Source organism: Rhinolophus hipposideros, assembly GCF_964194185.1.
Source record: "Rhinolophus hipposideros genome assembly, chromosome: 19".
Classification (NCBI taxonomy): Eukaryota; Metazoa; Chordata; class Mammalia; order Chiroptera; family Rhinolophidae; genus Rhinolophus; species Rhinolophus hipposideros.
The window spans coordinates 53,587,944-53,658,501 of record NC_138065.1 but is presented as its reverse complement, the minus strand read 5'-3'; the positions used below and the strand labels follow the sequence as shown (position 1 = coordinate 53,658,501).

The following is a 70,558-nucleotide window of genomic DNA, read 5'->3' as shown; positions in this document are numbered from 1 at the left end:
CTGCTTCCTGACATTGTAGGGGAAGTGAAGGCCAGCCCCTTGCCGGGGCTCCCCCAAACCCCGTAACCTCACCTCTCGCCGTCCCCGCTAAGCGTTGGCTCCCCCACTGCGGCCCTACACTCAGGGCCTGTGCACTCGCTTCCTTCTACCCAGAGGCCCCGTGATTTGCACAAACAGCGCTTTTCCCATCATTCAGGTCTTAGTTCAAACGCTGCCTCTTTAGAGAAGCCTTTCTTCTCCATCCCACGTAATGTGGGAGTCGTACCCTGGTTATCTCTTCAGTCATGTCTGGTTCTGTTCCTTAAAAGGGCTGAGCACACATTATCATCATTTTATTGATTAGCCTGTATACTTGGTTTCTGTTATCTCCCCCACAGATGGTAGAGCAGAGTGCGGGATCTGGTGTGTGCTCAGAGGCCGTGTGTGTGAGTGTGTGTGTGTGAGAGTGTGAGTGTGTGTGTGTGAGAGAGTGTGAGTGTGTGTGTGTGAGGGTGTGTGTGTGAGGGTGTTAGACTGATGTGGCCACCAGAGTGGCCACGTTCTCAGACTCATAGACCATGCTCAACATAAATGTTCACGTAAACTTAGCAGCCAGGAGACACGGTCGGGTGTAGGGAGGAGCTACGTGCTGGAGCGTGCAGAGGGTGGCCGCTGATTAGAGTTGGGGGCAGAGGAAGGGCGTCCGACAGGACGGTCCAGCTCGGTGGCAGAGCGGCAGCCTCGGGCGGAGCAGAGGCGACACACGTCCCTTGTGGGACACCCTGGAGCCAGGCGCAGGCGGTGGGGCGAGGACGGACAGAGGGAGGGAGGGAGGGGGCAGGTTGTGAGGTGGTCACATTGCAGGGCCCTGGAGAGGCTTCCTAAGGAGCTCACATTTCCCTCGAGGGCGAGTGGGCGCCACGGTTGATTTTTAAAGGGATAATAATGATCATGACGCCACTCGATATGAAATGCAATCTATTCCTAATGGTGGTCGCTGTAAGTTCTGAGTTTCCCCAGAGATCCTGATGACTGTTGTATACAGCGTATCGTAGCACCTGACGTAAGTTAGTCTTATCCCATTTTACACACGAAGCAGCTGAGGTCAGGAAGATCATGGGGGCTTGCAAGGCACCAGCGGGTACAAGAGCTGGAGTTAGAATCCAGGTGTGTCTGCTGTGAGGCCCTGTCTTCAGAAGCGCCGGGTAAACGGACCCTTAGGAAACTGCTGATCCTGTTTTGAGCTGAGCTCTGCACAAGAGGTTACAGCTGTGGGATCAGGATTTTGTGGTGCTTCCCTCGCTTCTTGGGAAAGAAAGATCCCGCTTCCTCCCCGGCAAGTGTGATGCCAGCTATGGGAAATGGAGAATCTTTCACCGTCTGTCACCAGCCAGGCCAGGGGCAGGCTGAGGGCTCTGCTCTGCCCCCGCTGCCGAGTGACACACTTCCCACAGTGCTGGGAAGTCCCAGTTCCCCTTCTTGGAAGTCAGTGTCCTCCAGCCAGGCGTGTTTATTTGCTTTTCAGACAAAACCAGTAACTGTGAACTCTCATTGCCGACCACGCCATTGCGGTGGCCAATCCATGGGGACAGAGTCCGCTAACAGCTGAGAGGAAACTGTCACCTGAGCCGGTGTGAATGCGCCCGAGGCTGAGTCCCCACAGCTCTCCTGCCAGGAGAGAGGCGGGTTACAGCCTGCAGGCACAACTGCCAGGTCCAGTTAGGGCTTGAGCTACATGTTCTTTGTTCTCCCTGAGTTAGCCGCTGACCTGCAGACCACACCCAGCTGGCCTCCTGCCGATGGCTTGATGTCCCCCAGCAGGAAACAGTGGCCTTTGTGTCAACATCTGACAGTGTGACAGCACCTCTGTGTGCTTCACTGTGTTTGCGTCTCACGACGGTCGCAGACACTGCTTTCCTCATCACCTTTCACACGACCATGGCAGCAGCCTTCTGACTTTTGCGTCTCTCTCGCGCATTCCATTCCCATCATGCCTCCCAGCTCCTGCTTCTAGAGCACTGACAGGATCCGCTTAAAGGCCGTGGCTCGCCCCGCAACAACTACAGGGCGAGTTGGTCTTCAGGGTGACGAGACACACACTTTGGGCTTCAGAGTACCGCCATTGCTCTCTCCCTCTGCCCTAAACCTACGATCGCACTCAAATTCTCCGCGTCTCCAAACAGGGCACTGAGATCCCTCGCGGTCGTGACAGCACAGCGGTCAGTGGCAGAGACCCTGCCCTGTGTGCACCGGACTCGGTCACCCCACTTAATGGATAGTCAGGTCAGTGCCTTACACCCTGCATGGGCCCCACTGTCGGCCCTCCTTTCAGGGCGACGTGTGAGTAATAAGTGAGTTATTCAGATTCAGTGTTGACACTGTGCTCTACACAATTAGTGCTCAGTGAAACCAGCTGTTACTGTCAAGCTTCGCTTCCTTACACAGCTACTGACTCCCCACGCACCCCTCAGCAGTCTCCTTCGAGGACACAGAGCTCCAAATGGGGAAGGCTGTGTTTATACCATGTCCTCTGTGCTTTCCTCGAATTTTGTATAAACAGGTTTATACGAATGGGGCTCACCCCAGTGTTTTCCAGTTATTTCCCGTCTTCCCCATGAAGGCATGAGCTCCTGAAAAGCACAGGCCGTCTCTGATTCATGTTTAGGTCAGCAGAGCCCAGTGGGACGTCTTGTACATGGCACCTAATAAGTATTTGTGGTAAACAGCCGCTGTGCCATGTGGGGACGGGCGAGCCAGGGTGTGCAGTGCTGGTGCTGTGCCCTGGTCCCCACCTGCCGCCCTAACTAGTGTTGTTCCTAAAGCCACATATTTGCATGATTGCTCTCTTGGGTGACTTCTCTCCTTTACTTCGTCGTTCCTCGTTGGTGCCCATTCTGGCCGGCTCTATGTTCCTTAGCTTGGTGGCCGCGTACCAAAGCCACCTGTATGTCATTGTAGTTCCTTCTGCACCGAGGGTGCTGCCAGCTCACGTCCAGTGTCCTAAGCTGTACATCAAGGGATACTTGTCCCATAACTAACCTAACAGATTTTTTCTGTCTTTTTGGGAGAAGGCCAGAGAGTTTTTCCTGCAATTTCAATGCACTTCTGAGAGATGGCAGCCCCTGCACCCTTTTCTGTCTGCCGGCCATCTCTTTGCTGTGCTCACCGGGACGGGCAAAGCAGAAGGTCGTGTGGGGGTTTGGGGTCACAGACGTGTGGGGATGTTGCTCTTACCACTTTCCCTTCTGCATTCTCGGGCACCTTCGCACGTCACTGGCACCCATCTGCTTTATTGTCTCCACCTGGTCACTTGATGCCTCGCCTCTTAGAAGTAAAGTACAGCCCCCCATGTCTCCTTCCGAGACGCAGGCTGCTCAGGTCCGACCTTGAAGCCAGTTTCCTCCCTCTGCTCACAGCTGTGCTGTGACTGGAGATTGGTCGGCGTGATTGGTAGACGCAGCCAGTCACTCATCTTGTGTGTAAGACACTGCCTCCCAGGTAGCCAGAAGCACCTGCAGGGTCAGACGTTCTCACGCTCACGCTGAAGGCTGGGGCCGTGCAAGGAAACGGCATATTTAACTCCTGTCTCCTTCTCGTTCCCTGTCTCCGTGTTTTGGAATACTGGCTTGGAGACCGAGAATTACACAAGACATACTAAGACGTAAGTCACGTGCAGATAAGAAAGGGCCCCTGCTCGTGTGTGCTCACTTCCGCCGCCCCTGGGCCTCAGGCTGACGGGCTGCAGCTTCCCGTGGGAGGCGGGCACGTGCAGCAGACACTGTGGGTGCTGGCTGAGCTGTTCTGAGTGTGAGTCCTGGACAAGCATCCGCAGTGGGCTGAGGACGAGGCAGCCAATCTGTCCCCTTGGGCTGGTGGTCAGTGCTGCGGGGCAGGTGACAGTGGGCCCTCCCCATTCCCGCATGGACATGACCACCCACAGGCCACTCCTGCAGGCCCGGCTGGGACACCGTGGTGCTGCCAACTCCCCTTTGAAAACAGTGACCACGGCACCTTGCACCATGCCATGCTCTTTCTAACCCAAGGAAAAGAAATGCCTTGAGAGTCAGGCCCGGCGTAAGCCCGGGAGCTCCTGCTGACACCTGTCCTTCCAGGAGGCCACTTGCCCTTTCCCTCTTTTTACAGGAAAATGAATAAACCCCGTGCTTTGTAGTCTTGTAAACCCCTTTCTCTCCCTTTTCTAGAAATTCAAAACCCCAGATATCGGTAGAGACATGGAGCACAGTCTGTCTGCTTTGCAGGAGGATTTCCCGTGGGCTCACTCTGCACTGTGGGCGCCTCCCCCGCAGGCTGGCGAGGCTGAGAGAGCGGCTGGCGGGGCAGGGCCGCCGCTGATTGGCTGCCCGGTGCTGGCTGGGCTTTAAAAGGGCCGGTGGGGAGGGAGCGCCCAGTCCTGCCAGCATCTCCCTCGGAAAAGCCAGCGCCTCTGCACACGCCCCTGCGCCCTCCTCCCGCGAGCCCGGACCCCCTACACAATGTGCAAAGGACTGGCTGGGCTGCCGGCTTCCTGCTTGAGGAGGTAAGAGGACCCCAGGCTCTCACCGCCGCCTGCCCCGGGCTGGACTGGGGGACTGGCTTCTTAGTTAGTCACCTGCTTCCTAACCTAGTTCTTGGGAACGACTGCGGTCAGGGCAGCAGCCACTTCCTAGCTTTCCTCCCGGACTAGTTAGAAACTGTGACTGGAGGAGTGTGTTCTCCCCGAGCCCGGTGTTGTGTTTGACCTTGGTTTGGGGAGTGTTCTGCCCCTCGGACAAGCCAGCTCGAAGTGAGAAGTGACCTGAGGTTTTGGACGATATAACGTGGTCTGTCATTGCCGCTGCTGTTTGAGCATTGCTGGGGACAAAGAGCTATGCGCTGGGCTCCCGATGGCAGACTAGGTGTTGCTGAGGGGAAGGGCCCCCAGAATGAGGTTTGGCCACCTCCCGGGAAAGGCGCAATGCTCCTGTGTGGTGCTGCAGTGTCCTTCTCCCCATGTTCTTCTAAGGAGCCGGCTTGTAATCCGACGCCAGTTTCCAAACCCCTCATCTCTGCCCCCCCTCTCGTTCTCCAAACGCCTTAGGTGAGCGGTGGTTGAGAAGTGCTGATGATAACACGTCATTTAGGGGTTCTGAGGGTGGTCTCCTCCCAAACATATTGCTTTATCATGTACTGTGTCTTGATGAAAGAAAACTTCAAGCTATGCAGCCACTCATGTCTTTGGCTTTTTTAAAAAAGGTGTATAAGTAGGTGCTTTTGGAGAATGCTTATATGTCCGGCAGTTGAGCTAACATACAAACCGAGGGTCTGTATGTGATGTGACCTGACGGTGGAGCTGAGAATCTGTAGGAGCGCCAGCCCCTCTTTCCCTGCGAATAGAAACCGCCTTCAGTTCTAGTTTGGAGAGAGAGCCGTCTGCTTGTGCTCACTCCTAGGACCCTCACCTTCGCCGTGCTCTCACTGAGGGGAGGAAGGCTATTCCCTGGGAGGGTCTGGCACAGAGCACCTGTGAAGTCAGTGGCCTCTATTAGCAGCGTCCAGAGCCCAAACAGCAAATACTCCACACTCAGCCAACCTACATAGGAGATGAGTCGTGCACAGGGCAGGGCGTCCGGAGCCGGTGCTGTGCGGGCGGACGGACCACTGCATGGCTGCCGGTGCTGCCCTCCCACTGAGCCGCAAACTGCCTGGCCCCCCTTCCTTCCAGTGTCCTTGCCTGCGGCTCTGCTACAGGTCACATACATAGGTGCTGGGTGGCAGAGGCACGTGAAGTCCAGGACCCCTGGAGTCCTTTCTGTGTTTGGTTGTTTTGCGGTTGTTTTGTGTTATGAGGACAAGTGTCATGTGCTCCCTAAGCATACTGCCAACTGTGCGAACGGCTGCTCTGGCAGTAACTGCCGGGGCTCAGTGGGAACATGAAGTGACGGGTGTTTTCCCCGAGTCACAGCGCATGTAGACCCTCCCCGTGGAACCACCTGGGCCTTCAGGATGATGTCTGGCCATCATCAGGTTTTGCAGCCCCTGACCACCTGGGGAAGCAGGTTTGTGAGGGAGAAAAACAGTGTTTTAAGGGGCAGTCCCAGAAACCTGAGCTTTCTGGGGCCCTGCACAGTTGCGCCCCTGAGATTTCACAGCCCCCTCACGTAAGGTCCTCCGATGTCGGGGCTTTGTTTTGCTCCTCTGTGTCAGACCATGTCATACGACATTTTTAAACGACATTTTAAAACGACATTTTCCCCTTAAAATGATTTCTGGGCTTTTATAATAAAATAGATTCAAGCAAAAGAGGAATTCCCAGAAAGTGAGAAAGCTGAGCGCATTGCAGGTTGAGGTGCCGTCTGTAAGGCTCGTGCCCTGCGGTTCCCTGGCTGCCCGGGAAGAGCCGCAGGCTGGGGAGACGCTGCTCTGATGACACCATCAGAGCCTCAGGGAGGACACCCCTGCTTCTCCTGATTGTTTTGAAGCCTCAACTGTCCTTTACAGAGTAAACGTCCTCCCAGAGCCCAGGTCACAAAGGAAAGCAGCTGCAGCAGCGTCCCCAGAGGCCAGCCTGGAGCTGGGGGACCGCTGTCATTTTCCACCCCCTCTGCGGCAGGTGGCAGTAGCCACTGCCCTCGAGGGGGTGACACGCCGTAGGAAGCTGTCCCCTTTCAGTCACTGCTTGCTTCCCAATCCCTACACATTGCTCAAAGATCAGTCAAGTTTTCCAAGTGCTTCTGTTGACGGTACCATGACATTGCATTGGTGAAAATGACAGGTTTGCAGAAGAGCTGCTGGGGGAACGAGAGGGTCACCACCCTGGCTGGCACCGAGTCACAGGCAGACACAGAGTGGAGGCTCGTTTTCCTGGGCGTTCGTGCCAAGTGCAGCCTGCCCTTCCCTGGTCACGGACCCCAGAGCGGGGGCGTCTTTCAGCCTGAGCTGGTCCCCCTCACTGTTTTCTCCTCTCTCTGCAGCGCCAAAGATGTGAAGCACCGGCTGGGCTCCCTGCTGCACAAGTCACACTCTTGTGAACACAACACCGTTCACAGCAAGAAGGACAAAGGGGTCGTCTGTCAGAGGTGAGAGCCAAGGCTGCAGGGCCACCGAGGCATGGCTGACGGGCCCACAGGGCCTGTCACAGCTGAGCGGGACGCGGGCCAACACGGCCTCTGTCTCCACGGGTCTCTTGCTTCCTCTGCAATGCACAGTGCTCAGGAGCAGCAGGCCTCGTCGTAACCACAGAACATCAAATGTCCGCATTTTATTCAGGATGTATCATTTCTTGCCCCAGTTTTGGATCCTGGTGTTTAAATAATTTGTTTTCTCCATGTCTCTAGGGTGAGCCAAGAGGAGGTCAAAAAATGGGCTGAATCACTGGAAAACCTGATCAGCCATGAATGTAAGTGAGCGCCCCCCTGTACCCCCCCAGCTATCACACTCCACTTATGCCAGCAGGCACGGCACCGGGCTGGGGTGTCTTCTGACTCCCACACTCAGGAGAACCAGTCTGTTAGACACTTAGCCCTCGAGCTTTGTGACCTGTGCTGGGAAGGTCATGCAGAAACCCCAAGAAAGCCATCCCTGTCACCACATGGGGAAAGCGGAGAGGGGAAAATTCCAAACACTGAGATTTCTTGCAGAACCAAGCTCAGGGGCCCTTTCCCAAACCCATTGGCAACTGATGGCTGCACAGGCATTTCGGAAACATGACACCTTCTTGCAAGAGACTCTAAGCCTGGGGCAAGAGATACAGGGTAGTACTGAGATGCGAGATGCCAAACACACATGAGGGGTTACCCGACTCCACGTGGGCCCCAAAGGCACTGGGCTGGATTTGGGACACAAGGTCCAGGAGGCCAGCCAGTGTGATGGCCTTGGTGCTTCTTTCTCCTGTCACAGGTGGGCTGGCTGCTTTCAAAGCTTTCTTGAAGTCTGAATACAGTGAGGAGAACATTGACTTCTGGGTCAGCTGTGAAGAGTACAAGAAAATCAAGTCACCCTCTAAACTGACCCCCAAGGCCCAGAAGATCTACAACGAGTTCATCTCTGTGCAGGCAGCCAAGGAGGTAGGTCTGTGTGCGTTCTCCAAGCGCAGTCAGGGCGGGGTCTTAGATCCTGGGAGTCCGCGGGAGAGCCCTGGCCGTGCAGGGGTCACGGTAAACTGGGCAATGCCCTGACGTCAGCCAAGGAAAGAGCTCTGTCATGCAGGGGACCTAGGTAATCTCCCTGAGTGAATGATGCTGATGAATCTCCCCAGTTTGTGAGAAAGCACAGAGGAGACGGCCCTGCCCCCCATCTCGCACGTTCCAGGGTGGAGCGCAGCGCCTGTCCTCGTCCCTGGGCAGAGAGGGTCCCCCCATCCTCCACGGGCACCGTGTCTCATGGCCTGGCCTCTGCCCGCAGGTGAACCTGGATTCCTGCACCCGGGAGCAGACGAGCCGGAACATGCTGCAGCCCACCGTCAGCTGCTTTGACGAGGCCCAGAAGAAGATTTTCCACCTGATGGAGAAGGACTCCTACCGCCGCTTTCTCAAGTCCCGCTTCTACCTGGACTTGGCTGGCCCTTCCGGCTGTGGGTCGGAGAAGCAGAGTGCAGCCAAGAGCTCTGCAGACTGTCCCTCCCTGGTCCCCCAGTACGCCTAACTGTCACTCCACAGTGAGGGGCCGCCATGCCGAGACTCTGCCTGGACAGCCTGAGGCCAAACCCCGCTGTGTGTGGACTCGCGCTTTGCCCACACGTGGCCATGTTTTCGTGCCGCCTGCCGCCTGCTAGTCCTTCTAGACGTAGTTTCGGTGTTTCGGTGTTCGTCAGCGCGGGACCTCCGTCCAGCCCAGTCTCCCCTGGAGTTTTCAGGATGCCAGGCGAGCAAGTTCCAGAAAGCAGTCTGATAGGCCTGGTGTTCAGAGATGGGTGGCAGTTGGAGCTCAGGTTGGTCACACTTCAGGTGACATCCATAGGGACACGGGTTCCGTTAGCCAGCACGTTCTCCAAAGTCTAGACACTTAGAGAAGGCGGATGTGTCACGTGGGTGTGCGTGAAATCCACACATGTACAGATTTCTGTGCGAACAGGCAGGAAAGCCCCCAGGAGCTCAGGGCTAGTGCACATGCATGTCACATGCATGTTCTCGTTCCTGGGTGTTCAGCCTGCGATGAATAGGGCGGGTGGAACTGGCTCCACGCTGGCTAAGAAGGGGACGCTGAGCTGTGCAAGGCGGCTGGAAGACCCGGGTCTTGGTGGAGAAGCTCCAGGACGCGTGGGTGGTGTGTTCGGGCGAGCAGTACACACCCAGAGTCTGGTGCTTGCCTCACGCCGTGCTGTCTCAGGCGGGCGATCGCTGGTGGCGCTTTGAGTCCGGAGCTGCTGGCCTCCCCTCTTTGCCCGGGTGCCGGTGCATGGTCGTCAGCAGCTGGGTGGGCACGGAGATGGCAGGCGGGAGGCCTGGTGTGAAGGAGGATGCGGGCTCGACCTGCTGTAAGACGCCGGCTGAGCGAGGGCACAGCACGGAGGGCGGGCGTCTGACCTGCTGCTCGCTCTTCCTCTCCTGACCAAGGTGCTCTCTCTCCTCATTTTGTTTTGTCCTGAGACCGTTAGCTGTCACGCGAGGCTCCTTGCTTCACAGTGGCTGTCTGTCTGTGTCCCCGGGATGGCCTTGCGTTTCCGCCTACACTCTGACCCAGCAGCAGGGAAGGGGAAGGTGGTGCCGTGTGCAGGAGACGTCCCCACAGACTGGAAGCCCCACGCGTCTCGCGCTGGCCGGTGGCACCGCGTTCACTCCGCCCTGCACACAGGCTCCCGAGGCTGAGGCACAGACTGAATGAGACGGAGAGAAAAAGGGAGTCACTGGTTAGAACTACTATTGTTACTGTAGCAGTAGAATTGTTAGAAAAGTTTGCGACGTTTCAAGGCATGTGAACTACTTGAAGATTTCTCATTTGTTATTTATGATGCCATTTTGTACAATGTTTTTCTTATTGTCTTGTGTCCTAAAAGGAGATGCAGGCTACCCCTGAATGGTCAGGAAGTCAGTCTGCCCTCATTCTCCTGACAGCGCTGCCTGTGATGGGCACACATGCCGACCCCCCAGCATCGATTGATGCGGGAGCACCTTGTGCTTTTAGGCCAAGAGACTGGGCTGCAAAGTGAAGACGCCAGAGAGTGTGTGTACCAGTCACACTGTGTTAAGGACTCAGTTTCCCGATTGTACCTTCTTGTCTCGCGCGGTCTTGTGTTCATATCCCTGGACCTCTTACCAGCATGCCTGTGTCCCTCGGTGTTGTCTCTAGATGACCCCAGGGTCCACACCTGTCACTCGGTGGGTCTTGCCCTGTTGTGGCCGCCGTGACTTCCCGGGTGTGCCTGTCCTCACAGGGTCTGCAAGGTCGTTGGGAATGAGAAGTAAATTATTTTATGTAACACGTTTCCCAGTGTGCTGTTCAGTTGGTTGTTCCTGTCATTTCATCTGCGTCTGACGCTGAGCTCTCCCTGCTCCTGGCCCAGGGGCCAAGAGCCCCTTCTGTGTGCGTGCCCACATGTGTTCTCAAGGCGTGTGCTCCCAGTGACACACACACAGCTCAGCAGTAGGGTAAATAAATGTGTCACACTAAGCCATCTGCTTGGAAACCCATTAACGGTCCACAGAGACATGTTCAGAGAAGCAGCAGGCTGTGGGCAGAAGCTGACTCAGGGCCCATCTTCCATCTCCCCCAGGCCACCTCTGGGGACAGACCAGAAAAGGACTGTTGTGTCTTTTTCACTTCCTGCCACTGCTCTGCTACTTCTAGTCACAGAACCAAGGCCATCTTGGCCCCAGAGGCCCCAGCTAAACAGACATGGTGGTGCCTGCAGGGTTGGGGTTCACCTTCCCCAGCAGCATTTCTCCGACCTCCGGTCACCTGCCCGGTTGAGACATGACTGACCAGTGGGGGAGGGAGCTGTAGGGGCTTGAGGGCCAGACCCCTCAGACTGCCCAGAAGCTTCGCTGGAGAAGAGTGCATAGGACGTCCACCCTCAGGGTCACGGGTACCACGTCTGTCAGGTCACGAGCCCTCCCTTTCCCATCGTAAGACTCATGCTGCCAGGGTGTTAGGGACACAGGATCTTAAACTACTTAGAATAACTGACCCTTTTAAAGGTCTGATGAAAACTATGGGCCATCTCTGGAGAAAAAGACACAGACTTCTCGTAAATATTTAGAGGAAACTTTCACAAACCTACCTGAAAACACGCGAGGTCCTCACGCCTGCGTCACCCTGCAGGGAGTCAGGCTCTCACAGAGGCCGCTGCCACTCCACGTAGATGACACCACGTCCCCAGAGTGAGCAGTTTTTCTCCAGTCTCTGCCTCGCCCACACTTTCCTTCCTCTCGAGGGTCAGCTATAAATAAACAACAAAAATGTGCTGACTGCCCTGAAGGGTCGAGGATGACACTTTGAAAACCCCTTCTCGCTGCTAGCTAGGTGCCAGATGTTGTCCTCCGCCCTTTATATAAATAATACATTTACTTCTCACACCAACCCCATGATGCCAATTGTGGGCATCGCCTCTGCCAAACACCTGCTAATGTTTATGGACGAGGAAACTGAGGCACAGGAGGTAAGGAGCTGGCCAATGTCACAGCGGCATCACGTAGCAAAGATGCAATTTGAACGGAGGCGGCTTTGCCTCCAGAAACCCCAGCAGCGACATGCAGCACTCCCCAGGACTCCCCAGGCCGCTGGATGAGCAGCAGAGTCTGAGACCAGCAAGGGGACTAGAGTGAATGCTTTCCCAGCTCGCCCTTCTCCGTCTGGGGCAAGCTTGGAGAGTGTCCCTGAGGCTGTGGGTCCCTGCAGCACAGTGTGGCAAGCCCTGAGAAATGCAGACAGGACGCTCTTCCCCACGGGGGTGCTGCACAGTGGTCGTTTATGCAGGGGAGGACGGGAGGGTGGCCTCAGGACACATCACATTGACAGCCGTCTGCAAACAGAAACTGGACTTTGGGGAAACCACCCACACCCTCAGGCTGTGTTCTGGCCCTTCACGTTAAGGGATCTTAAAGTTAGAAATGAGATGAAACAGGAGAAAAGAGGCAAGAAAAGCAAAAAAGAACTACCTCCAAGGGAAAACCCACTATCCATCAGCCCAGGCCAAACATACAGGCGAAAATACCATCAGAGCAACGCCAGTCAGACAAGGTGGCTCACCTGACGGCCAGACTCAGCAATAGCACAGTCTGAAAACTGCATAGCTCCATTCATTTAATTCAGAGATGAATTCAAATCCTGTGTCCGCTTGCCCATTAAACTACAGGCTGGCCAGATTGTTTTCTGTCATTAACTCCGGTTGTTTCCACACGCATTGCTAACATCTTGACGTCACCCACAAATAGGACATGAGAAAGGACAGCACTGGCTCACTCCTTTGCATGATAGAGAATAGAGGTAAAAATGGAATGAGATGGCTCAGGAAGGGTTCCCCCGAAAAGACCCTACTTTTTTAGATGTTACAGGCAAAGGGATCGTGTGGGAGCCGGGGTGGGGGACCCTCGTTTCTCAGGCGCATCGATGGAGGTAAATGATGGCTGGGGAGAGAGCTGGGCTTCCAAAGGGACCTAAAAGTCAATAGCAGAATCTCGCTCTGACGGCACGTGAATTAACCGCCACGTTTGCGCTGCGTGTCTTAATTACCGTATATAACCCTGAGAACAAAACTCAGAAGTCCATGCTCTTAGTGTCGGTCCCTGACGGCTGGGGAAAACGTCATCCACAAAAGTTCAGAAACCTACCCACGTGACGGAGCACAGGTCAAAGCCAGAAATCGGGCTCCAGAGTCCACACGTTAACTACTCCCTTCAAGGAGAAAGGGGTGAGAGGGACCAGAAGGCAGAAGGGATCCCAGCAACAAGGAATAACAGGAAGAAATAGAGAGATGAGGAAAGGAGATAGAAAGAGCAGAGAAAGGAAGCAGAGAAGGGAAAGAAAATGTGAAACAGAAGAACATGAAAGAAAAGGAAATAAAGACGCTATTGTGAGGAAGACGCAGCCAGGCTCTCAAGGGTCCTCGTGTCTGGCCGGCCCCCTGTCCCCGGGCACCGTGCTGCTCCCGGCTCGTCTGTGTGTCCTGCTCCTTCTGGGGCAGGTGGACCGTCCCTCTGCAACTAGAGAAAACTGAGCCTGGGCAGCAAGGGATGACTACCGGGCCAGGCCTCGCTAAGAACCCCTCTTCCGTTTCCTTTCCTTTCTTTCTCTAAGTTTGCCAGAACCTGAACCATTCTCCATTTTTTAAAAAAAATTTTTCCCTCCTAAAGGAAGACCACAGTAAAATAATAGCTCAGCTCTCCTTTGGTTCCAGCTCCCACTGCGGTGGGGTAACATCGTACCCGGAAGCCAAAACATTTGGCCACTGCAGGCGCCACGCGCGGACAGGGACCCAGATGGAAACAGGCACTTGGCACATGTCCTGGTCACACAGCTCCGGCTGTGGAAGCCAGCGGTGACCCCAGGGCCGGGGTTAAAGGGAATTGTCCCCCACACGAGTCTGGTCCAGGCAGGAGCATGTGCGAGTTAGCAGGGAGTTAGACCGTGGGAAGTACTGAGTGGTGACCTTCACTTCCTGAGAATGACATTCCAGGGTGGCCTTCGGGGCACTGCTTCTGAAGAATGTAAAACAGGAGCTTTGTTGCTTTCTTTCCAAAGCATGGCCTGTGAAATTCCCAGATTGTTCCAGCAATCTGTGCTGCCTGTCTGGAGCCGTCTTCTCCCAGGACCGCACATCCCTGAGTGACCTCAGCAGCATCTGCAAGTCCTGGGAAACAATCCTAGTGACGTCCTGTCAGCAACAAGGCAGCTGGGCTCTCCTGCCCCCTCCCCCAGCCCACTGTTCCCCCGGCCGCTGCCTTTGTCCTCATTTCTCCTCCAGGACGGGCTGCCCGGGCCTGTTCCTAATGATTTCATGCCTTGGGGGTGTTGCATCTTCCTTCTGATTCCTGTCTTATCTGACCTGGAGCCCCTCCCACTAGCGACTCCAGAACCTTTGTCACTCACTCCACACACCCAGTGGGCGCCCAGCTCTGCAGAATTCCTTGGGTGACACTTGTGGAGTCCATCGCAGGCCCTTCATCCCTGGCGTGGCTTATCGCCTGGCCTTTCAGTCTTTCCGGCTCTCGTCGGCTACCCTCTACTTCACTCCAAACCATCTCTCCCTCTTCTGCTGAAACTTTGCAATGCTCCCAACTCCTGAGGCTGGTGTTCAACTCTATGATTCTGAACTCTACTGAGTGTCTGGTGACCCTGCTGCGAGGACATGCCAGTGGCGTGCTGGTCTCTGCCTGTCACTGTCCAGCTCAGACCCCATCCCTCTGCCTTACCCAGCTGCCTCTTACTCTTTATTTTAAACTCAGCTCAAGCCCCACCCACACGGAGAAGCCTCCTCCTAGTTCCAATATGATTTAACTGTTGCTCTGTGGGGCTCCCTCCATACTCTGTCCTGCTTTCCTTGCTACTAGCACATTGTCCTGTGACTGCTGATGTATGAGGGTGTCCCCCAAACTACACTGCAACCCCTCCAGCTCGCTGACCAGGCCCCTGCGATCGCAGGACGCCAGCCCCAAGTAACGGGCCTGACACTGGGGAGGGGACTCTCGGAGACTGAGTGATGGAGCAGTGCCCCCTGCTCCTGGGTGCACACAGGAAGCCACCTCCAGCCCCTCCGGGATCTGAGTGCTTACTCTGGACCGCCTGTCACGTGGCCTGACCCTCTCGGGTCCCCTGTAGTCTTGCCCTCCTGCTCTTGGGGAGGCATGGACATTTCGCCCAGCCTCGGGCTGGGGCTGGGAGTGAAATACCCAGCGTCAGGAAGAGCTGGTTGGAACCACTTTACAGAGAAAAGCAGATTTTAAAACGGAAGTTACAAGAGTGCAAACAGTGTGTTCCTCTGTTGATTTCATACGTGTATTAAAATGTATAATTATATATAACTAAAATCCGTATGCTCCTTTATTTCCACAGCACAAAACAGCTAACACGTACTGTTGTCGCTCTGCTACGACCTCTCCCTGTGTGTGGACTTAACGTGTGTCACAACCGCATGATGGGGAGACGCTAACATTTACCACCTCCCGTTACAGATGAAAAACCGACTCTCACAGGGGCAGCCCCTGCTGCCCCAGGTCACACAGCTCACGGTGGCCAGGGCCCCGCCCTCGGCTGCAGCGCCTGCCAAGACCCTGGCGCTCTGTCTACCTGGCGACCTCACAGCACTGGGCTGACTGACCGCCCCCCTCCACAGCTGTTTCCCTTCAGGTCCTCTGCGAACCTCACACTGCGCTCCCATCTGTCTGCCTCCTCTCCTCCTTGTCAAGTTCTACAGCTTCTGACAGTCGCCGCTCACACTCCATGTTTCCTTCAAACCCTCTCCCCTGACCCACACGAGATTCTCCTGTCGTCACAGCGACAGAGAGGCCTCCTGCGACACACAGGCCCGACGCAGGCCCTGTGGCCCTGTCCTCACCTGGCTCAGTCCCGGGGTGGCTACGGGGGCCGTGTGCACAGCGGCCTGCAGTCCTGCTCCCTCAATCTCAGCTGGCCAGCGCCCTGATAATTCAGAAATAAGCCTGGCGTCCTGTGACCTCGGCACTGAAAGCAGGCCCCGCACTCCGTGCTGTCCAGGGTGACATTCAGGGCATTTAGTCTCATCAGTAACCTTACACATAAGCGGAAAGATTGGCCCAACGCAAAGGGAACAATTAAAACGAACGGGCGAGTAACTAGTGGTCAGTGTGCCGTCCACATTCTCACAGTGGTGACGTGTCCCCTCACCGCGGCCCACGAGGACTGCTCTGGGGTCCCTGCCTCCCAGGCCATCCCGTCAGTCCCCCCAGCACCCCAGCACTTTGCGGGGAGCGAGGCACCTCAGAGTGGTGTCAGGTGACTCCTCTGCCTGAGATCGCAGGACTGCAAACAGGCTCGGGGTGAAAGGAAGGTCTGTTTGCCTCCTGAGCAATTAGGTCTTAGTGACTGTCTCCCAATTTATGCTGCTGCCAGTATTCACCCCAAACGGCTCCCATCATGCAGTGCCAGCTGTAAGGGTGATTTTATGTGAGCTTATACTCGGCCCCAGATGACGGGTCTGGAACAAAGTAACACTGCTGTGTGACACAGGTGTGGGGAAGCTTCACATAAATGACAGGTCCCCAGGGTCCAAATGCACAGATTTGGTGTTTTGGGGATGGGCACTGTTAAAAAAAAAATCTATGCTTAACAATCCCTTGAAATAATCAGTTTGTAAAGCCCTCGTGTAGGGGAGCCCACCAGAATGGGGAATCTGAGGTTGTTTCCTTCAGACACTCTGGCATGTTGTCCCCGTGGACAAAGGACCTCAGCAGCAGACCCGTGAGGGGCCCAGACGGAAGACAGGCAGGGCGAGCGGCTGGGAGCTCCGACAGGCCAGCGGGAATCCCTCTGCCCGGCGCCCACACCGCCATGACTGTGGAGCAGAGCGGGAGCACCAGCCACGCCGGCTGCTGTGAGACTGATGAGCTTCTCAGAGTCCTTCTAAAAACACCCCCGAGCCGTCCTCAGTGACTCACCTCTATCTCCAGCGTGCTCGGTTCTGTACTGCCTGTGGGTCGACTGTCTTCCGAATTCCTGTTGATTTTCTCTAACAAAAAGAGTGAGAGCTTTGGAGGCAGGCCCCACGCGGAAGGGCTCTCTTCCGTACCCTATCTGTCAGGTAGGACGAGTGCCTCAGGGTCGGGCTGTCCTTCCTGCTCTTGCTGAGCGCTAAAAGGTGGCCCAGTATTTGGCAGAGGCAGCTGCTCCTCCAGGAGATTAGCATATAAGCCACAGCTGAGCCTCCCGTCCGGAGACCGAGATGGGCATGTGAACCGTGCGTCTCCTTTACTTCTGCAAGTAAATAAAACCCCCAAACGGAACCCGTCTGGTTCTTGCCTAGACTACACAGGTGGGGCACCTGGTGAGTTTGGGAACAGCTGTTCAGAACAGCGGTGGGCATGGAGACCAGTGCTCAGGAAAGGCGTCAGCCGTGGCAGGGAGCTTTCCATGTGCCGGTAACGCAGGTGTTTCATCATGCAAGCAGGACTCACCTGAGGCGGGTCTGGACCCCTCTTGGAGCTGAGATCCTGTGGAAAACCTAACTCAGGATCACAGTAGGTGGCCAATAAACGTTTGCTTGCTGAACCAAGGGAAAGGGAATGCAAAAAAGTAAAAATTTAAAAAAAGAAAGGAACTAACAAAAGTGAGGAAGAAAGACGCAGATAAAGTGGAAAGGGAAGGAAGGGAGGAAGGGAGGCAAGTGGATTGAATTAATCCCTTACTGGTTTGTGAACGAAAATGTCCGAGCAAAGACCAGCAGGTCAGGGGCTAGGAGCCGATACTGTCTGCCCTGTGCCCTGGCGGACTCCCAACCACTGGTGGGAATCACTGCAGGTACCGAGGAGACCCCTGCGTAAATTCCATAAATGTCTAACCACTACGCGCACCCCTGAGGCCAATATAATGCTGTATGTTGAGTGTAACTGAAAAATACATGTTAAAAAAGGAAAAACGAGAACAGTACACGTATTCATTGGGGAAGAATCGGCGTGTACGTGGAGCTGGGCAGTTCAAATCTGTCGTGCAGCGTCAGCTGTACAGGAAATGAGGGCGTGTCAGGAGGGGACATTTAAATCAGAAACACGACGTGTGTGTGGCAACTGTTCGGTGCTCAGATGGACACACTGACCGCGCCGTGAGTTACATTAACATTAAACCCAGTTCTATCAAGAGGGGTTGCCCGAGAGCCCGCTTTGCTGGAGAAGCTGAGCCGGTCCGCTGAATTCCAAGTCACACGTCGCCGGGAGGAAAGCTCGTCCGATGGCACCAAGAAAGTAGATGGACACTGGTGTGCAAGACGGTGCGTGTAGCCTTCTTCACTGGGATCAGCCCCTCCCGGGGACAGGGCCACTCCAAGTCGTCTTTGGGCCCCTGGCAGCTACATGGGTCCTTCAGGTGACAGGTTGTCCTGGAATCAGTTCCTTTTCTCAGTGCAGTTTGCTGACTCTAACGTGGGGAGACACCCACTTGGGTTTCTATCAGCAAAAAACTGCGGCTCTTTCATTCTGATGGTTTGCAACCTCCCATCAGCAGGTGACAATGCTGAAGGCAGTGTTGTTTCCACAGAGACCTGGGCGCATCGATCACCCAGATGGTTATAGTTAAGACCTTGAGGCTTTAAAATGAAGCTTGTCCCATCCTACTAGCATTCAAGATGAAATGAGATAGAAAGCAAGGGAGCGGGGAAAGCGAGCTGGTGACCTTACAAGCTGAAATTGGAGCTATGCTCCAGTGAGTGTCTTCTGTTGCTTAGAGTTTGTCTGTTCTGGTTTGGGACGGGGTGGGGGCCGTGATGGAGGAAGGGCACAGACCCTGCTTACTGTCCAACAAGCCCTGTTTATGAAAAGTGCCCCCGGCTGGTCATCTGGCCGTGACCAAGTTACCTCCGCTCCCTTGTGGCTGGTGAACAGTCCATGTCACGTTCTTCTCTCGGAGGTGGCAGACGTGCGTGACGGCAAGCCTTCCTACAGACATGTCATGTCTTTCCGAACATGTCAGCCTGTAACGTGGTCACGTTGGCCAAAATGTCACGCGGCCACGCCAGGCCGGGGAGCCATGCTGGGCAGTGAACTCTGCTCATGGTGGAACGGAGAGGACGTCTTACCTGTTTGTTGTAAAATAATCTACGTGATCACACTCCACCTTTCATTCATACTTTAATATCCTTCCTCACAGGAGATAGACTCCCCCCCTCCTAAGACCCCCAACGGTCCCACTCCACACCAGCCTCAGGCCCGAGTTCAGAACCCCTCCCTCCGCGTCATGTTTAGCTGAGCTTCATCTTACTGCACCGACCTATAAACTTGCAAGACAATCAATCTGCCTTCCACACATTCAGTACACACTGGCATGTGGACATAACAGAAGGGCCAGGGTGAGTGGGTGCGATGGCAGGATGGTCGGCGTGAGGCCAGAGTGGTGGCCAGGGACCAGGTCACGAGCCCAGGGCATGGAAAGGCCAGCGTGCTCTATCGGGACTGGAAATCAGACACAGTATGTTCACCTCCCCCCGCCCAACAGCGTGCCCTTTTCTTCCCTGCACAGTCAGTTTGTCCGTCTCCATGGTGCCAGGCCAGCCTGGCAAGGGCACAAGGTGTCATGGCCTCGTCTGCTTCCTTCCCGAGTTCTTCTCGCCTCTTCAGGAAACTAAAAGGTTCTCACCTCCACAGACTATCAGTTCATTTTTCTTAGGCCAGGCTAACTTTTCATCACTCAGTAGAGATGTAAAGAGGCAGAAAAGTAGAGGAAACAAACTTGCAAAAAATTAAAGACGTTAATGTCCCGCTCTGGGCTCACAGCTGCCACTTCACAAGAGAACAGCTTTGGCAAATATTTGTAGCATGAGGGAAAAGTGATTTATCAGCCACTCTGCTTAAGTCAACAGGCTTTCTGAGCGGACTCAGCTGTGTCCCCGCCTTCCCGCCCTGCTGGGCCCCTCAAGAGCCATTCTTCTGCTTGTGCTGTTCCAGCCGCCCAGCAAACTTTTGGAAATTTTTACTTTTTAAATAATTAAGTGCCACCGTCTCTGTAAAGCCTCGTCTGACTCTCCAGGACGGAGTCGGTTAACTCTTCTCTAAGTTCTTCGAGCATATTTCCTTCTTTGCACGTTCACTGAAACAAGAAGTTCTCCTGTCCCGCCCACCAGGCCGTGAGCTCCTCACAAGTTTGTACGTCCTTCTGGTGTTTTTCCTCATCATTCAGTCCAGTGCATGACAAAAATGCTGACAAAGGAGGGAAGGAGGCCGGAGGGGGGGAGGGAAGGAGGAAAAAAGGGAGGGAGGGAGACCAAAGGATGGGGAGAGGGAGGGGAGGAAACATTTATATCCTTTGTTGCATGCCTCGCAAACCTGTTTTTGAAAGAGGCAGAATATATGAAACTTTTAAGAAAACATAAAACGCTTAGAAAACTATAAACACAAGTGGGCATTTGGGTGATGATAATAAGCCAGGATTCTTGGTGGAAATGTAGAATATTCTAGATAGGAGTCACATTCCGTCTGAGAGGTGGTGTTTGTTTTGGAACATCTTAACCGTCTGAGCTCACTCTGCCCAGCCTTATGCTGAATTCCCAAAGATGGAAGCGAGCAGCAACTCTGCATATTTTCTTTATGATAAGCAGAAGTTTTTACTTATCCTTCTTTGAATAAAACATGATCTGAGGGACCTGATTTGTCTATTGAAAAACTGAGTCATTTCACATTCTGGCAAATGAGTAGGAACAATTTCCGCTGAAGTCGACTGTTCTTATCCTCAGGTTGTTTTGGGGGCTGTGAGCTTTATTCCCAGTAACCTGAATGGAAGCTCTGAAGCGGGCCAGACCCCGCCCGAGGATATTACCACTAGGACCCCTCCCCCTTCACAGGCTTCTCTCTGGAAGGTTAATCGTTCCCATAGTGTCACCTTCCCTGTGTTTAGCAAAGAGGAAACAGCTTCCTCCTCTAATCTGTGTAGTTAGACAAGTAACTACATTCTATTCAAGTGCGGTGGCCCCCGGGCATTTAGGAAGCACCACTCTGCATCTCAAGTTTCCTTTGAGTTTAATTTATAGTTTTCTAGTAATGGTACTTCATTTTACACCTAGTCTATTGCCAGCACCACCTTCCATTGCTTCCTCGGTATTAGTCAGGGTTCAAGCTGGCAAGACAGAACCTGCTTCAGTCAGACTTTAAGAGACAAGACTGCAGGGGACTGGAGAAGGCCGCTTGGTACGATGGCCGCCATTTTGGAAATGGAGAAGACTCAGAGAGATGGGGAGATCTAAGCTGGGGAAGTTTGATAATATAAGACACACGGCAGGTTTCCAGGAAAGAACGAGTACATGTGAAAAGTTCCCTACGGTGCCATTCATCACGGCAAATTCGACGTGTTTTAAGTAGCTTAACCTCCCCTCCCCCCACATTATTTATTAGCCTAGTGCAAAAGAAATTGAGGTTTAAAAACAATTGCAAAAACCACAATTACTTTTGCACCAACCTAATAGAAACAAAGACGTTAGTATAACAAGCGCTCCCTCCTGGCGAGCTTCCAGGCCTCGTGGGAGCTGAGTGCTTGACCCGGGCTCGAGTCACTGTGGGGACTGAGGGCTGAGCTGCCCGTCGTGCAGTGGGGTCCCCGGACCCCATCCACAGCGTCAGGTGGGCACAGCAGCGCCTCAAGTGGCAGTGACACAGGAGACCAGACTCACGGGCACATGCATCCCTGGCTGGAGAGCAGGGATGGGTGTGGGCCCGTTCCTGTCCCCAGAGGCCCTGGTCCCCAGGACTCAGTGTGGCTGCGAGGAGAGCTGTGGCGTGTCCAGACAAAGCGTCCGAGAAAACAAGCAGAAGCCATTGTGTTTGCTGCTGGTGCTGCCCCGGGTGTCATGGGCAGAAGGGCCACAAGATCAGGGCAGGACCTACGTGCTCCTCCTACCAGGCCCCTGTGTCCTCAGAGAACATGTCGCAGGCGGTATATGACTTGGTCCACTGAGCCCTCGGGACCTGGAAAACTCAGCCGTTTGTCCTTTGAAGCTTAGGAATGGCTGTTTCTACAGTGGCTGACTTAACATTATGAACGTTACACAGCCTGGTCTGTCTGGGCGAATCACAGCTGGGCGACAGGAAATGTGTTTCCCAAACCCCAAAGCAGAGAACGTCGTCTGACAAGTGTACCTTTGGGGAAACAGCATAGGAAATTAGAAATGGCAACTGTCCTGGAAAAACCTCTGTGACCTCTGGACTGTTAGCAAAGCGTATTGCTTCCTGTGCTTTCAGGATATGTGGCTTCCTCGGGCACCCAGCTGTGGGTGGCAGCTGTGATTACAGGCGAGAACTGGAGGGATGGGATCCCATGGGGTCTGCGGACGAGAGGCATGTCAACAAAAGGAGGACGTGCTGTGCCCCTGGGATTATGAGACACGCAGTGGAAAGTCATCAAAGGAGACAGAAAACAAAGAAGCTCGGAAAAAGGCAGGAAGGAAATTAACCCCAAGAAGAAATGATATCATCTTACCACAAGCAGATTGCACACCCCAGAGACAGGGGAGCTGCAAAAACTCGAGGGCTGAGGAACTGCAAGTGGGCAACAAATGCACCACACGTGCGGACACGATTCAAGAATTCAAAGGAGGCACCCGGGGTGACAAGTCATTAGATGAGACAGCAAAATAAGCATGAATAGAATGAGCCAACATCAGCTTTCCCAAACAGATCTGAACCTGTAGCCTCGGGTGTCAGTCAAGAGTTCCAGATCTTGGGGAAACGTGACAGCCGACCCAGCTGAGACTGTCATCTGAGGTCAAACACCTTTTTAAACGAAAGAACCAGACCGACGAGTTGTAATGAGCCTGGTCACAGACGAGGACAGTCTTCACACACGCCCTCTTGCGACCTTCTCTGTGTTTTTAGCACTTAGATAAACTGTGACTCTGTTAGCGTGAAGTCCAGTGAGAAGGATTTTTTTCAATTAGGTTTTTCTACACACACATCAGACTCCTCACACACACACATCATACACACTCAGGAAGAAGCCATGCAAATAGCAGTTATTATCAGGCCGCTGAACGGACTTGACACTAAAGGGCCAAGTGTCTCAGAAAGATGCCTGGTGCACAGCTGCTGTGCTTCCGTGCCAGTTGGCTGAACTCTATTGGAGACGCAGGACACAAAGATTCTGAGGCGTGGCCCCAGCCTGCCTGGGGGAAGGGGCAATGGGATGCAAATAAAGCCTATTATTGCTGTCTCCCCTGGTGGCACTGAAGAACTGTTTATTTCTCTGATCAGGTTCCTTCACATCAGCAAGACAGCCGGGAGCAAATGGGCCTGGATGAGGCTCTGGGGACAAAAGCCATGTTTTGTAGGTTATGAAATCTTTCATGGATATAATTTCAATGACTTCCCTCCTACCCCTCCCCCCACATCGCACATGAGTAGCCCCATTTTTGCAGCTGAGCCAACAGTCTCAGGGAGCCTGTGACATCACCCAGAGGAGGTGGAGGAAGACTGTCACCCACAACTCAACTATGTGACCCTGAGTACTGAGTACTGAGCCTGAGTACTGAGCCCGAGTACTGAGTACTGAGCCCGAGTACTGAGCCAACGAGAGGGAAATTACGGTCGTAACTGGAAAAGCCATTTCCAGCCCCAAAGGCTAATATTATCTATGCATGATTTTCTGAAGTCTGCACTGACAGTTCAAAAAGAGACATTTAGTTTTTATCACAATATTCCCTCAGTAGCTTTGAAATCTCTTGTACATTTGTTGCGCGTCTTGAGGAGCTAAGATCTGAATAAATGGTTTCATCTGGATTTCAAAAGCCTTTATCTTCATGATGCAGACACGTTATAGACAGCTGATAAATAAAAGGTCCCTCACACACGCTAAAAATACACCCTTTTGCTTCTTTGGCCTATTTTAAGTCATTCTAGAAGAACAGGGTTGGGAAGATTCGTCAAGGTAAGAACATGCAATCCCCAAATGCCATTAAACGTTTTTGGAGGAATAAGGTGCAGTTTTGAAGCGGTAAGGTCAGCCCCCATCCCTGCTGACCTCCTAATGTGAAATAGAAATAGTTCTAAAATGAAAAGGCACAACAGCTACCTGCCATGACACAATCACCAGTACTTCATTTCCTTTCTCTGCTTTCTTTTTAATGGGTAGCAAATTGCCTGGGGATCGCAGCGACAGAACCTGAGTGAGGTCTGACTCACACAGGGGAACAGCCAGCCACCTGGTGGAGAAAACTGTCACAGAGCTACCTGGGAGGTGGCTCTCGGCCTGGAGGGGTCTGGGCTGAGGTCCCAGCAGCCACTCACCTCGCTGCCAGCCTTCCCTCCTCTCTGAGTTGGTGTCTGTGGTGTGATGTTTCCTGAGGGCACAGTTAAAAGCCACCATCATTTAAATTTTCTTAGTGGCCTATCCTAGGAACTTGGGGGGCGAGGGGTGTTTGGAAGTTTTCATTTCCAGACTTTTTCAGAAGTGAAAATGCCAGTTTTTCCAAACTCTTAAAAGGCGAGAATTCCTGACTCTCCTCCACCCAGGTGAAAGTGTCGTCTCATGTGGGAGTGTTTCAAGCTCATGGGACGTCACCTGCTTAGTTAGATGGGGTCTGAGAGTAGGAAGGAAATCTCCCTGGAGAAGGTGGTATCTGTGTGCTAATTCTTCAGAAAGGTGTGTTAGCAGGTGAGGGAAAAGGAACCGAGTGACAGGAACTGCCCTGGGTGAGGCCTGGGGCAGGGAGACGTGTGCCTTTGGGATCTCGGCACCGCGTGGGCAGACCACGGAGATGAGTGCGCTCAGAGAACTCTGTGTATGCGGCTGAGGACTCCGCTGAAGAGCATCTTGGCAGAGGGCGGTGCTGGATGGCTGTCCTGGGCGCCCGAGAACATTGCGCTGTCTGTTCCAGCCCTGCTTTGCCTGAATCTGGATTTTCCCCTTATCACCTCTCTGTTCCTCGTCAGTAGAACTGTTAGAGAAAGTCAAGTAGATTTGGAAGGCGTGGTTTTTGTTGCTGTGTTAAAAAGCAGTCAAAATAAACGTTTAGTTACAAGGAAACGCGGGAACAGCAATCTTTTCATCCTATTCATTAGAGCATCTGGGTACTGCTTCCTTTAAGTGTCTTTTACGTTTTCCAGGAATTCTGCTCGGAAGCAAGGTTGTTTCGGGCACGTAGCAGAAACATTCTGTGTGTTTCTCACAGATGACAGTTCCTTCCCCAGCAGTCACAGGACACCACTTCTCAGACATCACTAAGACTTCCAGTCACCTGCTGCCCGCCCGTATGCCCGCCTCCCGAGAAGAGTGACCTGGAAACGTGAGCTCATTCCCAGGGACCCAGCAGCCTGGCCAAGAGGCCAAAGGGGGTGCAAAGCTGCCTCCTCACAAGCTTTGCTTTCCACTAAGATTCCCACCCACGTTTTTTATTGTTTCTAACTTGTTAGAACATTGAGAAGGCAGGTTAAACCGAAAGTGGAAAGGCATGGGTGGTGGGCTGGGTCTGTGGGGGGCTACCTCACATGCAGAAAGCTCTGGAGGCTCTGGGGTCCTACTGAAGAGTTAGGGCATCTGGAAAGTGATATGTGGGCAAAATAATTTTCAAGGTGCTGCTGATTTAGAAAACGCAACATTAGCAAGACGAGCTCTGGGGATGGCCTGGCTTGGGGGACTTGGCTGACACCCGACGTGCTTCTCTTGGCCACTGGGTGCCCCAATACCTCATGCTTTGGGGGTTCGCACATGGCCTGGTGCCCGGGGACCACAGCAGTCCGCGGGGTGAGTCTGAACTCTTGGCCTCGACTTGGGTAATGACTTCGAGAGCATCACTTCTCTGTGGGCGAGAAGTGTCAGGGGTCTTTGCTCTGACGACACTTCTGATGGAAACGCTCCGAAGCGCATCCAAGGTAATTAAAGAGGAGAAGTGGTGCTGAGGAGACTGGCAGGAGCCATACCTGCATTAAACAGAGCAGGGCCTCTTGGGAACTGGGACCGAGCCTACGAACTTGCCGGAGCAGGACAGGCACGCTGCAGCCTGTCCACCCCGCCCTCTGCACACGGGTCTCTGCCTGGTTTCTCCCTGTCCGGCTGCTCCCGTCCAAGCTCCTCTCTCCACGCCCCTGCCTGCCAGGTGTATGATCGCAGCCCATTTGTTACCTGGTCTATCAGAGCGCCAGCCCACAGCCATGGACCTAACTGCTGCTTACAGGGGCGCCTGGCTTTCTGATCTTCCCCCAGTGGGCGCGGAGAGAAAGGGACCGCTGTGCTCAGTGAACAGTGCGGGTTCCAGATGACACCGTGTGTTGTCCCCCTAACAGTGAACAGTTGGGTCCCCTGAATCCAAGGGGAAGTCCAGAGAGTTTATGCAGATGGGCACAGGTAGCTCCCTGACCCAGTCCATCAGGCCACACGACAGGTGACGCTTCTTAGGACAGGACTGTCCCAGGTGACCAAGGGCTCACCTGGCGAGGAGAACAGTGAACGAACAAGGCCGTCGTCTGTCATAAGAGCAGGCGAGAGTCAGGAAGGACTGCAAGAGGCGGCTCTGAGTACACATTTAATGTAATATGCGTGACCGCGGTTACAGGTACACACTTGGGGCTTTATTTGTCAAGAAGTGAGTCACATAGTACACGGCGTATTGGATACAGAGCCAGAAGAGAAACACAGCTGTTCTTCCACGAAAAACATATGGGATAAATGCTGACAATCAGATTTGCAAACCTTTCTCTTCTATCCTCTCTCTGGGCCCCGTCTCCAGAAGATGAGGTGCGGGCTGCAGCATTTGGGAAACAGTTAGTTCCCGGAATCCTGATACTATGTATGAAGAACTTTGGGTCCAAATTATCCAGATGACTTCTCTACATGACAATTCTGTCAGCATTTCCTGCTGCTCCTGCTACGCCTCAGCTTGTGTGTTTTCCTAGATAGAAGGCTAAATGCTTCCAGTGCATTCGTTATTACATAATTGCTAAATGTTTGCTCCTGCAGGGGGAGGAGAGGACGGGAGACCCACGGTGTGAGGTGGGGGGCTATCTCAGGTGAGAAAATAAGTAACTTGCATGCGGTTTATTAACCTGATATGAATGATATCACATGAAGCTTAACGTTACGAATGCTCAGAGTTTGATTTGTAGCTTCTCTATTAGAAAAAGAAGGTAAGGAGATTATTACTAACGGTGAGGGGAGCAGGTTACATGGGTGTCTTGGTTGGTTTTTGTTTTTCGCCCTTCACTCTCTGCCCTGAGTTTCCATTCAAAGCCACGAACGTGTCCTAGGCTGGAAGAGTTGAAGTGCCCCGTTCCCGCGGGGACGCCTGACGCTCGGAAAGCCTTCCCTTGGGTGCCTGGTGCTCTGCTTGGCCACATGACCCATTGGGGTGAAAAAACGAGTCACATGAGCCGCAGCTGCTAAACTGTTAACTAAGAGCCTTGTCCCGGCAAATGTTCCAGACACGCTTGTCCGATAGGCTGGGGACACTGGATGACCAGACAGGTTAACGACAAGGCAGGCAGGACATGTGGGGACACACTGAGACCTCGTCCAGACACTGCAGACGTGCCGGCTCTTGGGATTGGATACTTGGCTATCAGAAACCAAGTTCCCCACGCTCCGCTTTCCGGGTGTGCAAACCGAATGGGGAAGTGGGTCCTCCAGGGCCACTCTTCTCTAACCAGGGTGCCCCAGGGTTTTAACAGGAGTCAAGAAGGGCCTCCCTGCCACGTTGATGCTGAAGGAGAAGCCGCTGGCTTCTCAGTCACACAGAGCTGCTCTCAGCGGCGCCTGGGCCCTCTTTTCTCTACCACTTTCCTCCTCTCATTCCTTCCCCAAACCTGCTCAATTCCCAGGAAACATGGACAATGGCCCCGAGATGGAGTGACTTCGGGTAAAAGTCGTTTCCCTGAAGTATAAACAGCCTTTTCAAGGTTGCTCAGATGATCAGATCTGTGACAGGACAGACAGCTTGACAAGGCCCACCTAGGGTGCCATTAGCTTATCAATCCATCGGCTGATGGTTGAGTTTTTATGGAAACTTCCGGCCAGCTATTATTCTCTGGGACATCACGAAGTCCATCCTATTGAAAGGGAAGTTGTACAGAGAACACAGCAGCGGAGCACAGCCGTGTAGAGGCTAAAAGCAAAACACAATTTCCTTCACCAAGTTCGTCTCTTTCTGCACTAAAACCTGAAATTGACTTAGAGCGGGATTTACACAGCAGAGAACAGGAGTGCACGGGGCTGGCGCGTGAGTGGGACAGGACGCGCCCACGTGTGCGCGATCCCATCGGTTTAAAAGGACTCTGAGAGCTCTAGATTTCAGGGTGTCCATCTGAGAGAAAGAAAATGTGTGCGAGGGTGTGTGTGTGTTCACAGGGAAACACACACCTGCTTTAAAGGTAAACGAGGGACACAGACCCCTAATTTACCAAGAGTCCACGGTCTGTCCCTCTTCTGGTCCAGTGTAGGCCCTAATCTGAGCCAGCCTCAACTATCAACCCCTGGTGGCCGGATGCAGCTACAGGCCTGGCCTGACCTTAGCTTTCTCTCGAGAACAAGCATTCACCGCACTCCCACTGACCACACTGGTCTCACCTCCTCCCTACATCCCGGGTCCACTTACGACTGTGGTTACATTGTCACCCCACACACCACTTTCCCAGGCGATTGACTCCGGGGACAGTAGGAGGAAGACGAGGAGGAGGGAGGGATAAATAGAGGCAGCACAGTTTTTCTCCTGAAGATCATCCAGTTTTTCTAATTTCCCAGAATTAAAAGAATGTATTTCCTTTGTGTTACCACAGAAACTTCTGGTAACACAGTTTTTTCTTTTTATCTAAGTTTAGAAACACTTTCAAAAGATTTCAAAAACTTTTCTGGGGCAGTTTTGATGTGCTTGCTTTCTCATTTGGGGCTGTGATATTTGTATTCCTTTTAATCGTATTACTTCCTGTGTTAGGAGAGTTTCGAGTGTGTGTGTGTGTGTGTGTGTGTGTGTGTGTGTGTGTGTGTACTGCCCTCAATGTAAAATCACATACGTGTATGCGTACCCGTCTCATGTGGCCGTTTGTCGGGCAGGCATCCCTTCCCTCTGCAGCCGTCACAGCTGCCCTTGCTCGGGTGCTTTGCCTGCGTCCGCCTCCTGGCCTGAGCCTAGGCCAGAGCAAAGCCTCTTACAGTCACTGACAAGGCTGCTCACTGCAGCATGTGCTGCCATCCTGTGAACACAGCCCGTCTGGTCACGGCAACACCACCCCTCTGCGTGAGCTCGGTCACAGCTCGTTAATTCTTTGGGCATTTTCAAGCACTTAGCTATTTTAAATAACGTGAATAAAATATTTGAATTTTTAATTAAGTTAAATCTCTTCTTAAAAACGTTCTGGCATTCAGGAAAAAGTAACTCACCTACGATCTTGGGTTCTAAGCTTTCTAGCTGCGTCAGAAAGTGAAGGGCTGGAGATTTCACGCTGCCTGGGGGCTGTGTGGACTCACGCTGGGGGCGGCGGGGCCAGGAGTGTTTGATGTGAGTTCCCTGTCACTGGGACACAAATGTGGTGAGACCGTCCTCAGGATGGCAACGCTGACCTGGCCCAGCTGTGACGGCTCGGGGATGTGGTGACGGGGCTTCTTTGAGGTGAGTAGGACCGACCAATAGGAAGAACTCACACTGCACTAGCGGCCTTTGGCCATGGACCCCGTCACTCCAACCCATTCACAGGATGTGAAACGGGAAGTGTTCACATTATCCTTTGAAATGACAAAAATGATAAAAAGGGGAAAAACCCAACCAAGACACCCAGTGTGTCCCAGAAGAACACAGGAACACAGCTGCTTCGCTTTCCATGTTCGTAAGAAATAACTGAATATACAGGCTACAAACTTGTGCACCTAGCAGGGTGTGCATGAACCGGGGAAGGAGCAGGAAATGCGAGACTACACCATGTGGGCTACTGAAGCATCTCCGAGGTTAGTACTCCTGAAAATACTTTTCTGTTCACTGAGGGTCCGCAGGCTGGTTACCCGCTAGCACAGCTCACTTTGATTCTCCTTGTCACGGAATCATGTAACTCATGACTTAATCAGACCTACTGAAGATGAGGGACAAATCCTAGCAAGACTTGTAATAGTGAAATACAGAACGAAAAGTTTAAACCGACTGAAAAAGCCGTGGCCTATCCGTGAGCTGTGCGAGGCAGGCTGGAGTGTCAGTGAGAGCTTGGGTGACGAGTACAATCCACTAACACAGGGCGGGGACAGGGGTGCTTTAGGCTGCTGTCAGTCTGCAAAACGTAGGGTACTTTAAAACGCCATCACATAGAAAGCTGCTACAAGGAGTCAAGTTCTTTTTCCCAAAGGTAATTTGGTGTTTCTAAGATAATCGTCATTTGCTGACCAGATGGCATCAGGGGACCACTAACCACTTCTAGTTGACAGGATCCCCCATTCTAGCGCACAGCCCTCTGGATTTTGAGGGGAGCGACCACTGCAATGGGCAGCCACTGTTTTACGTGACTGGAGCTAACAGTTTAGAACTGAGATGGGTTGAAAACAATTTGAAAACTGACACTCTGGGCCTACATACTGGAGGCATAGACACATTTACAAAATAATCCATTGTGGACCTTAGTGCACTGATTAAATACAGAATTTAGAACTTTCTGGGGGGGATGAGGGAGGTGTAAAGAGGAATCAGTGTTGTGTTGGGAGAGACTAAGACACTCGTGGCTGTGTGTCTTGTTTGTATTCTCCAGCTGATGTGAAGACGCTGTAGGGGAAAAGCAGTATTTTAAATAATGTATTTGTGCAAACAGTCAGAGAGTGGCTGCCTCCTAAAATTCCTACCACCTTTTACTACCCCAGGTCAGAAGTACTTAGAGGGGTGATCCCTGGGTCAGAATTATAGCAACAAACGCCATCAGGTACTCTCACTTGAAATTGGCCCTCCCAGAGACATCTTTCTATCTGGATGGGATGATGCCTAATTAACACATTATTTAATAAAGCCAATTAGATCTTAAAAAAAAAAAAGAAATCGGCCCTCCCCCATGGGTGCTCGTTTTCAGACCGATTTAGGTCAGTGGTGTCATTGGTTCGTCCCTATGTCCTCAGGCAGCGTTTCCCTGGGATTCTGACTGGGTTCAACAGACTGAGTGTGGCTTAGTTAACAATGGGGTGGGATGAAGACTATGGAAGGAAGGCATTCAGACAGGAAACTTCCAGAAGGACGCAGGGAAGGCTAAGCAAGTGCGGGGTTCCCTGCGTGGGCGTTTGAGCAAAGCCCCAGCGACGGGACAATACTTGTTTGCTGGGAACGCGGGGTCACTGCGAAGTAACTCACACGCATGCACAGTGGTCACAGCTGGTACAGGACCAGCTCCTGGTAACAGGGGGAGCGCAGGAAGCGGGGCAGGCAGTCCTTCTCCATCAGAGCGTGGACTCTCTTCTGCGCCAAATCGAAGCTGCTCCGGGAGGGTTCCACCAGGTTCCTCACCGTGATGTCCTTGGTGACGTGATCGATATTTACCTGTAGGCCCAGAAACAGGGGCATGAGGAATATCAAAGGGTGGAATTCCAAGAGTCTAGAGCACCCGTGAGGGAAAAGGGATCTTGGGAGTGGGGGCTGCCCTCTCATATAGTCTTCAGTAGATGACTACTCCCTACAGGGCTTCTCAGATCGCTCCTGGGCTGGATTCCAAATCTGGATGAAGTACTTACTGTCCAGATTGGAGTAAGGGTACAACACGGAATGAAGAGTGGTCTGATCAAAACATCATGAACAGTTCTGGCGGTGGCCACCCTGAATTCTACAAAAGGCTTTGGAATTCAGTTTTCGTAAGTAGCAAAGAACATATGAAGTGCCCAGAGCTCCTTTGACACCAACACGCATCTTGTATTTAGCAGTCAAGTAATGGGATACTGCCTTCCAAGATCTCTAGTGCTAGCCTGTAACAATCTGATTTTCATGAGGAGGTACCCTGTTGTCCCAGCTGGACAAACAAAGGGGTGGAGAGGAGTAGAGGGAAAAAAGGAGAGTTTTCTTGAAATAGAAAGGGAAGGGAAAAAAGGGGGAGGGGAAGAGAGAAAAGACAAGTGGTAGGAACGCTCGTTAGGCATGAATGAGTTCAGATATGGAGATGGATGTTTTCACAGCCACTGGTCCCTTTCAGCCCCACAGCCCTGCAGAATGGTCTTCACTGTCCCGTTTTCACAAAGATCCTAAGTTCAGAGAGGACTCACTTATTCTCCCAAGATCACACAACTCGTAAGTTGCTGCTGACGTGTGCTAGACCGTGGTCTACACTGGGTTCAGGCTCCTATCTACTTGGCCTTGCACCCAGGTGGTGCCTGAGAGAGGCGGCCAGTCCCCAATCCGAGTAGCCTTTGGCTGCAAACCGTCGTGATGTCAGCCCTTCCTGGGAGGTTGCCAAGCTGACTCTCACGGGCCACACTCACCCCCGGCCCTCAGGGCCTACCTCTTTAGGAGCCTCCGTCTGGATGAATTCGTCATAGATTTTCTTTGCCTTCTCAGCCATCTTGGCAGGGGACTTGGTCTTCTTGTAGTCCTCACAGGCGATCCAGAACTCAAGGTTTTCCTCACTGAATTCAGACTTCAGGAAACTTCGGAAGCTGGCAAGTCCATCTAGCAAGGAAAAAGGTCGGCTGAGGAAGTTTCCCCATCATCCATCCATCCACACCATGTCCTGATGCAAAGCCTCGGCTTGCTTATTGTACATTTCTGTCACTTATGTAAGAACCTTACAAACATTAACTCATTGACTTCTCATTACAAACCTAAGAGGCAGGTGCTGTTAGTATCCTATTTTACAGATGAGGTCAGAGAGGTCAAGTAACTTGCCCTTAGTTAACCAGCTCGTAAGTGGCAGAGTCGGGTTCAAATCCAGGCAGTCTGTACTTGGGTGGCAAAGGTCTGCTTCTCTGTGGGCACCAAGGAATACTGTGAACTCTGGGTACTAATTCATTACCAAAAAGAAAACAGTACATTTAAAACTTGGTTTGCCAGCGGAAGCAACATTAATGTTGGTTACCATGTATAAATGACTTGCAATCCTTTTTTCCTGTCTACAGGTGATTTCTGAGCAAATCAGGCCCTGTGATAAGTCACATAATAAGTAAAATAGATATGGTTCTGCCCTAATGGAGCTTATGGATTCTGGGGGAAGTACGCAAAAAGAAAATGAGGAAGGTATAAGGCCAATTTCTCTGTCATGGTTCAAGTGTTCATTGTTTCCTAAACAAGGGTGTCAGGTAGTCTGTCAGAATGGAAGAATCCCCAGGCACTTTCTAGCTGCCAGCAAAGGAGCAGAAATGAAGTGTTCGCGTTCCCACGTGATGGGCTCTAAGACTGCAGGAAGCAGCGTCCGAAGCCTGGCCACTGCCTGTCATTTAGCCGCGTCCCCACAACCCACAGGCCCTGAGTCACCCATCCTGCCAGTTCCCCCGACATCAGTCATGACCCAAGGACACGTGCCGGGATCCGTGACCATGCGACACCGACCGGGTGTCCCAGCAATGAATTTGGACAGTCAGTTAGCAGTGCAGGCCGTCCATTTCCTGGCACAGGCTTCGTCGCTCTCACTGAATTCCACAATGTGGAATGCTGGTCTGGGAGATGCTCAACACTGTTCTTTCCTCTGGCTTCTGAGGGTTCTCTGGAGGGTCCCTCACTCGGCCCTCTAAGCCGCTCCCCCATACTCTTTCCCCTGTAACTTCTGCTGTTCTACTGGTCCATTCCTCACTTTCTCTGTTGAATCCCCATTATGCCCAGGAAGTCCTCTTGGGTCAGAGGCAAATAGACCGCAGGCCAAATGTGTCTGCTCAGCAAGGAACACACCTGTCGTCGCTGCACCCTGTACCCTGGTACAGCCCCCAACCCTCACTCCTGATAAATCCCCATGGTCCGCCCTGCTGAGCCTCAAGATACCCCCAAACATACCTGGTCAGGCACTCACTACCTAGGGAGCAGATGAACCCCTGGTCCTCTGGCCCTGGGGAGACACTCTGGGCTGTGACCCCACAATAATCCCAGAGCTCGCCCTAATGAGTGGGGTCTCTTTCCACATCCATGAAAAAAACGAGGAGTAGCCCTACCAAAGAGCAAAATGAAACCACCTACGGAACCACTGAAAAGAAAAGGGTGTTAGACAAATCCAAGACAGTTCGGAATGAAGGAAAAATATTGAAAACTAGCTCAGCATAGATCTTTTCTCCTGGGGGGAAATGGTGACATGTCACTGATGGTTGATGAGAAACATTACTAGCTGAGTGGTTCAAAGCATGGGCACTGCAGTCAGGACTGCCTGGGGTGGCTCCTGCCACCACAGCACACAGAACACGTGTAAGTGACTAGCTCCTCCGAGCCTCAGTTGTCCCATCTGTTAAATGGAGCTGATAATGGGACCTACCTGTAGGGCTGTTGTGGGGATCGAATAATTCATGGGAAGCTCTTACACGGGGCTGAGCAAGACAGGCCAATAAATACTAGACTTCATCACTGTTGTTATTCATTCCCAATTTAAAATCAATCTTGACTGTCACTCAAAACCCAATTCAAGTGTCGCCTCTCTTGCTCCTGAGGACTTTTATTATCACGAGAGAAGGGTCACCTGCTTTCCTTTTGTTGGGGTTTCTGGGTTACATGGTTGTCTTTTCCAGGAGGCTGTTAATTCTTTGAGGTCAAGGTTTGAGTTTCACTTGTCTTGGCCCGTTTCACACCTCACCTCCTAGTGCAAATCTGTGGGCCTAACATTTAATAGAACATTATTTGTGCTGAACCAAGTATGAGCCACTAACAGAAGCATTTCCTCCCATGTCACAAGATTCCAAACACAGAAATTTACCTAATTTGCTAATATTGTAGTATCTTATTTTCTGGGCAAGTTACCTAACCTCTCCGAGCGTCAGTTTCCTTTTCTGAAAATAGAGATGATTATAAGTCCTAACATTATTGCAATCATTAACATAAATGAACGCATGCAAGGTGCCTGGCACATGGTGAATAAGAAACGTTTCCTATTGCTTTTATCATAATTGGTGCTTTAAAGGAAAGTGTGGCTTCTCCTAAGATGAGGCTAAAGATGAGCCAGAAAAAAGGAGGGAGAAAAATGGAAACCAAAGAGAGAGAAACAGAAGCAGAATGAAGACAGAAACACATGGAAGGGCCGGGACCAGGCTATTCCATCCCCATGGGAGAGTCCAACCTCTAGTGTGTCTCAAGGAAACGCCTGGGGAAAGGGATCCCAGAAATACTCTGCTGCTCTGGGTCGCGTCTCATTCTTGCTCTGCTCTTACAGAATCAGGTCACATGGGGAAATTTCACATCACTGTCTTATGTGAACTCTTGTGTGCAACCTCTTTTGCTGTTTAAAGGACAAACACTGCTTATGTGACTAGATGCAGGCAGATGGTCCCACCTAAAGAACTGGAGATAAAACCCCTGAGAAGCGGCTGTGCTTCCAGAAGAGTCAAACACACTGGGTGATTGACAATGATTTTGGAAGACGAGGAAAGGTAGGAGGAGACGTGCTAGCTAGAGAAGATTCAGTACCTTACTGGTCTTATATTTTTTAGAGGTTTGGTGCCCATTGAATTCATTTCTACTCAAGAAAAATTAAGAAAAACGTGGATTTAAGGAACGCTTGGGGAACTCTATCAATTGTGAGAGTCAGCATCTTACGGTCGCACAAGAATGCCTTGTAAATCAACACGGATGCCAGTCCGGGGGTTAAGTGGCTCAATTTACCAGATCAAACCTGAAGGAGGACAGGTTTTAAAACCACAGAGTTCTCAGATGTGTCCTCCTTCACTTTCTACTTTGCCTCCGTCGCAGCTAACTTTGGACTTTTCTGATTACAGACCACTAGTTTGAGCAGATTCGAATACGAAGCTGTCCTAAGAACTGAGCTGCCAAGCCCGGCATCAGGTTTCTCACAATGCAGAACAGCTGGTGTGAGGGGGTACAGGTCAGACCTCGTTTCTTCAGATTGGTGGTGCTGGGCTCGAATCACGTAGGCATGGCTGCCCTGCACCAGCAGGCAGCAGAGACCTGAGCAAGGCGAGTTGGAGAAGCAGGGGGGGCGGATGGAAAGACAAAGAGGAGGAGAGAGTCAGGTGCGGAACAGGAATACGGCAGAGGGGGAGGGGCTGTCCCACTGGCTGAAGGAGTCACCTCACCCAGGAAGCCACTGTCCTTTGCTTCTGTGAGGTCTCTGTGTCCAGACCAGAAGCTCTTTTCACCCCAGCTAGTTTGAATGGATAGGTACCCTTTTAAGGAAAGAATTTTGACTATAGGAGTTACCGAATGCTTTCCCATTTATCGCTTGTGGAAAATCACTGGCCCAAGTTTTAAAGATATGAATTACTTCAGAGGATAATTATGTGGAACTGAAGATTATAGACGCACACACTATATACCCACAGACACATACTGCATAGTACACACATATACATGATATAAAACCGCATAAAATGTTTTAATATTCTACATATTTGCACAAACACACACACACAGGCATATATTAATATACCGTCCCCTCTGAGAAGTAGGAAATGTTACTGCAAAGTCTCCGGCCTCAAGCTCACACCTGTTTGCGGACTGGAAGATCTGAACAGCTCAGCAAATGCTAAGTATGAACACTAACTGCCTAACTTCTACCCTTGCCTTTCTTATGCCAATGGCTTCTGGCCCTAAGAGCCAGAAACATAAGAGCATATGGTCCTCAGCAGAGGTGGGGCTGAGAAGGATTGCATATGGGCACGTAAGTGTGGATCCATCTCCTTAACGGCTTTAAAAACATGGAAATATTAATAGTTGCGCTAGTTCTCAGGTGCTCTGACAACAGCAATAGACACCTGGACCCAGGGCACTTAGCCCTCACAATGCTTCAGTGTGCCACCTGTCAGGTTGCTACTGGCCCCAAACTCACCGTGGAAAACAACGAATGAGCCAATTGATACACATGTTTTTCTCTTAGTTGACTTCATGGAATTTTGGGTCCAAAAAGCAACATGAATTCATTCATCACCCATTACGTCAGTAAGCATTTACTGGACACTTTTTATGTGTCAGGGCAGGGTACCCTGTGTAGCTCAAAAAACAAAAAGAGAATCCAAATTGGGTAAGACTGAGAAAGTTCTGAATTAGAGGCCATGGTGTTCTGCCCCCGAATACAAGCTGTTGATCCTGTCGCTGGGAGCAGAAGCTTGCCCACCAAAAATAAGACACGCAAATGTTCACATACAAGCCAACACACATTCTTTGTTATACCTTCTGTGCCTACTAATCACGATAGTCCTGTGAGAAATATTTTTAAATCCTTATTTTTGGGAAGTATCTACCAAAGTTTCCTATTTCATTCTTGTGGTGAAGAGGAAGAAATATGGGTTGGGTATCTTAAATTGAGTCATTCTTAGAGTGAACTATTCAACAAATATTTATTCTCCCCATACTGTGCACTTCCTGTTATGAAATTATCCAGATTAAAAAGACATAGCCCTGGCTGTCAATGAGTTTAGAATCCATCGTAGGAGGGAGAGAGTCTGATGAGAGTACAAAGTAGCAAGTATTAAGTGGCATAAAAGAGGTGCAGACAAATGTCTCTGGAAGCTCAGAGGAAGGATAAATGATTCCGGATGGCCCAGGAAGACCAAGCGTTCAGTTTGTAGATTAGCTTTGATCGGGGAGGGAGAATTTCAACAGATAGAGATACGAATGCAAAGCATTCCAGCCAAAGGGATCACGTGTAGAAACCCTGTAGGGAACGGATGACGGCAGAACGGCCATCCAGTTCTCATGGAGCAGCTGAACCATTGGAAATGGGACCCTGGTACTGCAGGCTTGGGAATCAGTAAGGACTGTGGATGAGAGAAAGGCAGGGGGTGCTCAGGTGTGCGGGCATCAGCCTGGAAAGGAGTTCCCGCTGGTGCTTTTGTCCCATCTTGAATGAAGACAGAAGAGGAAACCGAGGCTGGGGACATGACAACCCAGGTAAGGTCACAAAAGCAATCAATGGCAGTTTGAACTGGGACATGCTCCTCTCCCCCGCCTCATGGCCCAGTTGTCTTCACACTGCTGTCCAGTCCTTGTCAAGGAGGCTAAGCTAAAAAGGCAGCGTCTGTATGTTACTGATGAAACTATGAGGGGCACACAGAGCAAGCCAGGTGCTCACACAAGTCCGCAGGACGGGGGGCACACGCCATAGGCACGAGTCCTCAGGACACCCCACTTCTACGCTCTCCACCTCCGCCCTCTGCACCTTCCCTTGCTGAGACTGCTTTGGGAAACTGAAGACACGTCAGGATGGGGCACGGACTCGGGCAGTACTGGGTGCCCGCGCCTCTGCCCCTCCGCTGACCTTTGCACGCAGCAGCTCAGACTTACAGTTGTTCTGCAGGAGTCTGTCCAGGGAGACACGCCACTGCAGCGCCTCCTCCAGCGACGGCCTAAACCGGGAAATGACAGAACAAGGCGACGCTGTGAGCGGGAGCCGACACAGACACCCACAGCCACCTGTATGGACCTGCTGTTAGAAACGACACCGCCGAGAACCCATTCTCAGGAGAAGTGACAGTTATTTTCTTTCTAACTATTGGGTTTGCTTTCGGACATCTATTTGATACGTTTTCATTTCTTTTTGAACAATTTGGTAAGTCTGTCCCCTTTTAGAAGTCAAGTCTACTTGTCGTGAAGCTGTGTCTTGATATTCTGGTGTATGTCATGACACTGGCTCCATGTGGGGTCTTTTGCCAGATGAAATCCAGGGGTCCCAGAGGGACTGGACCCACATTCCCGGCCTCCCCGGCGCTGCTCTCCAGCCAGCTGACCTAGCCAACAAAGGGCACCGAGCCTGCCTCCACGCCCTTCTGCCGCCTCTTCCAGGCTGCTGGGAGATGGGACCTGGGGTGCTGCCTCTCGGGGGGACGACATCATAGCAAGTCTACATTTTCAAACATCTGGGTGCATTTTTCCTGCTCAACTCAGACAGGATAGTGATTTTTAAAAGACTTCCTCTTCCTGAGGAGAAAGGTGGCCCTACTCCGGGAGTAGGAAAGTCGTGTGCAAAGCCTCCAAAAGCAGACCCAGGAGGTGTCGCTCAGCCAGCTCACCACCTCCCCTCCGGCCTGCTCCTCTGACACTTAGGTGTGCGGACCCCACCCCTCCCTCTCCCTGCACCACCGGCACCACTGTGGTGTCTAGTGGCTGACGGCTGACTGCTCCCCGGACTCACCTGCTCCACATCCCACGTCCTGACGTGAGCTCAGCGTGAAGTCGAATCTGACCACCAAGGCAGTTATTAGAATGTTAAGGCTACTGAAGTGTTTTTCCTAAACCGGAATTTCCTTACCTCTTGTTTATCTACTGTTCAGACAATGCAGGAATATTCTTGATTTGGGTTTTTGAAAAATATCACCTCAGGGTTGTAATTATTCAGATTAGCAGCTGAGGTTGATGAGACAGTTTCTAATTCTACTTTTTATTTTGCTGTCCCAGGCTCAGATTCAGCCTTTGTTTATATAGGGAGTCCAAGAGAGCAGCAGTTTTTTTGGGTAAAGAGCTGTGAATAATTCCTTCACTTCTCTCTCCCCCACTGTAGACACATATGGATTGGGAGTCTTAATTCTATTATTTTTTATACAGTTTCATGTTTTTACCATTTGAACGTGAAACATGCTAAAAATGAGAGTAACCAACCTGGAGAAATAATCTTTTCTCCTGGCTAGAAGCATAAAAACCTCAACACTGATTCCTTGGAAATTTATTTTTACTAAGAGAACTACCTTCCCTTCCCCGTTTTCTTCTGGCCGGTACAAAGGAGCGCAGGAAGGAGACAGGCCGTGAAGAAGGGATGTCCCTTTATTTTCCTGCCTCTTTATTGCTGGCCAGGATCTGTTTTCTGCCTCTCCTGTATTACTTCCCCCTGAGAACTTTTCCAACGTGTAATTATCTCGCACCTATATTTTACAGGGGGTCGAAATGCTCAAACCTGATAAGGAGGAGTTAAAGAAGATGCTGGAAGCAGTGAGTGTCCCTGTCTAGAGTTACCCAATGAAAGCAAGAGAAGGGACAGGAATAGAATGGGCGAGGGGGCGGGAGAACATTTTCCAGAGTGGACCGTGGGTACGTGTTTCTCTCAGTGGCAGAGGGTCAGATGGAAAGGAGTGAGTAGCAGTTCTGAAATGAGACAGAAGCCGCTGGGGTGGTGGGCAGCCAGGCAACTGTTTTCTGTTTTTCTCAATGGTTCAACTTTGTTTTCTTCTAATGAGAATAAAAACATACTTAAAACATAGATGAGGCCCTTGCACATCTTCACTCCCTCATACAGCGTTTTGCACATAGGAGACGCCCCCAAGTCTCTACTGACCGTTCACAGAAACAGGATGTTACAGTATCGGGCAGGATTTGGAACAGGCCTGCTTTACTCTCCGAATCGCTTTCTGATTTTATAAGTATTCTCATGAGGCCCGTCGCCCTCCCTCTGCCTTGTCCTCTGGTTGGGACAGAGGAGGGAGAAATGACAGGAGCAGGTGTATCCACCCAAAGCACGTTCCCAGGTCCCACTTGTCCCCGCTGGTCTTGTGAGAACCAGCGCTCTGGTCGCTCTGGGCAGCACCTCACAGGCAAGATTAAATCCCTGAAAAGAACACGTGCACAGCCGGCTTGGGAGCTAAATTAGGCCAGATGGACCTGAGGACACAGTTAAGCGAGACGCAGCCCGCAGCAGGAAGCCCACTGTTGTGACCACCAGCCTGGGAGGCTGTGCAGGTTCGTCCTGTCCCGATTCTCAGAATTTGCCCGGTCTCATTAACTCCCACTTCTTTGGAAACAAAATGGACGCAGATCTAAATGACCACTAAGTGCCCTGGTTTGCAAGCTCGTAGCTGACCACAGAGAGTGGGCATGGAATGCTTCTGTGTGTGGGTGTGGGACACAGGGAGGAAGCCGGCTCCAAGGAAAGGCAAAGTAAACACTGCAGAGATGATTAACTGGGGGTTGCATAATGCCCAGTGTAAACGCCGCTCATCCAGGAAGTGACCTCTGCCTCTCCCTGTGTCGTGCTCCCTGAGTCCCTCACACGGCAAGGGTGCTACAGCTGCAGGTACAGCTGGTCCACCAGGGAGCGCTCCTCCCACCCATGGCACAGCCCTTCGGCAGGAATCCACACTGCGTGAAGGGCCTGTCGAATTAATGCACACATGAATGATGGGTCATTGTGCCCAGAATGAGTCTGATTGATGAAAGCCACAAATAACCCAAAACTTAGATTAAAAAAATTTTAACTGCATGAAGCATCACTACCTGACACGTATGTATTAGGCTGTAACCATGGGAGAGTATTTTCATTTAAGAACCTGTGGCCCTTCCGTCTCCTCCCCTCTTTTAACCCACAGTCCCTGGCACATACCGTGTTTCCCCGAAAATAAGACGTGGCCAATCAGCTCTAATGTGTCTTTTGGAGCAAAAATTAATATAAAACCCAGTCTCATTTTACTATAAGACCGGGTATAATACAATAAACGTAACATAATATAAGACCGGGTCTCATGTTAATTTTTACTCCAAAAGACGCATTAGAGCTTACTGTCCGGCTAGGTCTTATTTTCAGGGAAACACAGTAGATATCATTTATGTGTGGATGTCATTCTAAACTTACAAAGTGGTAAAACAAGAAGCAATGGAGCTGAAAACCAGTGACAATGGCAGGGAGAAAAGGAACATCTAGAACATAAACTGTAACAATATTTATGTCAGCTCCTGAGCACTTTGCAATTGATGATAAGCCATGATAAGGGTGATTGCAAAATAGATTTATGTGGATATTAATTTGCTTGTTGTTTATTATGAGGACCTTCAGCAGAGTCTGAGGGAATGCTCACATGCAGAGGGTGGGAAACGTGGGGGTCCTCAGAGAAAGAGAAGGTGGGAGGATACAGGGATAGACAGCCAGGAAGACAGTGTCACGGAGACCACGGCTCAGCACAGTCAAATCCTGCGGCAAGTCAAGGCTGAGGCCTTAGCGTGGACGGTGTCCGTGGGGTCGAAAGGCTCAAACCTGATAAGGAGGAGTTAAAGAAGATGCTGGAAGCAGTGAGTGTCCCTGTCTAGAGTTACCCAATGAAAGCAAGAGAAGGGACAGGAATAGAATGGGCGAGGGGGTGGGAGAACATTTTCCAGAGTGGACCGTGGGTACGTGTTTCTCTCAGTGGCAGAGGGTCCAGATGGAAAGGAGTGAGTAGCAGTTCTGAAATGAGACAGAAGCCGCTGGGGTGGTGGGCAGCCAGGCAACTGTTTTCTGTTTTTCTCAATGGTTCAACTTTTTTTTCTTCTAATGAGAATAAAAATATACTTAAAACATAGAAAATGCTTTTTAAAAAAGTGATTTTTTTTTTTTTTAAAGAGAGGGGATAAAAATACATTCTGCCCGGAGAAGGTTTATTTTATCCTCCGAGGTTTGTTTTCATTTGAGAGAAGAACATGGGTTAAAAAAAAAAAAGACATTTTTAAGTGGGGAGAAGAGAGGTCACGAAGCTCCTGCAGAATGTCTCGGACTCCTGTGGGCGGACAGGAGGGGATTGGGGTGGGAGGAGGGCGGGAAAGCTCTGCAGTGCCCCAGGCGCTCCCCCCAACGCCGTCCACACACAGCCTCTAAGCACATGAAGGATGTTTTAAACAATTCCAAATTATGGAAGAAGGGATGAAAAGCAAAAGGAAAATATAATTCAATAAATGGCAGCCCCAGGTTTTCTTTCAAGACGGCTTCCTCCTGAACCCCTGTCCACCCAAATAGTAGCTCAAGTGTCTGTGTGGGATATTAAAGAGAATCAAAGCAGGAAATGTGGTCCTATGTTTAGTTTTTAAAATTGATTCCAGCAGAGCAGTCATCACCACACCGTTTACTTCAAAACAGACTTTCTGATCAGTGGCTGCCAGGAGACGTGGTTCTCCCCTCCCTTAGTGCCTGGGGCCCGACTGCATATTGAACTCGTTTCTTCTTTCTAAATGCGGAAAAATCAATTATGCCTCGCTTCCGGTTGGGGATCACTTTGAAGTAATAAAAGAAGGAGAATGGAAATACCCACGTAGGCGATGGAAAGAGATCAAAAAAGAACGACCCATCTGTCTATCTCCCATCCCATCCAGCTATATTAAGCTGAAGGTCATTTAGACAAAAAACTGGCTAATTTAGAAAAATGTTAAGTTCAAAAGGCAATGGAGATTAAAAGGGATTTCTGTATTTTTACCATGCTTCTGTGATCTCCTCAAAGCTTTGAGGTAGAAGAGCGATGGAATCTGAATACATTTGGCTTTTCTCCTTCCTGCGTTCCTTTGCTGATGTTCATGGGCTCTTCACTCACAAAGCGGGGACGGCCTGTTGTTGCCCAGGCAACACAGGCTGTGCAGCCAGGGGACAGAAGGTAAATGGTGTGGATGCTGTGGGCCCGGGTTTACTGCCACCACACTGGTGCGGTCTCCTTCCTAAACTGTCGGAAGTGTGTGTGGACAGCTGGGGCAGGAGGGAGGGCTGCAGAGTCCAGCCAGAAAGCTTCGTTTATGGGTCGGGGGCACGTGCTGCACGTGCACGAAACAGGAAGAGCTGCTCCAGTACTCACGGCCCGCCAAGGCCCATCTTCTGTCCCTCTGTGGGACCTGGAAGGGATTGTATCTTGGAGAAGAAACTATGGGCTTACACTGTGTGCCTGATCTCGGCATCTTCCTGAGGGAAAGGCTCCCCGCCACCTCCCTGCTGGGGAAGCAGCCCTGGAGATGGCCCAGAAGGGTGCACCCTGGTCACCAGTAATCAGATCAGGACTAGTGACCCGGCCCCAGGCCAGCAAGAGATGAGGTGGCTGGTGCCATTTTATAAGGTGTGGTCTGTCCCTGCAGTAAGGTCCTACCGGGCACAGGATTCTGCTCCAGACACAGGTGAGTCAGGGAAGATGCCTGTTTGTAAACCGACTCAGTGGGGCACCTCCAACCTCCAGGGATGGGAGGGGGTGGTGCTGTGCCCTCTGCAGGGCGGGCGCTGGACTCCACACTCACGACTCACTTCTGGGTCTTGGCTGGCTTCTCCGGCTTCTCATAGTGCGGAATGACAAGGTCAACAGCTGGGTCGGGCTTCTGGAGGAGAGCTCCCAATTTGATCTTAATCTCCTTGGCCCTGAAAGAAGAGATGTAAGGGGGCGAGAAGACCACGTGAGCACACAGGTCTGAAAAAGTCAGAAACAACATAACAAAAGTCCACTTCACTGTTGCGGCAGGAAGGACGCCAGTGTGGAAATGGGGGCACGAGTGCTAACAGTGGACATTTATCAAGCTCGTATGTCCCTGGTTAACATGCATTGCCTTGTCCTAATCTTAACTATTTTTATATGTATTCTCTCACCTTATATACGGCAGGTATTGTACGCATGATTCCCCCTCTACCGAAGAAATTGAATGACAGTTTAAGCAGCTCACTTAAGAGACCCCAGCCAGTCCAGCTGGAGGTGGGCAAGCTCAAGCCGTCCGACTCCGGGCTCACAGATGGAACGCTCCCTGCACTGCCTACCAGGCTTCGGAGGGTCTGCTTCTGGCTCTGCCCTTAATTAGATGACATCTGAAAGAACCTTCAATTTTTACTGCCAGACCTCAGTTCTCTGAACGGTAATATGACAGTAACCCAGGTGTTTTCTCCAGCCATTTCCAGCTGCAAACTTAAGTTACTCTGCTTGATGATTAACTTTTCTATGAAGTTTCTTCATTTACATGGAGTGGTTTTTCCCAGTCCCTGCCCATCGTTCCGTAATGGCCGCCGGGGTAGCTTCCGCACAGGGAGCCTCCGATGGACAGACCCCGACTGCCAGTGGCTGACTTCAGCCGCATCACAGTCCTTTCCATCCGCAACACACTCGTGATTGGTGTGCTCAGAGCTCTGGGCTCGCCTCCATCATACGATGCCGCTGTTTTCATGCCCAGCCTCAAAACTAAGCTTCTGAGTTGTCCATTATTGTATAAGTCTAAACCTGAAAAGCACCAAGCAAATCTTAAATGTGAATCCATAAGACAAGCCGTGTATATGGTAGAGCCAAACTGCTGTCTGTCATGGTCACCTTGGCACTACATATATGCTTTTAAGACAGAGTGTCAGACTGCATGATGGTTATTGATTTACGTGTCTGTTTTCCAAGCTGGATATGAGAAGTCTGCAGGCGGAACTGCGTCTTAAATACCTCTTAACTCCTGTGTGTAGCACAGCGCCTGGCAACATAGTCAACATTTCGAAAATATTTGCCAAAGTGAACTAAAAATATCTGGGTTTTGTTCCTCACGGATCTGCTAACATGTATCTCCCGGTCCAGGCTGATCACAACCAAAGCCTTAAAGAGCCGTGATGAGGTCAGAGCTGGGCCCACGAAGGTTCTGCTACTATAAAAATACTTTCCTCATCCGTTCACATGCAGATGTAATGATTTCAGCAGATGAAATGTATACAATTAGCAATCATGGATATCAGGAAGAAAAAGTTAAGAAAACCTACTGTGTAACTTGCTGAAAACATAATACTGAATCATACCATAGTTTCTGTTAGTATTGTAAATACGATTTTAAAACTGTGATTTAGAATTAGTCACCTTCACTCTATCCTTTCCTTTTCGTTTCTTTCTGTGTCCCTTCTTTCCCTAGGACCCTCTCTGTGGCTGAAGCCAACTGGGGTCCACACCAGAGCTGAGTGAGCTCAGCCGAGCACAGCCTGGGCCTGAAATTGGGGGCTCTGCCGCGGAAGCGTATATAAACCCGAGAGTAAAAGGTCTCACTTTGCCCCCAGGCTCGGCAGTTTGCATTATCCTTTAGGTTTCTTTGCCCAGAATTTGGGGCAGACAAAGCAGGGCATCCTGGCAAGTCTCCCTGACGGCTGCCTGTGCTAATCCATGGGGCACACTGAGCCAGTCTCCACCCCAGAATGTCATCCAGCAGCACTCCTCAAGGCTCCAGACACCCCATGTCCCCCACATGGGGACTGCATGTGGGGTGGCACCTGTCTTCAGACCCAGCCCTCACCCAGAGGTTTTATCGGCAACACCTGGAGACGATCACCTGCGGACATTTCCCAGGCGCCCAGCCTTTAGTGTGGCTGGTTCTCTGGGGGGTGGTTTTGCTGTTTTCCTCTCCACGTCTGTTTCTTTCTCTTCTCCCTTTTGCTCCATTTGAGCCACTCTGAGAAGAGGGCCGCCCTGTCCTACAAACTCAGCCTGCTTCTCACTTCCCGTGGCCACCGCGGGACGCACTGCCCCACAGAAACACGGTCTGCAAATGGTGGCTCCATCCCCAGACATGCCCCAAAGCCCTTCAGACCAGAGCGGACCAGTGCGGTTTTCTGCCTCGCCGTGTGCAGGTGCTGCGGGGGTGATGCAGGAATCGTTGCCGTCCAGAGCGTCATCCGTAGAAAGCCGTCTCCTTCCTCAGAGTAGATGTCCGATGGCCGTTTCCCCAGGTTTGCCCCGGGATGTAAGCGAGAAAGGAAAGGCAGCGCCTTGGAAGTACCTCTTTCCATGGCTTCACCTCCTGGCTGAACCTGAGCCAGGTTCAAATACAGGACATTAAACAGAGTATGTGGGCCAGAAGTCTGCTTGGTGTCATCAGGATTTGGAGAGTACAGACAATGACTAACATTGTCACATCTCTTCTCACAAAACAGCGCAAGTTAAAAGGCTTGCTGACAGACGCTGAGGGTGAAACCACTTGAAACATTTTCCCCTTTTTACAAGAGGATCGGTGTTACTACATTGGTTTTTCTCAAGCATTCCTGGAATATGATTTCCTCCCCCTTTCCTCCCCCACCACCACCACCACACTTCAAATGTAGGAAAGAAACACACCAAATGGAGAATCACACTAAACACAGGCTCAGACCTACCACTTCACTTTCCTCTTTAAGATAAACTTGAATGTGTCTGACGTTAATTGAATGTCAAAAACAATCCCTTCCAGAGAAAACTTTCTAAGCTGTTGACGATTTTAACTCAGTCTCTGGCTCTACTTGACCACACATTGGGGGTTTTTCTGGCTATGTTACATGAATGCTTGGTAACAATTTCTGCCTCCTCTCACCGCCTCCCCCCTTTGTTATCCTTTGTTTTACAAAGAAAAACTTGTTTGGAAATAAAATCAGTTGGAAATGGCTGGGTGAAATTTTAAAGAAAGGTTCAGAGGAAGATAACGCTTTCTCTAAATGGCTCACGTTACTGGTTTCAAACTGACAAGGGTTTGAATAATTGTAGGGTGTGCAGTTTTAGACCTGTGGCCTGTGTGGGTACGCTGACCAGGAAATCCAATTTCAAAAGGTCCTGGCCACCTCGCTGGTTCCTACTAAGGGGCGAACTGAGTGAAAGTTATAAGGTGCACAAACGTGGGAAACAGGAGAGGCGATCACTAAAATCAAAAGTATAGCTGACTTGTGAAAAACACAGTTATATTCAAGTAAAATGTATCAATAACCAAGTATGAGGTCCTGTGTGTGGAGTTTCAAGGACTCCAAGGAGGTTCCTTGCCTCAGAGACTCTTGGAACTGCTGAGCACAGCAGCACACGTGTGACCTGTGTGCAAGGCGTGTCCTGGGCATTCATTACAAGTGGATGGCGTATGCTGATGTGAACAGAGGCCCTGCCCTCAAGGAGCTCAAATGTGTCCCCGTGTGCTAGCATGGAGACCATGCACGGAGACGGGCTGTCCCAGCCGTGCCCACCACTCTCTCAGAGCCTTCTGCCTTTTCCTCCACCAGCACTTCTGTCTCTGCCTGTTTCCTTGAGCACTGCTGGTCTCTGCTGTTAGAATGGCTGGCCCCCCCGGGCAGAGTCAATTCCAGCCTCAGCACTGACCCAGGGCTCTACACTTAACTGCTCCATAAAGATTTACTCTATAAACTGATGACTTGGTCAACGAATGACCAAATCCAATTTCTAGGTTATAGAAAAACTGCGTTTTGGGGTGGGGTGGGTGAAATATCGGGATGTGCCACAGAATACATCATTGAGGACTAGATGTGTCTCATTGGGTCAGCTGGGGAGAGATAAGGCCACTAAATGACCACAAAGACTCGAACGTAACTGAATAACAGGTTGAAAATATACAAGTGGGGCTCAAAATGAGCTGGCTCCTTCAGTGCCTCACACCAGGTTGGACAGACTCAGGGAGGGGCACCACAGTCACCAACAGCCAGCTCAGGACCCATTCCTAGACCAGGACTTAATGGGACTTCAAAAGAAGGAGCCCTGGGGCAGAGACCAGCGCGGTCGTCCTGGACCCCGGGCACGTGTCAGGAACAGTCAGAGGGAAGATAAGGTGGAAGGGGTTGGGGGTACAGGAGAGGGAATTTATGACGCATTTCCAAAAGAGGTCTCCCCACTGGCCCCTGGCAAGGACCAGCCAATTAAATCCAACTGCAGTCTGTGTTGCAGATGCGCCCTGCCTGCCGGGGGAGGCGGGCGCATCAGTGAGGAAGTAGCCGGAGAGCAGAGGCTGCCAGGCAGGAAGCTGGCTTCCACAGCAGGAAAAAGGACCGCTCTAGCCTCCTCAAAATGTAACACATACCCAGGAAAGATAAATGGAAGTTTCTAAAGCACTTGTTAGCCACCAGTCTCCAAGCTGGAGAGTACTGTGTCAGCAGACCCGAGACGCAAAGGAAGAAAAGACCTGCTGTGCGTTCTTGTGGCGGAGATTTGAGTCACAGAGACAGAACCTGAGCAGAGGGTGACTAGAGAAGCGAGCCAGGGTGTGCTCACCGCGGGACCCCCCTAGGGACGTTCACTCCGTTGGAGGCTGCACACAGCCTCTCACTAGCTGCTCAGTTAAAACCTGACGTCAGTAGGGGTGTTACTCATGGCTCACAAGACACAGGGATTAATAACTGACCTGGGAAACCCTGTGTGCAGTATGAGGAGATGTCAGGAGAAAACCAGTCAGTGCTGGAACTGAAGCCCCAACAACCCAGGCTCTTCTGAACATGGTCCCTTGACGTCTAGGTCGAGTCTCAGGTGCAGGGACGAGGCAGAGCCGGGTCATTTTGGTGGAGAGAGTGTATCAGTTTGGCATCTAACATTTTCCGGAATTCACCTACTTCAATTTGAACTTTACCTGCTGTAAAAGTTTGTGAGGAGTGCGTGAGATGATGGATGTAAAGGTGGCACAGTGCCTGGTGCATACATAGCATATAAAACATGGTAGCCACCATCACCACCACCACCACCACCACACCACCACCACCACCACCATCATCACCATCACCACCACCACCACCACCACCATCATCACCACCACCACCACCACCACCATCATCACCACCACCACCACCACCACCACCATCACCACCATCATCACCACCACCACCACCACCACCACCATCACCACCACCACCATCATCATCACCATCACCACCACCACCACCACCATCACCACCACCACCACCACCATCACCACCATCACCATCACCACCACCACCACCACCACCTCTACTTGTTTACTACCCATCTTATACCACCTAGTCTTAATTTGCACCAGTTTCCCTTAACTTCTGGGATATTAATATTTAATTGCATTAATAATTTTCTCTTGGTTGGATGAATGAAGTCCATGCCTTAAACATTACTTTTTTGGCAAAATAACAAAGATACTGAAGTGAAGGAAATCAGGAAAAGTCAGAAGAAATTTCTGGCAGCTCTACACTGGGGAAGGTAGGAGGAGAGCCAGGGGTTACAAGCCAGGAAGGTTCTGGACTGTATAGCAGTGATTTGAAAGGAAAGTGAGCCATGACTCCTGCGAGGCCATGTGGAAAGCCATCTTTCGGTGCCCTTGTTTTCTCCCTGTTGGTGAAATGCAGACCAGATGTGGACAGGTAGAGAGAGTCTGGCTTTCCTTCAGAATGTGTCCTTTTCCTCTGTCACCTGGGGGACAGACCGCTGGTATATGCAGGTAAGGAAGACCATGTGAGGTCACTGGACTTTCACTTTAATCATGTGATCCCTGAATCTAGGAGCAAGGACTCCACCCACGGTCAAGAGGTCACCCCTGCTCACAGGTCACAGGCAGGAAACAGGTGGTCTGGAGCAGCTCTTAAAGATGGTAACTCAGATAAAACATACATTTACTGAGCTGTTCATTCACGTTTTCCTCTCTCTATAGTTTTTCCTCTCACTTTCAAGATATATGGAGGCCTTGCGCTATTTAAAATTAGAACTTTTAGAAGCATTGTTTTTTTCTAAGCATGGCCACACCCTACGCAAGGATTTCCATGGAAATTGAGATGTTTCCCATGTTTCTGTGGCCTGTCTCTGACACACTCATCACTCAGGGTGGGTTACTGGGGGTGCTGAAGAGACCAGACAGGACAGAGGCAGTTTCCTTCCCTTTGACCTTCAATTCCCTGTCTTATTCCAAATATTGTTGGCAGGAGTTCTGGATTTTGGTAATTCACTTTGGAAGCCAGATGATGGATAGTGGGAAAATGGTCCTCAAGCCGAGGAAAACAGAAATTTATGGTTTATTCTGAGCTTCCAAGGTGGAGGGTCAGGAGGCATTCCCACAAGAGCCTCTGAGCAGGGGTGGGACCCACTCTTTGAGCGTCTCCAGATTATTCTAAATCAGAAAGACAGACTTTCCAGTCATGGTTTCTAGTTGTTGATGACCCTACTTCATTTAACTTGCTCTATATATTACAGAAGAAGGAAACAGAAGTGGCACTAAGGGCACTGGAGATGGAGGGAGGGAAGAAGAGTGAGAAAAATTCACCCAGACCTAAACTGACACTGACATGTGTCACGTCACTTACGAAAACTTGCTCAGGGACACAGTGTGTCCTCCACGTGAACTTACGGAACAGATGCAAACTCATTTTCCCAAATACTCAGAACACTCGGCCAAAATTTATCACTGCCAAATTATTAAAAGGGTTTGTTGAGCAAGATGACTGTTTCTTGTTGGAAGGACAGAATTAGATGTCAAACCATTTCTTTTCTCCTGTCCCCAACATCTTGTCATGGCACCTCATTATTCTTAAGATTTCTATTTTCAAGAACTGTCTATGCATTGGTTCGTGCATTCAGTCCTATATGCATTCACGTATCAGACTCTAACAGAGAAACCACTGTGTGTCAGGCACTGTGCTAGAGACTGGGGGAGTGTTTTTCAAAATTAATAACAGAGTGTCGCTGACCTCAAGTAGCTTCCACCTTATCGAGAAGATCTGTATACTTCGCTTCATTGGGACACAGCCATGATGGATGTGGTGGAACGAACCCTCGGCCAGAAGTCAGTGCGCGGAGCTCTGGCACGCGGAGCGCACTGTCCGGCCCTGGGCCAGACGCGTTACGTATGCGTGCTTCTTCACTGGAAAAGCAGTGGTGCTGATACCGTCTACCTCGCAGGGTTAAGAGGAGAATGAAATCAGATCATATCAAACACCCACCAAAGTTGAATCTGAGGAAGGCAGGGTGAGAAGGGATATGAGCCACAAGAAGATGGCAGCGTTCTGTGGGAGCTCAGGGGAGGGTTAGCTTCTCCCCATGGGAGAACCAGGGAGAGCTCCCCAGGGTGGGCACTGGGGGGTGAGTGATTGGGCTGCAGCTCTGAGTAACGGGAGGAGGAAATACTGGTTTGGACCCAACACAGTTGCTCTCTTCCCATCTTTCTCCCAGCTTCCCAGTGATCCTTCCTGGAGTCTAATATGAAGTCCACTTCTTCCTAAATCTGTACTGAAAATTCCCAAAGGTTTCCAGGTCCGTGAGTACGTCGCCGGGTCACCGTCCTGGAGACTTCTCCCCAGCATTCTCAGAGCATCCCCGCGTTTCCTCCCAACGAGCAATGCCATTGGTTGTCACATGGAGAGCTGAGGGACGCAGGCCCCCCAAATTGTGTTGTTACTGGGATAGGACTTACTGAGTTAGAGGTCTGGGCTCAGGTGGGGACAAGGTCCAGAGAGCAAGCACACGGTCTCCCAGCAGCAGCAAGAGGGGGCAGAGCAGGACAGTGTGGTGGGCGCCACCCCCCAGGGCGAAATGCAGACACGAGCAGCCTTAAGACCAATGCAAGTCACAGCTGGCAGGAGATTGGCCGAGGTAAAACACAACCGAGGAAAAGACCTGAGGACTTTGGGAGCAGAACCAGAGAGGGTACTAGGGATACCCCCAGGAGAAAGAAGGGAAAAAACAGTGCCTTCTGCAGGGGACAGTGTCCATGTAATCGCCTGCGATGCAACCTGCAACGTGAGAAGTTTTCACTAAAGGTGACAGAAGGACAGTCTGCAAGGCACAGAAACAGAAACAGAAGAAGGGGGAGGCGGTGGAGTGGCAGAAATTAGATTCCCACATCTCCCTTGGTGGTAAGCTAAACAGCCTGCCCCCCCTACAAAGACGTCAGACATGGTTGCCCTGTGTGGCACAAGGGACTTTTCAGAGGTGATAAAGTTAAGGATCTTGAGATGGGGAGATGCCTCTGGATTATCTGGGTGGGCCCAAGGCCACCACAAGGCGCCTGATTTATGAGAGAGGCAAGACAATCAGAGTCTGAATGTGAAGTGACACGGAAGCAGAGAGAGGAAGACGCCATCCCACTGAGCTGCAGGTGAAGGACGGGTCCCCACGTGAGAAAATCCAGGAAACGGCTCCTCCCTGGAGCCTCCAGAAGGAATGGGTCCCCACCCACCCTTTTTAGATTTCTGCCCTCCTGAACATATGAGAACGAATTTGGGTTGTTTTAGGCCGCTAAGCTTGTAGCAATTGTTATAGCAGCTACAGGAACCTATTCCGCCCTCTCAGCTTTTAATTTTCAGACTGAGTTAACCATAGAAAATAGACTTAAAGAGGTCACTGTCCTGTCATTTTGATTCTATCATTCCATTTTCAATTAACAGGTACTTTTAATTCTTTTAACCTTTACTGACTGGTCTGCTCTTCAGCATTTAGCTACCTAATTTCCCTTGGTGGACTAGTTATTTCTTCTAATCTTCCTCTTTCCCTCCTCGCGCCCAGAACTCAAACCAGCGTTTATAAGCACAGACCTATAGTGTCCTGCAGGCTTCATGTTTACACACATACATGTGGGACATGCGTTGTGCATACAAACAGGCGTCATGCTTATGGCATACGCTATCTGAGTTACTCCCTGGGTCCTGCATATGGCAGTTATAGTTTTTTTTAATTGAATTAATTTAGTAACTCTACAACTGTCCAGGAAGGTACAGATGGGTGTGGGGTGGTGACTTGACATTATCTAAGAATAAACTGATCTCTTCCTCCTAAAAAGATTTTCCCCTCCAGGTACCCAGATTCTGCCCATCGTCCATTTGTCTAGTCACCGCAAGCTCAGTGGGTTACCTGGGATCCCTTTTCCTTTCTGCCCCGTCATCCCGTCATCTCGTTTACTTTCTAAGGTCCCTTGAAAGGGCCATTCCACGTGAGTCCATTCCCACAGCCCCTCCTTAGCTGTACGGGGAGAGGGAGATGGCTGGATGCTTTCCACTTCACTGTTCTGGCCCCTTCCTGACACTTGGCAGCACAGTTTCCCAACACGCAGATAGTGAAGAAAAACCACACACAAGAGAAAGCACTGGTTCTCCAGCTACCTAAATGGTTTACTCAACACTCACAGAACGCATAACCATTTTAGAGCTGCTAACAATCGGATGAGGGAGGTGTAAACGTTATCCCCAACTGGCAGATGAGAAGACTGAGTCACCGAGAGCTCAGGCAATTTGACCAAATCACCCAGCAATTGGAGCCCAACCCAATCTCATTTCAGCTCCTGGGCTCTTAGTTATTCTACAGTATTGCCTGTCGTGATTTTCTTTTCCGTCTGAGAAGGAACTGGGCTGGGACCCTGCTCCTGCTCTCCGTCTGTGACTCTCAGCTGCTCATATTAGAGAAAGGAAGAAGCCACATCTCAAGGAGAAGAACTGGTCAGTTAGGGTCACTAGACTTTCATTTTGTGCCTATGTGTGACCAAAATGGCACGATGCACTCATTTCCCAAGTGGCAGCCATCTTTCTATTCTTGTCATCTTCACGCTTAAGCCAATATCCATTAAAAACAAAAAACATGTGGTCTGTAAGTGGCTAAGGAAAGTGGCGTGCTTCTTTCCCCACCATGGTGCGGCCATCTGCCCTTGGATTCCTGCATAATTAAAAACATCAGGACCCTGTCTGGACCAGGAAGGACACAGAGGTCACACCATTCTTCGTGGGTCTGGAGGACAAATGTTGGAGGGCAATTTACAAAAAAGCTTTAAAGGCTTGTGGAGCTCACAGATGAGAATTTTGAGAACATGCTGCCCTGCAGTGAGTGTCCTCCCTTGAGGTTGCAGCTAAAGGAAAAAGTGTAAGGTTCAAAACGTGAGGGTGAAAGGCACGATCTGCCTAAGAAGGAAAACATCCCTGTCCATCTACCTACACTCATCGCAGTGAAAGAAAACGGCTTCACTTTCCGTGTGTCCATGTAGCTCTCAGCCCACCTTTTATCTAAGTCATAAAAGCAATCAGGTGTGCGTGTGCACACGCGTGCATGTGTGTGCGCATGTGACAGGTGGTTCAACGTGGGGCATTCAGGCACACAGTCTGGGCCCGGGAAGGGGCCCGGCTCCCCTGAGAAAGTCAGTCCCGCAGTCCTGCTGAGCCAGGTAAACAGAAGCTGCCAAAATACAGCAAAGCACATTGTTCATGGAACAGCTTGATTCTTCCAGAACTTCCTGAATCCCCACAGACAAGTGTCTCATCGAGACCCAGGTGTCCCGCACCAGTAAATGTCAGAAAGTAGCAGCTCAACCCAACGGCCCACCCGCTGCACTCCTGGTAACAAGCACTGACGGAATAGAGCACTTCACATTCTTCAAGCATTTCACATGGCATCTCTGCCTCTGCCTCTAGTATGATCATTCCAACATCTTTCTAGAACAGACTGTTGTAAGGATCTGCGATGGGCCGGGTGTTGCTTTGAGGGGTGTCTGGGAAGGAGAAAGGAAACTGTGTACGATGTGGAGTAATGCTGGTGGCCTCATTTCCTGTGCATGAAGCCAACGTGATTTTCAGCTAACTACTGTCCAAAGCATTCAAAGACTGCTTGGCTGTGTCCTTTCAACCCTGAAAATTTCAGGCTGTGTTCTTTGATCTCGACATGGCACTTGAAGAGCAGGCCTTGTAAGGACACCCGTGTCTGGCCTTTCCAGGAGCACTGCGTTTGGGCGAGGAGTCCAGAGTCACGTAGCCTTGGCTGTGCTCATGCCGCACGCTCCTTGGACGAGGCTGAGCGCCTGACAGGCCTTTCAGGGAAGAGCCCATTTCCCCGGCCCGGTCAGCTGTGTAACGGCTGCCCCAACTGCCCTCATTCCAGCCTCAGGATGGAACGCTCACTGTCAAGGCGAAGACCCAGCCTCCTGGCAGCATTCAGAAGTGTGCAAGTGGCCCAGGGGACACGGGGTGTCACCACCCCCAAGGTTAGGCGTGGCTCTGTCCTGGCTTCACTTTTCACTCTTACCCACAAGCACTCATACTCTTAAGAGGGAAGTCAGTCAGCTGTAAACGCAAGTGAGATTTCTCCGACATTTTCCTGACTACGTGTAAAGAGGAAAAGGAGGGAAGGAAACAAATTGTTTCATAGGGGTCCACCTGCCAAACACCAGCCACCTATGTACATGATTTCATTTATTTGAGCATCTCTCCCACCAAGATAAATATCCTCATTTACAGGAGAGGAAATGAAGCTCAGAGAGGGTCTGTACTTCCCCAGGTTCACACAGCAAGGAAGTAACAGTGGCCAACTTACAATCTCCACGTCCCTCCAAGTCCCTTTCTCTCCTGAGTTGAGGGCAACGCAGAGGACAGGCTTGGAACTCAGTCCTTCCTGCTCTGGGTTTCTTGAACATTCCTAAACCCTGTCGTCTTAGGAGTCGTGTTCTCAGGCAGCCGAAACCCCTCCAGCTTTCAGTGTCTTTGTCCGCTGGGTGACACAGTCTTTAACACACAGTGCAGGCCCGGGTCATTTACAGGAGGAAAGAGACAGGCTGCTGGTATCTGCAGCCTCCAGCCATACTCTGGTTCCTGCTACTAATGATGGATCCTGACCAAACGGATTCAAGTTTAGTTCCTCTGTGCCCAGCCAGCAGGACAGACAAGCCATCAGCACTGCCCTGGAGACATCAGCTCTGTCCGTAGATATTACCTGTCCCATAATAGGGACAAGTCCTTGCTAAAGAAAGAAAAACGAGTTAGACAGCCTTTCAGGGATCATCCCAGAGTGAGTCTGGGGTCTGAGCTGCCACCTGGTGACTCAGAGGAGAGCAGGGAGAGGCAGCTCATTGGAATGCAGGGTGTCATTTGCCTCACTGTGACAGGAGCCACATGAGAGCGACTGGAGGGCTTCATCTGGTGACGTGAGCCAATGGCAAGAGGCCTAAATGGACTCCCCTCTGCCAAGGCTTTCCTGAGGGGATCACAGAAGTGCTGGCTTCTCCCGTCTCCTGATCCCACACGCACCACTTAAGAGGCAGGAAGCCCTCTTTATTTTGCAATTCACACTTTTTCCCACTGTGGCCTAAACACCACTGCTGTCTGTCTGTCCTTCCCAAGGCCCTTGGCAGCGCTCCCGTCTCCACTTGCTGAGTTTCCTTGTTCATTCCTTCAATAGGTATCGCCAATGAGTGCCTACTACGTGCAGCGTTCAGACTGCCTTTTTGGTAACTGACTTCTTTAGGCAAAGGGGATAAAAATCTTCCCCGAGCAAACCTCTTTAGTCTTCAGAGTCGGGAGAGGATGGGCTATGACAGTTCCAAGGAAAGGCTACGCAGGGCCTGAGGCTTGGAGGGCGTCTGTGGTTGTGAAGTCCCAGCTCCCTCCTTGCCCGCCTGGGAGAGAACACATGGGTTGTGCAAAGATGTCACCCCGCCAGCCAGGCATGCTGGGCCATCGCCTCTCACGCGTCTGGACCTGCCACCCTGGCCTGGACTGCGTCCCCGCTCTCCCTTGCAGCCTGGACCTGGCCGTGCCTGTGCCTGCGCAGGCTGAGCAGCTAAGCCTTGGTGCAGCGACGACCCTGTGCCTTCTCGCAAAGTTCTCCCAGAGCCCTCCTCACGGCCCCTACTGCCCCCACTTGTGCTTCCTTGGAAGCTGTGCATTTGTTCCTTCCCAGGGCCTCTCCACAAGGCGGGAGGGGGGCTAATTTCTTCTACTTTGTCTCCCTAACTGGGCTGATGTTCCCTTCAGAAGGTTTTGGTCCTATTCTTCCTAAGGCAAGTCTCAAGGTTTGAAAGGCAATCCAGAGAAAAGTCAACATTGTTTCCTCAGTGAGAATTGAAACCAAGCTTTCCTTGGTGACTCCCCAGGCTGTATGAAATAGCTCATGCATTTCCTTCATCATTGCAGGGTTTCTCAGAGGTATTTCTACTGTGTCATAAGACTTTCCCTTGGCTAGAGCCAGCTTCAAATTCACACTCACGCACAGAAAGCTGGGTCCTAAGCTCAACGAGAGCCCCTGACACACGTCTTCAGGCTCCCCAGGTGATTTTGTACCCATCCTATCACCTCATCAAGTTCAATGCCAGCCTTTAATTCACTCGGGCGCTTATCTTTTCTCTACACTCGACTCAAGCATGTACTCAGGGCTTGAGAAAAAGCGTATCCATCCACTTACTCCTGCAGACCCAGGGGCCTTGGCCCACTCTGTGTGGTGCTTCCACGTGGCTTCGCGACATTGAAAGAAGCTTCGTTGGTTAGTGGCCCTGCTCATTAGGTACCTTTCTGCTCTAAATGGTCCACACTGAGACCCACAGAAACCAGAGAAGGTGGGGGGAAGTTGATTGTTTAGTCAAATGACAGTAAAGACACAAACGTCACCTTCCCCATTTACTCTCTGCAGGTCCTGAGAATGCCAGCACAGCCACACCCCCCCCCCCACGCGCAGCCCTCATCATCCTCAGCAGAGATCTGACATGAGCCGGACGCCTAGGCCCTGACGGGTCTGTGACACCCCATCAGTATCCCCGGGAGACGCTCGGGCAGCAGCTCCATCTTCTTACACCTCACGCCCTTTTCACTGTAGTAGGGACGGAACTCGGTGTCAGGACCCGGCAACACTGACGGACAAAAATAATAACGGTCACACCAGTCGCTTTATATTATGGTGACAACTTTTTGGAAGTCGTAACAGTAACACTTCACTTGAGAATACACGTGTCTTTTTCCAAAGAGCACTGTTTACTTGTAAAAGAAATTAAACTTGTTCAGAGAAATTCACGAGACTCTCAAAATAAATTGTCACAAGAAGCCTAAAATTCAAAGTTGAAAATCACTGGTAACAGGAAGGACTTCAAATGGCTCGAGGGTCCTTTCCACTGTCCGGCCCCCACTCACGTCGCACAGGAGTGAGCGCAGTATGTCACAGGTACACACTGCAGGCTCACGCGTTTGGACTATTACTAGTCTCTTTCCATATAAAAATATGTGAGGCCAACCTGAAGGTTTAGAAAGTGATGGTCTCAAAGAGCTACATAAATACGTAAATAGAGCTTTTGCAAAGACGGCAGTGTTGACTCTGACTTAATGCTTCTCTAAGGGGCATTTTCTAGCATCATCGCTCCCCTTACACAAAGTAAATCTGCTTTCTTGTAAATCTCATTAGAAGCACTGCTTCTGCCAAGGCTTGGATTTTAGCTCAGAGTTGGGGGTTCTTGATGATTTTTTATTAATCCACTCTTTTCTGCTCTCAACCTTTTAGAGAGAAACCAGGAAAACTTTCCTTTCAATTGCGCCTCTTGCTAGTCACTGAAACAGATGTATCTCCCTTTATTTAAACTACCTTAGAATTGGGAGGGATGTTAGAGAACAGCTGAGGAAAGTGAAGTTGCTCATGGGTGTGAATTTAGATCATGACAACCCGTGTCTGAGCCTTAGTCTTTACCAGCAAGCTTCCCGCTCTGATAAATGACAACGTGTTGCTCAGACATCTGCAGCTGAATTCTATTTCAAATGCACCAGAGAAGTTGCAGTTTACCTTTTCAATGGCACTTTCCATTAAAAACAGATTGTTGTGTAATGCATGGATGTTGTCCTAATTTCTTTGATGTGGAGACTTAAATATCTTTATCTAAACCTTGAGGCACAGCCTGCTCCTTTGTAGCTTGGGGAGAAGAAATGGAAAGTGGGGAGACTGTGGGGATGGAGTGGGGGAGAGGCAGAGAGCAGAGCTGGGGGAGGCAGGCTGGGCAGCACTAAAATGCCTCTTCCAGTAGGACAGAGAGTCTGATTCTTCCCAGGAGCGCATGCTAACAGCTCCCCAGCTGCCAAATGCCCCCAGGAAGGATTGCAATTGGAAAAAAGACTCTATTTGCAATGGTAACAGATGGTGAGAAAGTGTGTAATCGGACACAGTAATTGCAGGGTTCAAACACATGCCCATAAATGAAAAGGGGTCCAGGCAGTCTGCAAAAAAGCTTGTTCCTCTGCCCCTCTATTCCCCGTAAACACTGTCACATCCCGGGGCACGACAATCGACTGTGCATGAAAAGATACAGAAAGTGACTCAATACCAATGCCGCTAAGTGAATCAGATAGGAAACAGTAAGAGGAATCCACGAGAGGCATGCCTCATCACGTGCCTCAGTCAACGGCAGGCATGTTGAGAAGAACACATGCGGTGACATTACGAACAGCGACGTACTTTTAACAAACGTTCGTGCAGTATTCACTGAACGCCAGGCAGTGAATAGCATCACAAAGTACCTGGAGGACAGTTTGAGAGTCAATTGTGCCCTAATTAATAAGGCAAGATTGGAGATTTACCCACTGCCCGAAAGCACAGAACAATTCAAAGAGAAAGTGGGCTAAAGGCACCCCCTGAGGTTGGTGTGAAAGGTAAACTATACTTCTCAGAGTTGCAAAAACGGAAAAGGACCCAACTGTGCTCTAGCTCATATTCAGGGAACTCCGGGTTCTGGGCTTCCTAGGGAGCGGGACAGGCTGAGCGCAGGAAGTCGTCCCCACACCGCACCTGCTGTCCCCTCCAGGTCCAGGGCCCATGTCACCCCGCTAGTAACAGCCTAACTACAGTGACGTGTATCTTTACAGACACTCTGTGCTTTTGACAACAGGGAGTCAGGGTAGGTTTTATTTTCAGTCACTGCACAGTTCTGTTGCAGATAAATCCCTTTGCTAGAATGCCGCCTCTGTAACTGTCATTTGGAGGTTATTTCTAGGGTGAAAGTTGCCCAAAAGACCTGCGGTTGTCAGCTACAGGAGTCCCAGGTGCCCATTGGAGAGCCCTGCCTTCTTCAGCAGACGCAGCCAGGGCCTTGGGGCAGGGGAGGCAAGGGGTGCTCGGCGTGCAGAGGGCCACCTTCCCCTCCTTTCAGGAGTGAGGGCTCACCCCAAATGGCATCAAATCCAGTCTTGAGAAGAAAGAAGAGGAGAAACAGCCCACCCCTTTGCATCAGGTAGGATTGTTAGGGTAAGTTTTCTAACAAGCCCAACCTGTGTTCTTCTAATTACGCAGCCCAGGCACTTCGGATCCCCTCCAGAATACTGCCCAGTTTGAGGGTGACCAGGCAGCTTCAGACCTGTTGCTGCACGTATCTAAAAGAGAATGCCTCCTAGTGCCAAGCCCCGTGTCCCCACGGCTTTCCTCTGCCTGGCAGGCAGTCCGGCTGCTTCTGCCTGATGGGTGACGACAGAATACACAGAGAGAAAGGCCCTGGGCCCCGTGCAAACTGGCCTCCTCCCCACGTGAGCGCACTGACAGCACTAACATGGTGCCGTCTCTGTGGGTTCTGGGCGGGCCGTGCCGTCACTCATTCAGTCCTCAAATCCAGCCTGTGAGGCTGGCACTGAGTAGGTGCACTTTACAAATAAGGAAACAGAGACGCAGAGACCCAGCACCCAGCAGTCAGATGTGGGAACCAGGCTCCCGACCGCACTGACTGCACATCACCTGGAGGACAGTCACCTGCTCAGAGGGAAAGGTGGACACCCCGGTGTCCTGGCTGGGAACTTTCACAGGACACAGCTCCCAGTCTGCAGTCAGGCACCCCTCAGCCGCCTGTCCCCACTACGAGGGCCCTCGGTTGCAGCTGGGTAACCTCCCCAGAGTAAAGACCCCCATTCCTCCATCTCTTCAGCCAAAAGAACTGGTCTCACCTTTCCAGGCATGACTGGGGTAAAGCTGCAAGTCCTTTGCACATTTTCGCAGGTGGCCCTCGGCTTTGAGCTCAAATTCTTAACGGTGGAGTGAACAGGTCTTCGCAAACCTCAGATGTGCCTGGGCCGGTCCCTCTGCGGGTTATATAGGGCCCTTCCTGGCCGGCTGGGCTGGACCAATCCGGAGGCTCAGGAAGCGGCTGGCTGGGAGCGGCCTCTGCAAGGCGGTTCGTCCCTCTCCGACAGCCCCGCTGGGCTCGCAGCTGCTCCCACCAGAGCTCTGGTTGCTCATCTGCTGGGCAGGGTCGCCTGTTCTCACTGGAAATCTGGAGCCTGTCACAGGCTCCAGGACAGCAAGGGCCCTTGGAGACCACTTAGCGAGACTGTTTCTCAGGACACATGTAGGGAAGAATCGTAAAATGTTTAGACGAAATAACACATCAACACTCATGTGATATTTTATAATTTTCATTACAGCGTCCTCCTAACCCATGATTACTGCGATGTGGGGATTTTGTTTTTGTATTTTACTTTTAAAAGGTATAATTTTTAATGTAACACTGTGTTTTGGACGTGCGCTTTAACTGCATCACAGCCAAGATAATGGGGTCTGGAAATTTTAAATTCTGTCGAAATGTGTCGATTAGTTTTTGGCAAATAGTCCTTATGTGCTTGGGAAAATGTAGATTTGCTTTTTCTTAAAGACAAGGTGCTACACATTTCTACCTATTGCGATATGCATAAAATCCGAATCTTCTGCACACTTACTTTTGATGTTTATCAGTTCCTGATAGCTTTTAATATTCCCAATATGACAGATTTTTCATTTTCTTCTAGTAACTGAGATAGTATTTTCTATCTCATATAGTATTTGTACGTTATGAAGCTGTACTGTTAGAAGCCTACAAGGTCATGGTATTTTAATCAAGTGACATATATATATATATATATATATATATATATATATATATCTGTCATTGTCTCTTTTAATGATGTTTGCTCTACAGTCAGTATTGCCCGACGTTAACATTTCTACCTCACCTTTGTTTTGGTTAGTAGTTGCGTATGCTCATCATTGCTGGGTCTTTTTTAAATGAAAACAACATATCTCTGTATTTCAAATCCAATAGCCTCTGTCCCTTAATAACTGGTAAGTATAACTGCTTTCCATTTGTTGTGATCAATAATGTACGTGGATATATTTTTACAACCCTATTTTGTGTGAACATTTTCCTTTTTTTAAACAGTTTATTTATTCCTTTCTATTATGCTTTACTCATTTGATAGTTATACATTTTATTGTTTTCATGGTTACCCATAGATTTTTACTGTGTATGTTAATTTTAACAGACTCCACATTACTCAATGTGTCTCTCCTGTCCCCAAGTAAAACAAAACCCCCACAAAACAGTAAGCCATTGTCTCTTTTCTAATCACTCCAGTCACTAGGAGTATCTGTAACAGAAAAAATCTGGAACAAAAATCTGTAACAGATTTTTTTGCCCACTGTTGTTTTTCGTCTCCGAGGTTTCCACTTGTTTCTACAAGGATCTGGGGGAGTGGACTTTACAAATCCCTGTATTTCTAAAAAACAGGCTGGTTGTAGAACTGTTGTAGCAGCATTGCATTCCTTTCACTGAGCTCTGCAGGCATCTCTCTATTACACTGCCCACGTCCCAGCATCTGTCGCTGCAGGTGTCGCCGTGCTGGCCTTGTTCTGAGCATCGACCTGGGAGCCTCGGCTTTCCTCCACTTCCAGTGTGAGGGGCACACAGAGCTGTGCTTTCTCTCTGCTCCTGCCTGGCGTGGAGGACTTCCTGACAGGAGAGCCCATGTCTTTCCTCGGCTTTAGAAATTCTCGGCAAGTTGCCTCGTTGCTCCGTTGAGTCTACACTTTCTTGGAGCTTCCAGTAGACAAGGTTTCACTTTCTATCCTCCATTTCTTCCCCTCATTCTTACACTGAAGTTTTACATTCTTACATTCTTACACTGAAGTTTCTGAGTGGCATTCGGAGGGATTTTCTCAGGGTTATCTTCCAGTTTGCGGATTCTGAATTCAGCTGTGCAATTCTACTGTTTACTCTTAGCATGAGGCGTTTTCTTTTTAAAATGTTAATGGCTACAAATTTAATTTCTAAGATTTCTGCATGACCCATTTGAATAAAGATCCTTGTTCTAGTTTTATAACTATAATGTGCTGCTTTAGTGCCTTACATATTTTAAAACCAGCGGCCTTTCAGGAGGGCAGTGTGACATTGCGGTTTCGAGCACAAACTGGAGGGAGAACATGCCCCATTCAAACGGTAGCTCCACCACTGACTGACTGGGATACAGCAAGTGACTTAACATGTCGGCAGCTCGATGTTCTCTATAAAGTGAAACGTAAGGAGAGAATGACCGAGAAGTGTTTGTACGAGGACTGTATAGTAAGCACTCACTGAAGACTCACTATGAAAACGAACTCCTGTTGTTTTTCATTTGTTTTCCACAACCCTGAATGTCCTGGTGGTTTTCAGTTCCGGCCTGGGATTTTATGTTTTGTGGAATCACCTCCTGGGCGTTTTTCTCCTCAGAGTGTCCTGGGTGTCACAGACGGCGTGATGCCCAGGTTTCTGGTTTATACCAGGTTTGTGTCCTGGCTGGAGCTTGGGGTGGGGTGGGCTGGGGAGTGAGCAGCTTAAATCTGGGCTGTGCAGTGGAAGACCCACACGACAAGCCCTGGGTTAAGTCCTGAAACAGGAGCAAGCTGGAGGGAGAGTCGTGGAGTTGGCTCCAGGCTCCGCCCCAATAGCTTGACGGGGAGATCAACCTGCAGATAACAATTTCTGAGGAGCTGTGGGTGCAGAACTCCAACTGTAAGAAATCTGCTGGTGAATGGGAGTTGAGGAAGTGGAAGCAGTGAGTCAAGACACTTCTTTCAAGAAGTCTGGGCTGGGGGGTGATTGCAAGGAGACACATGACATGGTAACTTGAGCAGATAACATTGAAAGTTACTTTTAAAGGATGGGTGGGATGTGAGCATGTCTGCAGGATGAAGACAGTGGGCAGGCTGAGGTTTCATTTACCTTCCACCCGAGACAAAGGGAAGTGAAAGGAAGGGAATTTACAGAGACGGGAATGGAAGATGAGGCCTCAATCTTCTCAGCTGAGGGGATGGAGGCACAAAAGCTTTGGGAATATCCTCACTCACTCTTTCTATTCGTTCATGGAAGAATTGCAACTGCAATCCCCATGTTTTGTTAAACTGCTAAATATTCTGACAGATGGAACTCTCCTGTAGGGATGGCCTCACTGCACCTAAACTCCATTCAGCCGCAGAACAAGATGGCGCCCATGGAAATTCTGGAGCCTCTTGTTGTGTGTATTAAGTCAGAAGTTGCGTGGAGTTGGGCTTTTTGCTTCTAGAAGACACTGAAAACAAAGAGCCCTCCCCTGTCTCTGAACGGGACAGGCAGTCCACATAGTTCTGTGAGACCTGCTTTTCTGGAAGAATCACCCTAATGGAGTATTATCCTCCATTTATCCTCCAGGCTGTTAAAAAAGCTGTCCGTGTCCCAGGAGACCAGCATTCTCCCCCGATAAATAACTTCTGTTGAAAGAACATTCTGTAAGTCCATGTTCTAACTACAAATGTCATCCAACTTAGCACTGGAGGACATTTAGAAAACAAATCCTTTCTTGATCTTTCTGATCCCAAATATCTTGGACTTAATTCTCTCTCCATGAACCAAGCAGGACCTCTTGGATGGAGGATTAGTCTTTCTATCCTTGTCCTCTATCTTCTTCATGAGCATTTTTCAGTTTTGGTTCCCACATCGGAATGAGGGATTGGACAGATGACCTCGAGGTTCCCTTCCATGTCTAACATGCTGGGCTCTTTGATTCTGGGTGACCATCGCGATTTCTCCCGTAAGTCCACAGTGCAGTCTAAGCTTCTTGAGACTAAATAGGGGCACGTTTTGTCTGTGGGTCCCCAAAGCAGGTAGAATGGAGGTCTTGTATCAGTAATTCTGTTTACTGACAATATAAATGAGTTCATTAAATAAATGGCAGTACCTCCAAATGTTGTAGCATTATTCAAGGATACCATCTTGAGAATTAGAGAAGAGGCCATTCCATGCAGAGGAAACACTTATCCGCATGGCTTAATTGGTGGCCCCCAGGCTGAGTGTCACCCCAGCCTCCTTTCTCCACGGCTTACTGGGCGGTCCTGCTCACATCATTTTAGCTCCCATGAAGCCGCAGGAGTGGGCTCCTTCACAGGTCTGCAAGTAACCTGCGGGGACATTGGTCCCGGGGACCACCATGACACTAACGTAGACCAGACCACAAACACACACACTGTCCTCTGAGATTCTACAGGGGATCTGCACCGCCATGGCTGCTGTCCCCCCGCCTCGGGCACCTCCGGAAACAAAGCCTCCTGCTCATCAACTACTGAGCTCAGACAGTTCCCACCCTCCCCTTCTTCCCTCACCTCCCTGGCCTTTCTGTCGCTCTCTTCAGTAATTAGCTTCCTTTCCTTATCTTTAGCTTCTCCTCTTATCGTTCCCACTAATTCCTGGGCTTAACTGACATTGAACTGTTCCTCAAATTAGACGTTGTTTTTGTTTGTTTGTTTTTTGCTATTTTTGTTCCGTTCTGTTTCCTCATACCCTGTGACCTTCAGGACCAGGAGGCAATTCAGTTTTCTCCCTTGCTATGCATTGTCACATCGAGGTTAGCCAGCCTCCAGGCTCTCACAACAAGTGACTTATCCTCCAAGATGCGCATCCTCTGGAAGGAACGCAGGGCAGACTCAACTGTACGTTACTCACTCTTTTCCTTTGCAAACAGAAAACTGATTTTGTATGGAGCAACACATGCCCGGCTTTTTATAAAATTAAAAGTAAACTTCCCTTGCAGCTAAGATTAGCCAGTCACATGACTATCGAATGTGGTGGAGGCAGAAATCTCCGGACAGACCTGCAGGAATTCGCCTGTAAAGCAGGCAGACTCAGCTGGCTCTCTGTTTTTGTCCTCTTCCCTTCTTCCTGACTGTAACGACAGCTTGAGGCTATGTGGCCTTAGGTGGGCATTCCAGCGCGGTAACCTTGAGGCAACAGGTGTGAGGGCAAAAGCCACAGGCCAGAGATGGGTTAGAGAAAAGAAAGAAGGAGCCTGTGGAGAGCTTCTGTCCAGACTTCCTGTCATGTAAGAAAAATATGGACGCCCTCATTTATCTCGCCCATGTTGGAAGCTAAGTAAAACCTCTAGCTTCTCTGGATTCTCCTCCTGATTCTCCAAGGACTTGGTGGGATCACGGTCTTCTTCCAGCCCCTCTACCTTGGGTCTTCCCATCATTCACGTCAGTTTGTTTTGCCTAATCAACGTTTACATCCAAAGACTTTTAAAAACTCCTTTGTAATTCACTTTGTGTCACTCCACTGAGGACTCACTCAGGAGTTTGTGGAACCAGAAACTGCACCACCTCCCAAATCGCAAATCCAAGTCTTTTATTTTCTGACACCATCTTCTGTTCTTCAAGATTAACGATTAAGTGGCCTCATTAAAATAATCTCTTAACCTCCTCGGGCCACCAATCAATGGAACGCCTCCACTTCATTGCCAACCTTGAAATCCTTCCTCTATGAACTTCCCTACTCGCCTGGTGAGACCCCAGGAAACGTGGAAGTAAGAAAAGTCTAAACACTCACATGCTCATGACCTGCAATCAAAAATTGCTAACATGTTGTCTTATTTTTTTCAGATTCTCCCATGTCTTGTTTTAAACAAGCAAATTATTATGGATGAAGTAGAAACCCCCTTTGTTCTCTATCCTGGACATAGTCCCATGCGTTACCAAGAACCCATCCTGGTGCATTTAGTTTCCATCCAAGCCATTATTTACACTGTGTTACATAGAAATACATCTTTTTCTTTCACACATTTAAGTAAATATAAGTGTGTGTGTGTGTGTGTGTGTGTGTGTATCCCAAACCATATTAGTCTAGTTTTGTGTATCTGTTTTAAATAGACGTAAATGGAATGATTCTATCTGAGATCTTCCTGTGTCCACTCATATTTGTGCCCGTCACTTATTGTAAATGCTCTGTGTTATTCCACGTCCCTCTGAGGGGGCCTACGCAGTGACGAGAGCAGGGCCTCTGGGCTGCCTGAGTCTGACCCACGCCCCGTCCCTCACTAGTGAGTCCCTCACTAGGCCACGTACTTCGTCTCTCTGCTGTCAGTCACTCCCTCTGTAAAATGTGGCTACATTTAGGACTACATGGGGCTTAAGGAGTTAACCTGCAGGAAGCCCCTGGCACCCTCATGGCCTTTGCTCTGAGTGTGGCGGGTCATTGGAGAGGGCTTGCTCATAGAAGGACCAGTTACAACGCGCAGGCAGAGCACAGGGCCGAGGCAGAGGAAAAGGGCCTGTGAACAGTCCTTAGTGAGAACAAAGACAAACACGTCACTATGAAACAAACACTCCCAGATAGTTGAAGCCACTCTGTTCCCATTGCCCAAGGGAACCACAGTGAGGCATTTCGTTGTTTGCAAACTGTATGTTACAACTTTTACGCACACAATGCTCAACATGAACCAACACCAGTCATTCCCACCTGGATACGGGTACCGGTTTCCTCTCTCAGGTTCTGTGTTTTAAACCCACTCTCTCATTGTTTCATGACTTATTTTCCTGCTGAACAATCATGCATTAGTGAACATATAAGGCTGCTCGTGATGCTATTATAAAATATGAGAAGAAAATGAGGTAGGAACCCATCTCATCACTGATGGAACATCAGGCAAATTCTTCATTGCCACAACCCGGAGGTACAACAGTTCTCGCTGGATTCTACCCTATCTCACCTGTGCTCCTTCGGCAATACCACCGACTCCTACAAACCACTGGGATCGAAACACAAGGCTTTGAGAAAACAGCTCCGTTTTACTACAGTGAGCAGCATTTCGAATCCACACTACATGGCAGCGAGGCACAGCGTGAAGTTGTCCTACCTGGTTTAAGCAGCTCTCTTCCGATGTCCTGAAATCATGGTGGGTGGACCTCCCTCCAGTGTCTTCTAAATGGCTGCATAGAACTCAGGTGAGGAAGGATAGATAATTCAAGCCACACAGATGCCTCATCCTCAGGAGGGCAGGAAACTTGGACCTGAACCAGTAGGTCCTGAGCTGTCTGTTCGTCGCCGTCTGTCACTTAGCACAGCAGTTCGGGGTGCAGGGCTGAAACTGTAAAATTAGGACAGTAAGAGCTCCCACCTCGCAGGTACTTGTGAAGCTCAAGTACAGTAATGCATGTGAAATACAACATCAGCCTGACACAGAATCGCAGCTCATTCTATGTTAGCCCTTGTTACTCGCAACTTTGTACAAAACCAGAAAGAATTACACTGGTCTCCCCCAAAACCGAAGTATTATAGAAACACTTTGTTTTAATACTTTAAAAATATCTACACACTGTTATGTGTTTTAACTTACTGTGTCCACTCCTAAATCTCTCACTCCAGATTTTTACCGACAGAATTCAGTGCTCTTGATTTCCTGGGAAATTTCCAAAAAGATTTATGACTCTGTCTTCCGTGTTTTAGAGAAAAAACAGAGTCACAAACAATTAATGACCCACTACATGCCAGGATGTCATGGGGACAAAGGAAATTAGCATTTATGATAGCACTGACCAACAACAGAGGACACACGCATCTCTTTTCTGTTTCAGAAAAAGACTAGGAACATGGAGGTCGGAGATCTGTCTGTTCTCAGATTCAGTAAAGATTTACTGAGTCCACACTGCGTGCCTTCCCCTCCCCTCAAATACTTCAAGCTTTAGGAGGCAGAAAAAGACTTGCACAACAGTTTATTGTCTGCTTGCAATCGGTGTTTCCAAAAGCGTATTCAGCTTTTTTAAAAATGCCACTGCTCTCTAATCAGTCATGTTAGCTGTCAAAAAGAAGAGTACGCGATCACAAACTATTTCACAGACCTGCAAACGTAATTACTAACTACCTCTTTGTCATGAAACAGCCATCTGTGCCAGGAGCCCTGCCAGGTACCATGCAAACAACTTTAATTAAAACAAGTACAGTCCTTACAGGTGGGAATTAGGTACAATCAGATAATCCTCCTTAAAAAAAAACAACAACCCACAAAACTCCCTGATATTTTGTTTTAAATGTACAGAATAAATGGAACATCTGGACCCTCTTCTATCAACACTTTCACTGACCTTCGTAAATCATCACACGTACAAGGTGAGGCCTGAAGTATACGGGTCCCACCACGCTCACACTGGTCACTTGTTCATTTAAACTAGAGTTACATCTTTGCCTTTCTTTTCACTCCCTGCTAACTGAAATGCAGCATTTCCTTTCAGTATTAATGCAGACCAAACCAAACAACCCACCCACTGCTGGATCTGTGACTCGACCTGTCACCAATACAATTCACAGGTATTTTCATGTCACAATATGGTTTTTACAGGTGTCTCAAACTATCAATTCATGTTAGACCCACTGCTAGATATTGAATTAATTTTAAATATCTTAAATATTAGTTTTCATGAATAAACCTATACTATCAGAAATGTTTTTAATATTTTCACAACTGTGTTTCAATCTAATTTGCCCTTTATTTTATGCACTTAAAACATTCTTGTGTGTCTATAAACTTCACCCCAGTTCCAAAGGGGTGTGTGACACAAAAACGTTGAGAAAGTGGACGCAGTGTGAACTCAGTGAGAGAGGAGATGGGGAGACTGGGGCCTTAGGAGAGGATGTGGTCAGAGGCAGACCTGCCTCGGGCAACTCCCTGACAAGGGGTCTCCCCCACAAAAGGGACAAGGGTCTTTACTGTGAAGAAGCCTTTGGGCAATAGGGGGGGACCCAGAGGCACATTGTGGCGGCGTTTCCACAGCCAGAACTGTTATCGACAATCCTCTTAAGCTGAGGTCCTCACAGGGGAGCCAGAGGATGGGGGGACGTCAGCAGCTGACCTGGGCAGGTGGGCCCCATGGCTCTGAGCGGAAGCCGGCAGAGCAGCAGCTCCCTGTGGTTTCACAGCTTTGTAGGCTTGTTTTCCTCTTCACTGAGGTGCGATGTGTGTGCAGAAAAGATCACGAGGATACAGACCTATAAGTTCTCACAGGCCGGACGCACGCGTACAGCCAGCACCAGTCAGAACCGAATCTCTCAGCGGCGAATCCTAACTGCCAGCACTGAGGAGCTTCACCTCTTGGGGACCCTGACAGCCATGAGGAGCCTGCGTGGCTGCAGTGCTGACATCCGTACGACGTGTTCATGTACATGTATGTAACTAGGGCCGCACGAGACCTGGGCAGGCTCGGAGCCGTGTCATCGCTTTCCGGCTGTACCAGCGAGAAGTCAGGCGGGACGCGGGGTGGCTGCTGCAGCGCGTGGGGGACAGAATTCAGGGCCCAAGTTCAGTGCCAGGGACTCGGAGGAAGGACGTTTCTCAGAGGAACTCCAGGACAACCCAGCTCGGGAAAAACCCCTTTGCCCGGAGCATTGAACAATAGTAAAGGAACAGCACTGCGGAATGGCCGTGGGCTATTTTTAGTCAGTGGAATGCACGAGGCCCCAGCAAGCCTGCAGGAATGCGTCCGTGTGATGAAGAACACGCTGACCTTATTTGGGCCTGTCTCCTGTCACCCGCTCCCTCGCCCTGGAGTCCCGAAGGTGCCACGCGTGCTTCTCAGCGCTCTGCTGCCTGTGCACTCGGGAGACGCAAATGGTAAAGTCCAACCAAGGCTAAACGGGAAATTCTCTTCTCGTCGGGGGTCAAACGGGCACCTTAAAGCCCTTGGAGAAATGAGGACTTCGTCCCTTCCTGCCACCACTGCAGGTGTAGAGGCAGAATACTGTCACAGC

At 50.4% G+C, this 70,558-nt stretch overlaps 2 protein-coding genes across 2 annotated transcripts; one reads left to right on the top strand and one right to left on the bottom strand.

Moving 5' to 3' along the window:
• Positions 1–4,377: 4,377 nt before the first annotated feature.
• Positions 4,378–10,378, top strand: RGS4 (regulator of G protein signaling 4). The gene is made up of 5 exons (XM_081025391.1): positions 4,378–4,516; positions 6,930–7,034; positions 7,293–7,354; positions 7,855–8,021; positions 8,359–10,378. The coding sequence occupies exons 1-5, from the start codon at positions 4,473–4,475 to the stop codon at positions 8,596–8,598; spliced, it is 618 nt and encodes a 205-aa protein (XP_080881517.1). The 5' UTR covers positions 4,378–4,472; the 3' UTR covers positions 8,599–10,378.
• Positions 10,379–26,056: 15,678 nt separating this feature from the next.
• On the bottom strand, positions 26,057–60,991 carry RGS5 (regulator of G protein signaling 5). Its single transcript, XM_081026917.1, has 6 exons — positions 60,672–60,991; positions 43,578–43,688; positions 37,913–37,974; positions 31,989–32,155; positions 30,854–31,039; positions 26,057–30,280 (listed from the first exon to the last, which is right to left on the bottom strand). The coding sequence occupies exons 1-5, from the start codon at positions 60,713–60,715 to the stop codon at positions 30,869–30,871; spliced, it is 555 nt and encodes a 184-aa protein (XP_080883043.1). The 5' UTR covers positions 60,716–60,991; the 3' UTR covers positions 26,057–30,280; positions 30,854–30,868.
• Positions 60,992–70,558: the final 9,567 nt, after the last annotated feature.

Excerpts from the sequence above, each read along its gene's own strand:
- RGS4 (XM_081025391.1), top strand. The coding sequence starts at position 4,473 with ATGTGCAAAGGACTGGCTGGGCTGCCGGCTTCCTGCTTGAGGAG. Across the intron at positions 7,035-7,292 it reads AAAGGGGTCGTCTGTCAGAG|GGTGAGCCAAGAGGAGGTCA; the intron begins GTGAGAGCCAAG and ends CCATGTCTCTAG. Across the intron at positions 8,022-8,358 it reads CTGTGCAGGCAGCCAAGGAG|GTGAACCTGGATTCCTGCAC; the intron begins GTAGGTCTGTGT and ends CTCTGCCCGCAG.
- RGS5 (XM_081026917.1), bottom strand. The coding sequence starts at position 60,715 with ATGTGCAAAGGACTTGCAGCTTTACCCCAGTCATGCCTGGAAAG. Across the intron at positions 37,975-43,577 it reads AAGCCAGCCAAGACCCAGAA|GCCGTCGCTGGAGGAGGCGC; the intron begins GTGAGTCGTGAG and ends TTCCCGGTTTAG. Across the intron at positions 32,156-37,912 it reads CAGACTCCTGCAGAACAACT|ATGGACTTGCCAGCTTCCGA; the intron begins GTAAGTCTGAGC and ends TTTCCTTGCTAG.